Source organism: Lethenteron reissneri, chromosome 42 (genome assembly GCF_015708825.2).
Source record: "Lethenteron reissneri isolate LAM-NWPU_2019-01 chromosome 42, ASM1570882v1, whole genome shotgun sequence".
Taxonomy (NCBI): Eukaryota; Metazoa; Chordata; class Hyperoartia; order Petromyzontiformes; family Petromyzontidae; genus Lethenteron; species Lethenteron reissneri.
Genome location: NC_083820.1, coordinates 9,062,670 through 9,134,758, shown reverse-complemented (window position 1 = coordinate 9,134,758; position 72,089 = coordinate 9,062,670). Strand labels below are relative to the sequence as shown.

General features: G+C 53.7%; 1 protein-coding gene across 1 annotated transcript; it reads right to left on the bottom strand.

The window, feature by feature from the left end:
- Positions 1-32,335: 32,335 nt before the first annotated feature.
- On the bottom strand, positions 32,336-71,831 carry LOC133352839 (human immunodeficiency virus type I enhancer-binding protein 2 homolog). The gene is given in 9 exon segments (XM_061568791.1): positions 32,336-33,841; positions 34,249-35,285; positions 38,515-38,610; positions 42,622-42,797; positions 45,300-45,505; positions 47,481-48,629; positions 48,631-48,936; positions 48,938-53,228; positions 71,735-71,831. Coding segments are annotated over 8 exon segments (7,671 nt in total). The 5' UTR covers positions 52,970-53,228; positions 71,735-71,831; the 3' UTR covers positions 32,336-33,172.
- Between the last annotated feature and the right edge of the window lie 258 nt (positions 71,832-72,089).

The following is a 72,089-nucleotide window of genomic DNA, read 5'->3' as shown; positions in this document are numbered from 1 at the left end:
AGTGTGGTGTGGTGGGGAGGATGGTAGCTGAGTGAGTGTGGTGTGGTGGGGAGGATGGTAGCTGGTTGTGTGTGGTGCCTTGAGAGGCAAGCACGAATAGACATTACGATTGACACAACGTTTTTATTGTGATTGGGGCAGTCTTAGTCTGGTCGATGGCAACCTGTGGAATTTGTCAAGTCTGAGTGTGTGGATTTCATTGAGTCATTCTCTTAGTCTAGTCAACTAAAGCAATCATAACTTTGAGTCAAAGACTTACTTATTAAACAGTGTTTAAGAGGTTGAGCAATTTCCCTCCCCTTCGCCTCCCTCCCCCTCCCCCCACAAATATTATCAGGTAAGCCAGTTTGTGAACTCGGTAAAACATTTTTATTTACATAGAGGGACAATCACCATTTTTTGGTCTCGATGGATGCAATGCAGTCTCTGATAGCGTCACCCGACGATCCGAGTCAGCGTCTAAATTCAGGCTCGTTAATTTCTACTCGCAGCGCGTTACTCTTTGGCGAGCGGCAGTCGAAATCGTCGTTGTCGTCCTCGCTCCTGGCAATTGCCGTCCACTCACGCATCGAGCAGTAGCGCTCAATAAAATATCGATACGAACGAAAAAAAATTAACCCGTAAAAAAAAGTTTTTCACTATAAATCCTTTATATGCGTGGCATCGGTTTTATTTTATTATTCATTTCTGTTTTTCTTGAGTAAGAATTTCATTTTTATCACATTGGTATTTTAAATTAAATATGAATATTTTTTTTTCCTAAAAAGTGGAAAATTTAGGAAATTTTTTTTCACGAAAATAAATTGTCACGCACAACGAGTCTGTGTGCAAAATGTCAGCTCGATTCGATCACGGGAAGTGGGTTAAAAAAACAACCGAAAGATTTGCACGGTCGTAAGCGCGCAAGCAAGTGAACTTAATATAAATGATTTAAAAAGGCGCACGCACGCACGCACACGCGCGCCTCGGCGGCCGACATATACAACACATCAAGCGTCGCTAAAAACAACACAGCGCCCGCAGAATCAACGGGCGGGTTCCTCCGTGCCCCCCCCTCCCGGCTACGGCGGGCAAGCTGCGTGGACGACGAACCTCCTCCCTCCCCCCACAACAACAACCAGCATCGGACTGCGCGGGCCGGCCGCCGTTAGGGGTCGTCGGTGCCGAGGCTGCGCTGAGCGAGTTTCTGCAGCGGCGATAGCGACGTCTATCGCGCCGATTGCCAAGAACTTCATTGTCCTGTTCATTGCCATTAGGCAATACCCGGCGCGCTACTGTGGATTGCTAGGGATGTTGTTGTTGGGGGGGATAAGGGAGGGTGGGCAGCTGCAGAGAAAATCGATCAGATGGGGTGGGGGGGATGACTCGGCACCTGGGCTGTTATTCTTGTTTTGTACGGTGGCTGGGGGGGGGTGTTGGGAATCGATCGACGATGTTTCTAAGTTCACGCGGAGGGTGGAGAAGTGAGCCAGTGGACGGCTTCGGGAGCGGCCACACGGGGAACATCCGAGACGCTGCCGGCGATGTACCGAAGCGGGGTCGTGCGGTACTGTTGCAGACCACCGATAAACTCACGTGAAGGGTCAAGGACTCACACAGAGACCCATGGACTCGCCAGATATAAACTCACGTGAAGGGTCATGGACTCGCACTGCGACCCATGGACGCGCACAGAGACCCATGGACTGGCACAGAGACCCATGGACGCGCATAGAGACCCATGGACTGGCACAGAAACCCATGGACTCGCATAGAGACCCATGGACTGGCACAGAGATCCATGGACTGGCACAGAGACCCATGGACTCACACAGAGACCCATGGACTCACACAGAGACCCATGGACTCGCACAGAGACCCATGGACTCACACAGAGACCAATGGACTAGCACAGAAACCCATGGACGCGCACAGAGACCCATGGACTCGCATAGAGACCCATGGACTAGCACAGAGACCCATGGACGCGCACAGAGACCCATGGACTCGCATAGAGACCAATGGACTAGCACAGAGACCCATGGACGCGCACAGAGACCCATGGACTCGCATAGAGACCCATGGACTGGCACAGAGATCCATGGACTGGCACAGAGACCCATGGACTCACACAGAGACCCATGGACTCACACAGAGACCCATGGACTCGCACAGAGACCCATGGACTCACACAGAGACCAATGGACTAGCACAGAAACCCATGGACGCGCACAGAGACCCATGGACTCGCATAGAGACCCATGGACTAGCACAGAGACCCATGGACGCGCACAGAGACCCATGGACTCGCATAGAGACCCATGGACTGGCACAGAGATCCATGGACTGGCACAGAGACCCATGGACTCGCACAGAGACCCATAAACTCGCACAGAGACCCATGGACTCACACAGAGACCCATGGACTCGCACAGAGACCCATGGACTCACACAGAGACCCATGGACTGGCACAGAGACCCATGGACTGGCACAGAGACCCATGGACTCGCACAGAGACCCATGGACTCGCACAGAGACCCATGGACTCACACAGAGACCAATGGGCTCACACAGAGACCCATGGACTGGCACAGAGACCCATGGGCTCACACAGAGACCCATGGACTCGCACAGAGACCCATGGACTCGCACAGAGACCCATGGACTCGCACAGAGACCCATGGACTCACACAGAGACCCATGGACTCACACAGAGACCCATGGGCTCACACAGAGACCCATGGACTCGCACAGAGACCCATGGGCTCACACAGAGACCCATGGACTCACACAGAGACCCATAGACTCACACAGAGACCCATGGACTGGCACAGAGACCCATGGACTCGCACAGAGACTCATGGACTCACACAGAGACCCATGGGCTCACACAGAGACCCATGGACTGGCACAGAAACCCTTGGAATCACACAGAAACCTAAAAAAACTCCCGCAAAAGGACGCACAGACTTAAATAACGCTTCTCATTTCGCGTGGCCGGGAGTTGACGGGCGACAACTAAACATTCACAGTGAGGTCAATGAGGTTGGCGAATCACACAGATGGCTTCAAGAGTGGCCAGACGAATATCGGAGGTCACTGGATAATCCCAGGTGTTATAGGTTCGCTAACTGCCGGAGCAAAATGCAGCTCAGATGGTTCAGACCAAGGCCCACTAACAACTACAGAGGTAATAACCCCCCCCCCCCTCAATTATGGATGATGTTGGTCGCAAAAACCTACGTGTTAAACTAACGACTGTACAAATGGTCAGTGTTCAGCTGACTTTGTTCAATGTTAAATCTACAAACGGCCAGTAATCAAATAAGAATGGTAACCATAGCTCTGTATACAGCTCTGTAAACGTTGCAGCTGTTGCTTTGTACCCTGGAACACGAGGCCACGTTTCAAGTTTACGTTGTTTAACCAGGTGAGAACTCAACGAGAGCAGGATTAGTCTCATTTGTAAGAGTGACCCGGGGTATTAGTCTGCCAGTAGGGGGCGATGATTGCTGCTGTATGATCCCAAGTGAATAAATAATTTCGCGATGATGATGCTGCTGCTGCTGCTGCGTTGGCAATAGCACACAAGCACAAAATGAACAACAACAAAACTAAACAACACTGTGAGCCTAAAAAAAACGATGACAGGAAATGATGTGGGCAGTGGGCCTTCTCCTTTCATGTGCTATCAAGAAGGGCCATTTCCCGAAAGGTCACCTGTTACATAATCCAAAATTTGAGGATCATTTTTCGAATCTGGCAAATTTCAACGCGCTCGACGCAGCGGCGCATGGAGGCTGCCCCCCCCCCCCCAAGACCTCCCCCCTCCCCACCACCGCCGTCGATCTACGGGGATGTGTGTGGGGGGGGGGGGTGCTCCGAATGTCTCCTAAAAGTCGTCGCTATTGTGTGGACAACGAGGAGAGGGGGGGGGGGGCAACACCCGATTATGTTTTTTTTATGTTTCTTGTTTATGTTTTTGTTTGTTGCGGTTGCACCCGAGTCAAGAGCCGCATGGCTCACAAGGTTATACCTGATAAATAAATTAACTGAACTGATTATCCCCAATTTAATACTCATCGTCGTAGTCGTCGTCGTCCCATCAGCCACGCTGCTCCGTGCCCTGCAATCGCTCAAGTTTTATTGAAGCGGAGTTTTCTCTCTTGCGCAAATCGGTACAGTTCCCATCACCCGCCGCCGCACTCAGGAATTTCCCAATCGCTAAATAAAAAAAAACACCAAAAGGCTCCCGTTCCACGCCACCCCGTTCAATAATCTGCTAAATATTTACTCTCTCTGCCCACTTACAATGCGGCTTATCGAATCATTGGAATAAAAATAGGCTTTTGTGGTAGCAATTATCGCTGAAAACTCTGCAACAGGAGACTTTTCCTGCAGCTGAATGTACTATATTTAGATTCGCTCCGGCTGCTAGGGACCGCTGCCAACCCATCGCCCGCCGCTGTTATTCGATAAGCCTTGCGTCTCAATGCAATCTCGGTATAAAAGTCCACCAAGTGTGTTTACCGGTCAAGGCTTTGCACGAAGCCATACGTTCCGCAGACACTGCATGACAGGGGCAATAATGAGCGGGACGATCGTGAAGATAGAGCCACTTGAATCCTGTCTCCCGCATGTAGCCGCTCCACCTGCAGCCTCCATCCCACCCGAGCTCTCGTGTGGCTAACCTTGCCAAGTCAGCGTTGGCTAAGCAGTTCTACGGCCGGCATGAGAGGAATAAAAGTTTCCCCGAAAGAAACCGGTTATAAAACTATAAACTTTGTTTTATTATTTTGACCGGACAAGGCCCACCGAGCTATGTAACTCTTTCGGAGAAGCGACTAGGCCACAAATCACAGCTCACCTAAGTGAGTTATGCATCATGTGGAAACATATAGCGGCGAAATACTCTGAATGCATGGTTCTAAATGTGCAGGAAAAAAAACTGAGGACCCGGTGAAAAATCCACAGATCCACGGGAAGAATATGTAAACTGCGAATAAACAGGCGTCCGGATCGGGTTTGAACCCACGTCTTCTGCATACCAGGTGAGGGAGTTAACATTAGCCACCTCAGCACCCCATCATCATCATCAGTGTGGGCCAATCCACTGCTAGATGAAGGACTCACCTCGTGCATCGCAGAGGTGAGGACCTCACAGGGACATCATGAGACAGACCGCCGAAGCCGTGTGGGCAGCGCACGGGCAAGTCAGTGGCAACGAAGGCCCCCGACACACGCAGGTTACCCTCAGCCACGTAGGCCCAAGGAGGCCTCCACCAGCTGGAGAATTACTCCAGCCACACAACATACATGCCCGCTGTCGCCAGGCACGCAGCCGATGGGCAGAGAGGACCTCCTCTGCTTGGGGCCTGGTGGCGAGGACGCATCGGGAGGGAATTGTGGGTAAAATCTGAAATGCTTTGCGGTTCCCGCTAAGTGATTTGTGCTTGGCTCAGGTCACAAAAAACCGTGACATTCTCCAAATGACTGGGGAGGTACGCCAGGCCCCAGTGGTAAACAGAAAGGTCAGGGAAATGAAATTTATTAGCATCCGTTGTCCCCTGCAGCAAAACAGGAAAGTGGTAGTGACAATGAGAGCTACAGAGCACGCAGCGGGAAAAGCCTTTGGCTAAGTCTGGAAGAAAAAAAACACACCAAGATTCCCTCCCCCTCCCAGCCAAGCATTGTAGATGGCATAGCACATGACGGACACGGTGTGGTTAGCACAATGCCTGGCCCTCCTTGATCTCCCCAACGATGGTATTTACACAACACACGAGGTATTCAATTTAAGGCAGAACTTGTGTAGAGGAGACACACATTCTGCCACTCACCGATAAGCATGGCGGGGAAATGAACCGATATCATCTGGAATAACGGGCAACTCGAGGCAGTTGCATACAAATCTTAATTCGTGTTTTTCCCAAAAAAATGTGCAGCTTTAAAATGCAACCCAAGGAGGGATGTCTATCCCTGTACGGGGTCCGATTCGAGTGTTGACGGAAAACGTTCTTCCCCATCCAGTTTTTGGCAAGAACGTTTCCACGTCCCCATCGTCACCAGCAATGCGGCAAAACGACCGCCAATTTACAACAACAAAAAATGCATCATACGGGTTTTTTTTTATCGCAACCTTCCTATTGCCAGCCGCCTCGCTTTGCTGCCGAGCCACCTGGGTGCAGGTTCCAAATCGGACGCCCAACCGTGGCTGCACCTCTTGCACAACGGGGCCCCACTGGGACATGCGATTTCACCGGCGCGCTCAATCCGACCGGCGTCCAGCCGGCCCCGTGCCCAGCGATGGGACCTCCATCCCTCGCCCACCTTCCCCACTGCACCAACCCCACATTTCTACGCGTGGGACGCTCTCCCAAGGATTAATAGGAGGCGTCATCGTCAAGGGTTGGAGGGCAGGCAATCCATCACGACGCAGGTGCGGCCGAAAGGGGAGAAAAAAAATCCAGCGCTCGCAACAACTCAGCGCGGCGGCACGCACGGCTGTGAAAAAAGCCGGCGGATTTATTTATCGAATCACCGCCGCCGCACCGGTGGGGACAACGGACTCTTTTTCGGCGAGCCGAGCTGAAATGTTCAGGTGCTGAACCAAAAAAAAAATCGAATCGCAAACGTTAAAAACTATTAAATAGCTTTAAAATAAAGAACAACGCGGAGAGGCGGGAGGGGTGGGCAAGTAAGCCAATCCTGACGACGACGTGCCTTTACACTCGACTGCCAATTCTAAACCAAATAAGGGTTATTGTTAGCAGCAGGGAAATAACAGGTGATTAGAGATAAGGACAAAGACACACAAACACACTCACTCACTCGCACACAAATACAAATAGCACCACCACCGCCGCCGCCACCAACCGCCGAACAGCGCGGGCGGACAGACGGCCCACGCAGACCGGCGACCGGTCGGGTTCAGTGGAATTTGCCAGGTTCCAATCTGTCGCTGCTGCCACGGCGGTGCCTGATAAAAGCCGAGGCTGAATTAGCGGAAGGGGGTGGGGGCCCTCTGGAATGAGGGAGCGTGGCCCCAAGCACAAAACCCAGCGGCACATTGGGCCCCCCCCCTCCGACCCCCGCCCCCACCACCGCCCCCATCACCAACTTCTCCCGTCTCACACCCAAACCACGTCTGGTGGTTCCGTGGCCGTCACGTTGACCCGTTGGCAATGAGCGTCGCTGGACGCTTGCGAGGTGTCGTGGTGAGCAGCGCACCAGCCTCGCAATCACGTCCGGTCGCGGGTTCGATCGGTTCTCCCGGTTTCGGCAGTTGTAACAACGCTCACCGTCGCCTCTGTTAACCCAGCGGTCAACATGGGTACAACTCAGTCGATCGGCAGGTCGTGTGTGGTGGGGTAAAGCGTGGGTATTCCCCACTTCTTTTTAGGCCCCTTCAAGTTAGTGGAGGCTCTTCTGCCAACAGCGGCCTGAGCAGGAGATTCCAGGGCTGCGCCTTGACCTCTGTTAGCAAGCGTCAGTAGGGTTGGGGGGGGGGGGCAGAGGTGGCACACTGCACTGCGAATCAAATTAACCACGTTTTGATTTCCGGCCACGGCTAACATCAGCGGCGAGCGATATCCAAACCAGCCACCGACCTTCATAAAATGAGCACCGACCTAGCCTTGTCAAGAAGTGTTGTTGAACAACCCAGCACGACCGACACGGTCTTTGGCGAGCTCTCAGTCCAGCAGTGGATCACAGGGGGGGGGCGGGGGGGGGCTGTAAATTAGTTGCAAGCACCGATTATGAGATACTTGCAAAGCGTCATTAAGAGTTGACTTGGGTTGCATAAAAAAGGGAGGAAATTGGACGTAAAGTTGCGACACGCGGGTGGCATTTCTTCGAAACGCTTGTGTCGAGAATAGTTGCGAGCAGAGTCATCACAGTGCCATTGTGAGTTATATTTAGTTCGGCGGCGGGGGGGGGGCACAGCGATAAAATCACACAAAACAACCTTTGAATTATAATAGTAACCACAGCTGCCGCGAGTGAGTTTAATTTACGCAAGCGGATAATCATCCTCGCCCCACATTTACAAGGAGGGGCAATGCGGCCGATGCGATAAGTCAACGGAGCGTTTGAAGGGGGGCATTGGGCCACACACAGCCCCTTTGCCAATCCCCTACTTGGGATCAAAGGCCTCTCCATGACCGTGTCCGGGTCGTGGGTGGGAGGGGTTATTTGACCATACTTCACCACTATGGTCAGTGTGGGTTTGGTGAAGGCAGAGGGAGCATAGCCGTAAGGCACTGCCCTCCCGTTGCTCACAAGGTAGCCCCGGGGCAGCCTATAGCAAACCTGTTGTTGTGCATTGTGGTGGCTTGTCCATCCGCTTCGCTTCCGAGATCTGACGAGATCGGGTGGCGTGTTGCGGGCGATTTAGGCGTCGGCTGCGGTGAGAGCCGTGCGTGTCGTTGGCAAAGGCGGGGGATCGTAGAAGCAGGAGCATATATTTAGAGTACAACAATGGACGTAGAGCATTGGATTTTTCTGCAGTTGCCATAAAAAAATCATATAGAGTGTGTAAATGAAAACCCTAGACAAACGAGGGAGTTGCCGATGTTTAAAAAACATTGACAGTGGATTAGTGTTTGGTTGCTGACACACGTGCTAATTTATTGTACAACTCGTCGTGGTGGCGAGATGTTAACTACCTCACCTGGTATACAGGAGGTCGTGGGTTCAATCCCGACCCTGAACGCCTGTAATATTTGGAGTTTCCATGTCTCTCTCCCTGTGGTCGCGTGGATTTTTCTCTGGGTCCTCCGGTTTTTCCCTCCACGTTCAGAAACATGCGCTTAAAGTATTTGGTTGCGACAAATTTCCACCTGATAAGCCACTTTTTTGAGCTATCGCTTGTGGCCAGGTAGCTTCTGAAAAAGAGCTATATAGCTCAGTGGGCCTTACCTGGTAAAATAAAAATAGTTTAGTTTTGTTTAATTTCTATCATAATTTTCACTGTTCACATCTCGAGTCTACCCACGTAAAAAACAAAATTATTTTTTAACCTGCCCTTAAGAGGACATACATATAATAGGCGACGCTACGGGCATGCATGCTATGACGAAGGGCCATTCCCAAAACGTCGCCTGTTGTATAATGACTTATTTTCTCCTTTTAAATGCATTGCTATTGAGGAATGTGTTGAGATTTTTTTGCGTTCAGTTTTATTGTTGTTGCTAATTGTGCTTGTGCACCACTTCCAACGCGTGGTTATAAGCAACGTTTGTGCACGCATAAATCATGACTGTAAATGGGGAATTGGTTTATTCTGCTAACACCGCAATCGGTGAAACACCGAAGCCCTCCGCTTCATTCATCAGGACATACGTCTGTTCTACCCATCAAACACGTACATACGTCCACACGCGTGCATACACTCAACGCACAGGAGGGCCTAACCCTAAAAGTGTCAAAACAAGTATCGGCATCTGTCCCTTCCGTCAGCTCGTGAGCAACGATGGGGGCCCAACGAATTTCTCTGCCTTTTGTTCTTGGTCTTGAGCCAGCGTCACCACTCCGTCTCAATCCGTTCCCTCCGAGGGCTTTTACCGATGAATTTATTCCCACTTGTTGCTTCCGTTCTCTCCCGCCCCCCTTCCACTTTTGCGCCCTGGTTTCATTTCTCGTAAGCTGTGCGTGCAACTGCGGTCTCTTTTCCCGTCGGCTAATTTTTCGCTCGCTCTGAACCGTTCTCTCCCGTCGGTCGATCGTAATTGTTTTCGGTCTCGCGCATTCTTGAAGACCCCGAAAAATCATTCTCAACCAACCCCCCCCCCCCCCCCCCCGTTCACGAGGATCTTTCTCTCAATCGTGCATCTTACGCCCCGGCCAAGCTAAGCGCCACCTCACAGCTCTGGCGTGCAGGTGAGGGCACGGCGAGGGTTACACATCCCCCACCTGTGCTGGCACGCTTCCAATTACAGGGTGGCATTTCTGCGCGCTTACCCAACCACGCGGATTTTACAGATGCCTTTCCGCTCTGCGCTTGCGTCGGGAAAACAATTAAACGAGTCGAGTTACCAAGAGCCGTACCGGGCACGTGAAGCGGCGCTCGTTGCAATTAAAACTATTTCGCGAAGGGTAAAAACAACGAAAGGCGAGAGAGAAAATAATAAGTCGAGGCACAAACAGGGTATTTTTCACGCTACGCAAACAAACGCCGGGCCTGTTGCCACGCAGCGAGCGCTGGCACCGTCGCGCAAGGCGATTGTCCGCGCAGGAACCGCATATCTGAGACGTGAGTCAAGCACGGGTCACACAAACGATAATTAAGCAGCGAGCGCCGGCTCGTTTATTATTTTGCCCGTTATTCGATGCAGCGGAAAACAGAGGCAGGAAGCGTGGAGCTGGAGGAGGAGGGGGGGAGAAAAAAGGCATTGGCTGCAACGAGGAGTAAAAAAAAAATATCCACAGCACGCAATGCCGACGACCAATTAGATGGTCGCGCTGTAAAAACTATTTTTTTTTAACTCAATCGCGCAAATGTGAGATCAGACCCCCCTCGGTGGAAAAGTACGGGAACGTAAGAATTCTGTTGTTTTTGTTTTACAGTCTGTGTTTATTTTTTGACTTCTCAACAAAAACAAAATTGGTTATAGAAGAAGAAGAACAAAAAACATCGAGTCAAACATCCTGCGACAGACGAACGCCGCCGATGTTTGTCATCAGCTAAAGTGACTCAAACAAAAGTAACTGAGATGCGAGTGGCATTGGCCCCACTCCAGACTGCCTAGACAGCTCCCTCGCCTGCCACTGGAAAACAACTGGCCACGGTGACGATTGCGAAGCGTTATTGAGGACGGTGACGAATGACTTGTGATAGCTAATGTTGACGATGTTCGACGTTTGCGATGAGGCTGACAACGACGACAATGGCAACGATTGTTCACGACTGCAAAGCATACCGAAGGCGACACGGGGAATTTTGTCAGTTGAGTAAGAGTTCTCTAGGAAAAGTCAGGTGGGGTTTGTTTATGCATGCTGGACTTCGTCCGTACGTAGCCAACCGTGCTATCTATCATTTCTACTATCATTTATTTTACCAGGTGAGGCCCACTGAGCTATTTAGCTATTTTTTTTTCAGAAGCGACCTGGCCACAAATGATAGCTCAAATAAGTGGCTTATCACGTGGAAATGTATAGCAGCCAAACACTCTGAACGCATGTTTCTAAATGAGCAAGAGAAAAACGGGAGGCCCCGGGAAAAAATCCACGTGACCACGAGGAGATCGAGAGAGAGAAAGAGACATGCGAACTCCAAATATACGGCAGGCGTCAGGGTCAGGATCGAACCTACGACCTCATGTATACCAGGCGAGGTAGTTGACATCTCCTAGCCACCGTGGCGCATCTTGCAGGGGCTCCACCTCTACCTTCATGGTTTGAGGCACGCGGTTGCTTTTCGCGACGGCAGCCGTGAGCTGCTCGTCGAAAACATTCTCGGTCATCTCGCCACCGTGCTGATCGGAGGTCACCCATTGCTCAACAGCAGCTTGCTGGAGCAGAGCTGGGTGGCGCACGTTTCAAGACAAAGAGTCTCGAGCACATTTCTGACTTTTCAATTTAGTGTATTCTCCTTCTTGGTTCTTTTGGTAAAGTCATGTAGAATGGAAATAATAAAGTAATAAAAATAAAACATAATAAAATAATATGTTTTTCTTTTATTATTTTATTATTTCCATTCTACGTGACTTTACCGAAAGAACCAAGAAGATGAATCCCTGCAGTCACGAAAGCTTTAAATCGAAAATTATAGTGTATTCTCGTTTTGTCATGTATATGGTCGATGCTGTATTGTTTTGAAACATTGTAAATGGTCTGCAATCACTTCCTGAGTAATTATCTCAAAGACGCTTTATCGTGGCGCCTCAGGATGCACTGCATAGGATGTGTGGTAGTGTAGTGTAACTAACAAATGATGATGATTATTGCACATTGCCAGAATGAACACTTGAAAACAAATATAATTAGAACTAAATTCTCGCTCTCCAAAAGACACATAAAAAAACATTATATATGTTTAATTCCATCAGCCAACTGATTTTCCGGACCGAAATTATCCATTCTGCGTCTCATCAGCAGTCACGGCTTGTTCAAGACATACTCGCCGCATCACCAGACGTTATCAGCAAGGGCACTCCGTATAAAACACAACGACCTTGCTCAAAACAAAGAGCAATTTTATACACAAACTCATGATGAGTTGACAGTGAGCATCATGAATAAGCAAATATAGGGAGATCTCCATGGTGTCTCTCTCCATGTAAATAAAAAGATACGCTTCAGTCCATCGGCCTGGCGAGTTTCCAGACGGATATTATCAAGCGGCATTATGTCTGAGCCAGCAACAAGGTCGCATGACAACAGCACACTCGGGCGCGGTTTGGAACTCCGCCCCAAAAAAAAATCTGAGTTTTCAACTCCGATGGAAAAATTGCGGCGGAAAGAAAATTGCGAAAAAAAAAGGTAAGAATTCGTTCCCATGCTAAGCCTTGCATTCATCTGCTAAGACACATTCCGTGCCAGAGCAAGCACCGCGCAAGTCGCGTCTGTCACCACGTCGCAGCCAAACCTTCCCTGCCTATGGGTTCGGCCTCACAGCGGCCAGCGACGGGCTTATTGACCTGCACCCGGCGCTGACGGGGCCCGACTGCTGCGGTGCAAACCTCACGACGGGGCCGGATCGAGAAGGGGGACGGTGACTCCTTCGCAAAACAGATGGCGTGAAGAGCGCCGCTTACATGGACAGTCGAGGTCGGGGGGGGGGGGGTGCGGAGGAGGCAACGCCTTGCTGCACAGAAGCAGAAGAGTTGCGAATTCCTGAGTGCAATGATTGACCTGGATGAGTGATGCATACCGAATGCGCGCTATTCCAAACATTTGCGGCATGGCATCTTGCCCGGGCGTACACCTGAGCCCCTCGGTACGCTCCGTTTGATCGGATGACGCTCGCAGGTTTTTTTGCCGACGCATCGCTCCACGGATTCCAAGGCCATATTGGGTAATTGCTTTTGTCGAAGGGCATGGCAGGTTCGGCGCGGCGACCGCCCTGGCCAAGCCGTGCCACCTTTGCCGTGTCCACTCGGCGAGACACCCGGCGCCCAGGGGACGATGGGCGTGGAACGGCCGATGCGGGAGCCGAGACGGAGGCGCGTCCAGGCGAACATCGTTGTGCACCACGCCACTTAGCAAGAGCCCTTGCTGCGAAGGGGCTTAGAGACCCGAAACGTCGCTTATTATACTTTTTATTTTTTAAAGCCACAGTGATGACGACGAATGTGTTGCATTTATTTTGTTGGGGCTTGTGCAACCACTGCCAAACGCAGCATCCACAAATAACTTATTTTGTCAATAAATAACCCTTAAAGGGTTTGTTTCGCCACCAAAAAAACACAATGTCTCAGGTCGTATGCCCATCGGGCCACGTTTCAGCGGCAAGGTCTGCCACGGTTTCTGGACAACCTGTTCTTGTCCACGATAACCAATCGAGCCGCTACGGAGCCGTGCCGATCCAGTCCGGGTTGCTGCTCATGAGGCACCAAGCCGGCTCTTTCACTGCACATCGGACGCCGTGAATGAGTCAAGTTGTGGCTCGAGTTTATAGAGTGGCGACAAAGAGGGGCATGGATGATGCAACGTGGCGAATATTTGCTCACCCAGCCACTGGCCCGGTTCGGTCCCGAGCCCAGATTCAGATGTCGTCAGGGTTCAGTTCTGCCTCTGCATGGAAATTAGACAGTGGACTAACCACCTTAACTATTTTTAAGAAGTTGCCATTGCGTGAAACGTCAGATATTATATATTATTTATTTTAACACCACAAAGTGTTATTGACAAATACGTCGAGTTATTGTTTTGCTAATTGTGCTTCTGCACCACTACCTAAGCAGCAGCAGCACCATCACCAAATAATTTGTGCCGTGAGTGCCCCCGTGCTCCCATGTGCCAGAAAAAATTGGGGTACCTTGACCAACGTGGCTTTTGTGTGTCATTGTATTTTTTTTTGGGGGGGGGAAAGCAGTTTTTGCGAGTTAATGTTGAAAAAAACATTTGCCATTTGCATTTGTCACATTTATGACGCAGTCGTAATTCAAATGTGAGTTGCGATAAAACACAATAAGCCATGAGCACGTACGCGCCGTGTCATCTCCGACTGTTCTATCGTGAGGTCCACATCAGGAATGTCGCATTGTGTTACCAGACAAACCGTATTATGACATACCAGAGGACGGCAGCCCCACTCAGTTTTAATGTTAGAAAACTTCCTGAAATTCTTGGGCTATCGTGAACGGAGCCGAGAAGGATCCTGTTTTCTTCCAGGGGATTTCCTGTCGTGAACGAAAGGGCCCCCCCCCTCCCTCCGCCCCCTCCCCCGCACAACGACCAGGCAGGACCCCTGCCCCCCGCCCCCCCAGCCTCCACAGCCAGACATCAATACCCAGAACACGCCATTCCCTGCCTGGAAAAGTACGCGGAGAGAGCAGGTCACCAGGACATTGCATAACGGACGCGATCGGGTCAAGCACAACATCGGAGGGGGCGGTTCGGGACCCCCCCTCCCCCCACATCGCCCTCGGCAGACTCGGACACGCTACGCTCGCTAGGAGCGTGGAATATCACGGCGTGTTTTCATTTTGACGAAAAATGAAGCGCGTTTCCAGAAAGTATCGCCGTTACCTTGAAAACATGCCTCCTGCATAGTTTACCCATTATTTTAAAATAAAATAAAAAAAACCTCCCATGCAGCGGTGCAAGTGGCCGTCTGTTAGGGGGTGGGGGGGGGGGAGCGGGGAAAAGCAAATATGCGAGTCCATTTACCATTCGACCATTTGTGGACCGGTGTGCAACCAAAACAAAAACAAGTTCAATAAAGCAAATTCCATCGCCGCGAAGACGGACGCACCACGGCCGGGTGCGGCAAGCGAGGCCGAGAGAGAGGTTTTGATATCGGTCTTCGCAACTGCGCAGATTGGGGGGGTGGTGGTGGTGGCTTCCTTGTTTGAAGAACGGGGGGCCCGAAAGAATTTCACCTCTTCCTCCCTCGGTCTGCCAAATTGGGCCACGCATAGGTCCGCGCAGGTGATGTGATGTCGCGGGTGAGAGGGCACACGTGTATCGCCCCCCCACACACACACACACATAGAGGCGGCTTGGGCAACCGTCACCAAATGCCCCGCATTCCTCCGCAACAGGCAGCCTCATTTCTTGCTTATTTTTACACGCTTTTGTTGATTCTGTAAATCAGCCCGCCCGGTGCTGCGGCCGCGGCGAGGCGCTTTGTGTTGTAATGCGAGCCGAGTCGTTAAAATAAACTCATTACGATTTGGCCCCGTGACCAGAATGTTGACTCTAATGTAATATTGATTCACAGCCCCGCCGCTCACTTCTCACCCGTGGCCCTGAATTCCTAGTGCCACACGTCCTCCCAAAACACCTGGTGACCCCCCCCCCCCAACGTTGAATTGCAAAAGCCCCCACTGTCACCGAATTGCAGGCAGCTACATACGGTGAGAATGAAGTTCAACATACATACATACAAGCTGGTGGTAGCGTGAACACCCTACGTGGTTTTCCCTTTAAACTTGCACAGGCTTTTATTGATACGTTCAAATGAGAAGCCACCAACCCCCTCCCCCTCGCAAAAAAACACGATCGCGCTATTGTGTAGATAAGCAGCTGCTGCCAAGTGATGTTCAAGACTTTACCGTTAACATCACAATAGAGGGGGACTCATTGTTAGCGCGAAAGTCACGTCACTCGAGTGCCAAGGCCGTCTTAAAGGGCATACAGTGGTGTCACTTTGATGACGCAAAGGCGTCAAAAGCTGGCTGCCACTTTAATGCCCATTTTTTTGTTTCCTCATTAACGAAAAGTCAGACTTGCTTGGGACAGCCGCGGACACACTTGCCTAAGTGTGCACATTCCTTTGCACAAGACGATAGCTGCGTGTTAATTTAGTCTTTGGACTACGTTAACCGATCTCCTGTACTCGTGATACAAATTATAGCCACTGTGCACTGCAGTGGCAGCTGGCAGCTGGTCATCGTAGAAAGCTGAACCCGAGTAGATTTGTGAGGCCCAGCAGAGCACACAGGCCAAATGTAGGAGCCACAGATCTCACCTTAGGCAGCTATGCAGCCTTTGGAGGCCTGAGCTGCCACCTTCCCCGGACAAGGGACACATTCGCAAACACTCACGTGACGGAGGTGTACGCGCTCCCACGCGTGTGACAGGTACACACGCACGTGCACTTGAAGACTGCGTCATGCGTTTGTTTGGGGTGAACGGTCAAACAGCTTAACAAGAGAGCATGCTAGGACAACACCGCCAGGACTGCGGGCCCCGGAGGAGTGGGGGCGGTGGGAGTTGGGGGGGGGTGCAACTTCGGTCCCCGCTGCCGAGGCCTTTGCCGTGATGCCACGGTGACATACGTCGGGGTCAGGTCGAAAGTGGATTCCGTGCCAGGGACACAAACTGTTTCGAGAGGCTTCACGCCTACCGTGGAGAAAGCTCCACGCGCGACATCGCCACAAAAATCTCCAACGACATCATCACAAAAATCTCCCACGACATCACCACAAAAATCTCCTGCGACATCACCACAAAAATATCCAACGACATCGCCACAAAAATCTCCAACGACATCGTCACAAAAATCTCCAACGACATCGTCACAAAAATCTCCAACGATATCGTCACAAAAATCTCCCACAACATCACCACAAAAATCTCCTGCGACATCACCACAAAAATCTCCAACGACATCGCCACAAAAATCTCCAACGACATCGTCACAAAAATCTCCAACGACATCGTCACAAAAATCTCCAACGACATCGTCACAAAAATCTCCGAAGACATCACCACAAAAATCTCCTGCGACATCACCACAAAAATCTCCTGCGACATCACCACAAACATCTCCAAGGACATCGCCACAACAATCTCCTGCGACATCGACACAAACGTCTCCAACGACATCACCACAAAAATCTCCTGCGACATCACCACAAAAATCTCTTGCGACATCGCCACAAAAATCTCCGAAGACATAGCCACAAAAATCTCCGAAGACATAGCCACAAAAATCTCCAAAGACATCGCCACAAAAATCTCCAAAGACATCGCCACAAAAATCTCCCACGATATCGACACAAAAATCTCCAGTGACAGCGACACAAAAAAATCCGAAAGCATCGCCACAAAAATCTCCAACGACATCGTCACAAAAATCTCCCGCGACATCACCTCCGCAAACTCATCCCCCGCCGCCCCGCTGTCGCCGCGTGCGTGAAGCACAGAGGCGCCCGTCACGAACCGTCAGAACTCTGCGAAACCGGCGATCACGGAGCAAAATCCTGGCTCCGTCGCCAGACGAGATCGCGGTAGAACGGGGGCAGGGAAATAAATAAATACAAACTACGGGGTGATTTTTTTTTATTGGTTATATACCAGAACTCCACAGCAAGGTGAACATTGGGTGTGTTTTTTTTGCACGAAAAATAAAAAAGATGCAAAATTGTGAACGACGTTTTAAATTGAACGTGTAAACGACACGCGCAGTTTGGGTCTCGCGTGACAGAGACCCAATTGACGCGTTCGAGAAGCAGTCGCGTGATCCTCAAGCAGGGCCCGCGGAAAGATGTCTGATTGTGTGTATCGCTAAACCAAGAACAGTGTATTTTTTGCTTCTTTTGTAATTAAAGAAGTGCTTGAAAGAATAAAAAACACTCACATTCGTCAATAACACTGCGGGCTTAAAAGAATATATATCTCTGGCGGTGTTTTGGGCAGTGGCCCTTCTTTACAGCACATTCGAAAGATCCGTTTGCCCCGGAACATCGCCTGTTATATACTTTACTGGCTAAGGCCATTGTTGTTTGTTGACGGGAGTGTCGTGTTGCTTTGTTCGTGTGCACCACTGAAATAATAAAACAAATTTGAAAGATTCAAATTCAAGGAACTCAATCTCGAGTAAGTGACGCCACGTGTTTGCACATTAATTTTACGTAACATACCAATTCGAAGGTAAGGCTCTGTTTGAAGGCACACTCCATAAGCTAGTATTCAAGATTCTCCTGAAAGTATCGCAATCACTCACGACTTCAAGGTAACGTTGCATTTCACCCGTGGAGAGTACATTTTATGACTGTGGTAGTCTCAACGATGGAGGGTAAATTACTCAAAAGACGCAAAAGCTTATCTGGACCATTCTTCAAAGAAGATACAGAGTACTTGTACAATCTGCTAAGTTTCATGAATCAAGTCTCCACCATCGTCTGCCTCCACCGGACACATCACCACGCGCGATCCTGAACCCGATCGCCGTGCCAAACCCCGCATGGGGATACTCCCCTTAAAAATCTGGCTTGCAGGATGGCCAGGAGATGGATAAGCAGTGCATCGGTAAATATGAATCGTTGGGCCAATGTTGGTCCACCGACTCCATAACCACATGCCAACGTTGGCTCAACATTGCATGTTTACTGGGTGGGGGAAGAGAGAGGTATTCATGCATCCATCCGCGCTGATCTCTTTTAGTGTTGAAAAGGACCAAACATTGAAATTCATGAACTATGGAGTTGCAAAAAAACGACTGGAAATATCAATGACAGACGAATATCTCACAATACAAGAAAAAGAATGGAGAGAGCTGCATGTGTATATGCATTGTCTCGAGTGGTGTCACATTGCACAACTGACCAAAACCGAGACTTTTTATGTCCTGGGATGACAACAAATTTGCCAGGACGAGCAAGCAGCTACCTCCTGTAAAAAAAAATAAGTGCTCCTCGGAAAACGGGGACAGATGGCAACGCGACTAGAAACCTTCCTGAAAAAGAACAGATTCTTGCGACTCAGCGAGGCTTTTTGTTTCTTGGCCAGGTAAATGACATTCTGGCCATGTCGCATTAGCGGGCTTAGGGTGGGATTAGGATGAGAGGAGCACACCGAAGCCCATAATGACAAGGAGAGGGCTCGAGATCTCTGCCCAAAGCCGGCGGGGTCTCTGTGAGGGCACCCGCTGCCTGATGTCTCCGCCACCCCGAGGGCCTTTTTGCGTTTACAAAGATCTCTGCTTTCAAGAGGATTAAAACAATGACATCTGTTAAAACCAGCAGCACTATTTCCCCCGATTCTGTCTGCCGATGAAATCCAGGGTAGTCAAAAACAGGTCTGGAGTTCGTGCGCGCTTAAACAAAAGTGCGCTGGTTAATACGACCCTGTGAAGGTCAATTAGGCTGACAAGGAAACAAAACACATGCGTGGAGATGGCACTGATCGGATGTCAAATGTATTGAATTGCTTTGCTATTATTTATATTTTAGGAGTGAGGTTTGTGTGTTCACCTGTCATTACTTTAGGCGCGTGACACGCAGGAAGGCGTAGCATCGATTTTTTTTTCTGATACGCATGGTTGGCTACGTACGGTGCGAAAAAAGTTCGACATACATGCATCGATCTGTATCCATAGAATCGCCCTGTGTATCATCCTCATCAATCAGCCGTGATCAATCCCCTTCTGGATGAAGGTCTTAACCCCCCCACCACCCTCCTCCTCCACGCCGTTCGCACTTCTCACGATCCTGCGATGCAACAATCCATCCAGCACCTGCACAAGAAACCGATTCTACCGCTCCATCTCCGCTGTGCACGTCCCCTAAGAAGCGTTGCGTTCCTGATTGGCCACGCATGAAAATCGATCGCATTTCTATTCAGATTCACGTTGTGGCGAGGCGTCTCCGATACCGCTATAGTCGACACGGACCGGAGTTCGATTCTTGGCCACGGCTAACATCAGTGGCGAATGAGGACCGATCCGCTCCTGCTGTGCGCGGCCTTTTAAGGCGACCCGCACTTCTACAGCACCAGCGTGGCGAAGTATGGTTCAACCACCCCCATTACAGGCGCACCAAGAGGAGGCCTTCATCCAGCAGTTGATCGATCAAGGGCCGTAATGTCAAACGTTGCACATATCGTGTGTTCACGTGACACCTTCCAGCCACGAGGGGCCGCTATATTACTCCGTACAGGTAAACAAAAGGTTGGGCATATCGACGGAGAACAGCGATAATTGAACATTTTAAAATGTGAGAAGGCCCACATCGTCATCATGCGCGCTGACGGTCGTTCACAGTCACCGTCAGCCATGATCCATCCACTGCTGGATGGAGGGAAATCTCTGTCGGCTCCTTGCGGAGTGAACAACGCGCGTAGACCCACAGCGCATTCGCCTGACGGGGCCCAACACCGTCAACTGACACCCCCCCCCCCCCCCACACAAACACCCAAAGAAGAAGAAACTTCATCGCCACGAGCTTCTTCCTGCGATTCGCATCGACGAGGAAACTGGTGCGTGGCGTGCCACGATCGCCGGCTGTTATCGCAGAACATGTTGTGGACATTATAGCCCCTTTGGGTACATGATTAACTAAACCATCTCGTCGTAAACGTTATATGGGGGCGCACAAGAACTGTACATTGTTCCCCCTATACTCACCCCTGTCGGAGGAATGTGGAATGTCCACCGCGGTCGTAAACGAGCGATGAGCAGCACCACCCCTCGCGTTCTTGAGAGAGAATTTTAAGAGCAATTGGAGAGAGGGGGGGGGAGACGAGTGCTTCACGATCCATTCATCGAATTGACGTTAATTCGGCTAACGACAACATTGACACCGAATCGCGATGGCGTGGCGAGGTCTTCATCCAGCACTGGATATTCCGTACTACAACAACGGCCGCTGCTGATGATGATGATGATACTGCCACGCGTGTTAAACGAGACGGAACTGTACAAACTTAATTCTAGATTTGAAGCTTTCGTAACTGCAAGGATTCATACTCTTAGGCTTTTTTCGGTAAAGTCACGTAGGTAAAAAGAAATAATAATAAAAAGTAATAAAAATTATTGAAATAATAATATAAATAAAATAATAAATCACGACGTTTCGGGCGCAACACAAGCGTCCGTCATCAGGTGGGACAACCACAGCAAGAAACAATTGCTGAAGTGGGCCAACTTATTATAATTTTATTTCTATTATTTTTATTATTTATTTTTATTAGTTATTTGTACAAACTTAACCAGGATACAACCGAGGGCGCTTACAGCCACAGGCGACGTGAGACGACGTCAACGATTCCAGAGCCGAATTGGCATACGAACACAAAGACAAAGATCCCCCGTGTAGCCTGTAACAGAATGTCGGGGCAAGTGCCTTGATCAAGCAACCTGCTTGCGAAGGCCGGCACTGTGGAACACGAGGGCGTTGGGTGGATGGTACCACGCCCGGCCGCCTTTGTCTCCCCAGCGGCGATGTTTACTGCACACCGCACCCAGGTACTCATTTGAGGCCGAGTCGACCTAGGGGGAGGCCCGGGATCGTTTGAAATCATTATCGTCACTCTGGTGTTGTTGGGCGTGAGCGGGAATCGAACTCGAGTCGCCGGGTTCGTAGCGCAGCGTAGCGCCACCGCTCCCTAATCCTATACAACACTGGACATTACCACGTGCAGCCTTGTCGATCCACTGCTGGATGATGGCGCAGCTGTGACAATTCTCACCGGTGTTAACGAGAGAGAGAGAAATAAATACAAGCGGTAGAATTCGCAGATATTTAAACCGGTAGGGGGTTTGTTGTTGTTGTTGTTGTTTACAGAATATCGGATTTCACCGTTTGCAACAATATTCCACACTCCCACCCACCCCGCCGCCCCCCAAACATTGCAAAGCGGTCCGAGTTAGCGTTGAAAGATTTCAAAATACGAGTCTCTTTGCAAGCCTTGTGTGACACGTGGCTTCTTGTCTTGTTGCCCGCGCACTGCGGATATTTGAACCGGTCCCAGGGCTACCCTAGATCGACTCAGCCTCAACTGAGTAGTGCTCCGCGCCCGGTGCGGTGTGTAAATGTCAGCTCGAGGGGAGACAAAGGCGGTCGGGCGTGGTTGTCACTGACTCACTCCCACCACCGCCTCGTGTTCCATGCCGGCCTCCATAAGTTGCTTACTGGATAACCACACGCGCTCCAACAGTCGATCAGGGGTCTTTCACTTGCCAAAGGGATTCTAAGGTCCGATTTGAGACACTTGAGGATGGGAAATGAGACGGACTTTTCCGCTGCTGCTGCTGCTACTGCCGCTTCGTTGGCTCTGATGCAAAAAGCACAGACAACAACAACAACAAACTCAACACGTTCTTCGCGAACACTGCGGCCTTAAAAAGGAAGAACGTATACAGGCGACGTTTGGGTCAATGACCCTTCTTCGTAGCACACAGAGAGGCTAGGGATTCGATAAGAGTTTGAGACAGCACTTCACACAATTGCTCATCGGGAAACATTGCTTTATCATTTCATTCTTATCAGGCCCCCCCCCCCTCCCATCGCCCCCGTGGCGCATCGTGCAGTCGCCCACAACGCATCGCCTACTCTCTGGGGGAAAGGTCGCCTCGCTCCTTCCTTGCCTTAGACTCTACTGCCCCTGTGTGGTCCCGGCGTCCCAAGTAACGCCGTTCCTCTCGAATCCAGAATAGCCGTGGCGTGCGGTCCACTCTCACAGACGACGCTCACGACCTCCGATGTGGCACGCTTGGCCACGTACGGTGCGAAAGAAGTTCAACGCACGCTAGCGTGCAGGAGGAGCGTGAACGTGCGCTGGGCCAAAGGTAGCAACATTTTAGTGTTGCAGGGCCCCACCTTTAACACACGCGGGGAAATAGCCCTGGTTAAGATCCAAACCGTTGCTTAAACGCGTCCACAATATTTGGCATATTGGGCTAGCAAACTCTACAATGCCCCCTTAGCAACCACGATGCATTCCGTTACGAAAGAGCAAAGATCCACCTCCCCTGTAGCATTTGACACGCTTTTGGGGCAAGTGTTGTTTGCAGGTCCTGTTTGCGAGCACGTATTAAAATGCCGACGCAGCATCACGCTCGGCCGATTCACTCCCACCACCAACAGCGGCCGCCATTCGCAACTCTTGTGACGTTGACGACAACATAGCGTTTGTGCCAGGCTAAGTGTACTTTTGAAGCCACGTGGAGTGTCTAAGGATGGCTGGCTGGAGGGGCAGTCACGTCCAAAGAACCTGCAACCTGCTATGAATTGTTTACAGTTAATGATTGTATTTGTTAATACAAGTGTGCAGTGATTAATGTAATATGGATGCCAGCTGTTTTTTGGCAAACATGGAAAATTTATGGCATCTGATCAGACATCAATTATGGTGTTTCAGGAATTTTACCTCGTAGGAAATTTTATACACATTTATACATAAACTATAATTTTTTTTTATCAGGTAAGGCCCACTGAGCTATTATAACTCATTTTCAGAAGCGACCGGGTCACACATGACAGCTCAATGAAGTGTCTTGTCACGTGTAAATGTATATCAGGCCAATACTGTAAACGATTGTTGATTATAAATATGGAGGACCCGGAGAAAAATCCATGTGACCACAGAGAGAGAGACATGCAAACTCCAAATATACAGCAGGCGTCAGGGTCGGGATCGGGATCGAACCCACGACCTCCTGCATACCAGGCGAGGTAGTTAACATCTCACCACATCTGTGATCATGCAAAAATGTAATAATATATAAAGGCACATGAGTGCTGTACACACACGAGGGTCATGACCCCAATCGCGAGACATCATCAGCCACGACCAATCCACTGCTGGTGGATGATGTCCTCCTCATGTCGTTGCCACCTCTCCCCCGGGACTTGCACGCGGGGAGATTTGATTTCCTCCATCTCCTCGGGGGACGTTCTTATGCAACGCGCTCTCACCACAACACGATGTTTACCCAAATCGCAACCGCCCATGGGTTAGGGATGTTATTAAAAGCATCTCTCTCTACATGTCGAGACAGCCCGGTATAAATTGTATAAATACTTAAACACCATTCATTGTTGCCAGACATTGTTGTTAAGGGCTTGTCAGCGAGTCATTCTACCGTTCAATTAGCTAGAATTTAAGGCATTAGGGGCCATCCATTTAGTAGGTATGCAAAAATCTGTCAAAACATGACCCCCCCCCCCCTCCCTGTACGCACGCGTACTTTTTACACACCCCCCCCCCGAATCGTATAGAACGGCCGATATGTAATCCACGCAGAAACGATCAAGGATTAGGAATATTAACGTGTTTAAGCAAACAGATAGCCCACCGCCGGACTATCTGACTCATTGAATGCCAATGTAGACACATTATTATCGAGGCTTCACCCCCCCCCCCCCGTTTCCTATGCGAAAGTACATTGTCAGTAGACCCCCACCCCCCCCATACGCAAGCGTTCGCGTTTGGGTTAACCCCCCTCCCTCCCCCCTCCATGCGTACGTACTAACATGGATGGCCCCTAAAGATAACCGAGGAAATGTCGCATTCCCAAGAGGGAACGTTTCTTTTGTACGTGCAAGTGGCAAGGTGCTTCCCGCACGGCGGCAGCGACTGAAACGCAGCCGCGTTCACCGGTGACATTTCCCGGTGTATTTATCTCAGTCTGGGCCCATTCGATTTGTGAAAAGAGAAAAAAAGCGATTCAGACGGAACGCGCGGCTGCGTTATCGGCCACATTTTTTTTTGCTTCATTGAATCTCCCCGCCGGCTGTTGTTGGAATGCTTGCCAAAGCAGAGACAGAGACACGGAGGGGTGGTGGGTGGGTGGGTAGGGTAGGGGGGGGGGCATGCCGGTGAGTGGAGTTGGTGTGGGTGAGCGACAAGACGTATGCGGTATCTGGCTCAGGCGTACAACAACAACAAACAAAAAAAAACCATGAGCTCATTTCCTTCCCTGGGGAAAATAACAGTCTCCAACACCCCGGTCACCCATCTCGACTTCGCCGCCCCCTTGGATAAGACTCGTGTCTCCCAAAACAGGAAAGCGTAGAGTGAAAACTCGCGTCCGGAGTGGCGTGCGTCCGTCTGGTGGCCAGACCACGGTGGGGGTGGCGGGGAGGGGGGTGCGAAGGTGGTGGTGGAGGGGGGGGGGAGACGTACGGGAAAGGTGGTGAGCGGTGGCACGCACCAGCCGAGAGCCTCCGACGGCGTACGCTCACCGGCCACAAAGACCTTAACAGACTGTAGGGGCAAGTGCTGTTAGCAAGCACCTATGAAGACCGGCAACGGTACACGAGGGGGTGCGCGGCCAACACCACGCCCGGCCGCCTTTGTCTCCCTAGCGGCGATGCTTACACATCGCACCAGGTACTCATTTTGAGGCTGAGTAGACCTAGGGGAGGCCCAGGACCGGTTCAGATAATCGTCACACTGGTGTTGGCCGTGAGCGGGAATCGAACCCGGGTCGCCAGGTTCGTAGCGCAGCGTGCTACCGCTCCCCATCAACAACAACAACAACCGCCATTCGCCACTAAGTGGCGGTGACGTCACCACGACGCTTGTGCCAGGCCATGTGCACCTTGAGGCCACGTGAAGTGTCGAACGCACGCTGGCAGGAGGTCAAGGGGCAGACCCAGGTGCCACGGGTCGACTGACCGAGATGATCAAGATGACTGGCTGATGCACCACCTGTGCCCCCTACTGTACCAACTTGCTGTGCTTTAGCCACCCGGCGCTCCGCTCGTTGTTGTGAGCGTCACTCCTCCGCCCTCCGTTGTTGTTGGAGGGCTCCCCATACACACACAGACACACACATCGGTGAGGCTGGGTGACCCGTTCGTTGCAAAGTGGTCAGCAACAAAACAAACCTGCTTAACACGCAGCAATAGGGGGTTAGATCGCGTAAATATAAATGTGTCGTGAAATCCGCCACCTCCGACACAGCCAATTAGTAAGGTTTGCGACGTAAACAAAACGTGACAGCCCCGCTTACTTCCCAGCCCCGGCATTTTGCCGTGCTCGTTTTGGAGCTTGCAGCACCCCATTCCCCCTGCTCCACCCCCCCTCTCTATCTCTCCTCCCTGGCTCCACCCCCCCTCTTACCTATATAGCCTCTTGATACAAGCACCCCTTTGGCCCACTTCAGCAATTGTTTCTTGCTGTGGTTGTCCCACCTTATGACGGGCGCTTGTGTTGCGCCCGAAACGTCGTGATTTAATTGATTTTATACCCACGTGACTTTACCGAAAGAACCAAAAAATGAGTTACTAGTTCAGCACACCGGTCCGTTGGTGAGTAAGCCCACATTATTAATGAGCACGTTTCGCGGGTGATGACAACCAGCTTCATCAGGTGATTAGCCAGAACACACCACTTGGGGGCGATGTCGATCAGTCACGACGCCCCAGGCAAATGCTGGTGGAGCGGTAACTCACCCCGTGGCATCCATGCCCAGCACACTGGTCGACGCACATCCGGTGGCCCCTGCCCTCGTGACATCCCACCCTCTCTCTCTCGCTCTCACACTCAGCCACTTCGGCATCTCGTCCGCTCACCATTCTAATAACTCACCTCACCCTGTCGCCCACTCGACATCTCACGCTCTCGGCCACTCACCCTCTCGCTCACTAACCCGGTCGATCACAGCAGGCGAATTGCACGTCTCACTCAATCGCTGTCCTCCAACTCACCCTCTCGCTCACTGACCCTGCCGATCACACCAGGCGAATTGCACGTCTCACTCAATCGCTGTCCTCCAACTCACCCTCTCGCTCGCTCTCTCGCTCACTCATCCATTTTCAGTCTCTCCCACTTGCTCTTTCACGCTCACCATATTGAGCAGCCAGGGGGGAGTGGGGGGATCCCAATCACTTGGGGGGAGGGTTACTCCGGTCAGAGTGGCTGGCATGACGGTCGGCTCGTGTGCAGGAAGGAAGGAGTGAGACGAATGGTGGTGGTGGTGGCACCACTGGACCGTGAGCGATGGCGACGGTGGGAGGGAGGCCATCATCCAGCAGTGGATAGACGATGACAGTGATGGGAGAGGAATGTGCGGTGCATTGCAGAGGCTTGCCACCGTCCGTTACTTACGGGTAAAATTTATTTGTACCAAAGAAGTCGTTATCATGGGGTGGGCATACATTCACATGTGACACGTGCGGAGGACGGCTGGTTCTACATCTTCATCTGTTACAATATACAAAGATCCCCCATATAGCCTTAACAGACTGCTGGGGCAAGTGCTGTGAGCGAGCACCTATGAAGGCCGGCACGACACACGAGGGGGTGGGTGGCCAGCACCACGCCCGGCCGCATTTGTCTCCCTATTGGTGATATGTTATACACACCCCACAAGGTACTCTGAATCGACATAGGAGAGGCCCAGGACCGGTTCAGATAATCGTCACTGGTGTTGGCCGTGAGCGGGAATCGAACTCGGGTCGCTGGACTTGGAGCGCAGCGCGCTAACCGCTGCACCACCACTCCTACGTATACTAAACAGTGCACGTACACACACGCGCGCACGCGGTAAGACCTTACAAGCGTAAAGGGAGCTCGCAGTCAATTTTAAATTGCAGTAAAGTACTTACGTAAGCTGGGGGATTTATAGGTATCACTTAAATTATAATCACCAAAACTTCACATATTCCATTATGGCAACGATCAATATTTTCACATGTATGTAAAAAAACAACCAGCACGAAAAATCGTATTTTATGTTGAGGAATTGCACAACACTTTGGCATGTACAAGTCTAAAAATACACAACGACGCGAGATAAAATAAAAAAAAAAAGTTTAACTCATCCATCATGGGTTGCCGGTAAATGCCACTGTGTGCCATTCATTGTGTATATTTGCATGAGTATATATTCAATTCACTCGATATATTGCACACATATATAAATATATACACACGCGCAGTATGTACACATGTGCATATACAGTTGTACATATATCATTAAAACACTCATATGTATTGTATTGTATATTCTTATTTCATCGTTTTACATGTCAGGAAAATATTTGACACCCAATACCAAAAAACGTTGCACCGTGTGATTTGTATTTCTCGCGTTTCTGTCGATTCCAAGCAGCGGGAGTCACACAAGGTCATATCGGGGTCACGTTGGAGAGGACACGCCAGGGTCAAGCCGGGGTCATTTCATTTTGACGTCACTAGTGGGGTAAAGTCACGTGCATTTGCAGCCATGAACAACTCCCCAAAATCCCACTCGTGGATGGATTTGGTGAACACAAGAGAGGACATCGTCGTAGATTTGACAAATCCGTGTGTTCAGTGCAATATATCCCTTGTGCATTTGCTTATTATACAGGCACATATATATATAGATCTATTTAAGTATATAAAACGAAGGTGTCTGCCTAGCTTTCTTTGTAATAACTGTTACTCTTTTTTATTTTCTACCATAACTGCAGGACAAAACGTCGACGAACTGGCAGCGCCCAGCGCCTCCCTCTTGCCCGCAAACACACACACGTGACCCACCGTCTGGAGCCCCCACAGGACGCACAGCATCAGGGGGTGAGGGGTAGGGGGTGACCCACCAACTCTCCATCCCGCACTCCACCTAGGGTTGCCACCTGTCCTGGCTTGACCAGGATCGTCCCTCTTGTCGAGTGTTCGCAAATGTGCTGGGGACGCTGCGAACAAAAATCCTCGCGGGAGATCGCGTGCATGTAAATGTGTCGTCGTTAAAGCCAGCGCCCACCACCCGACGCAGCCAATTGATGAGGTTTTGCCGAGTGAACAGGACGCGCCAGCGAGTTACGACTTCAGCGCGTCGGTTGTGCGTTGGAAGAGTGAACCCACAACATTCACAATTCGACTACGACGTTTGGCTGGTGATTGTGTAGGGGTTATTACGGGAGAAACGGCGGACAACAAACACAGGGCTGTCGGCACTCACATACACGGGGGGTCACACCGACGTCCGCATCAGTTATTGCCCACGCCCCCAGCCCTCGGAGGCGATCCCTATAAAAGGTGGAACCCAAAGAGCTCGAGGCAGTTCGACACGAAGCTGACCAGTGAAGATCCAAGACTCGGAGATTAGGCCCTGGGACTCCCCGGTCTCGCCGTCCTTATAAGGGCCGAGCCGGGTAAGCCAGTGGCGCGGCCCAAGAGCTTCCAGACCGCTGCCCTTATCAGGGCAAGGCTGGTTAGCTGGTGCCGAGATCTGTGCTTGCCAGGGCCAGATCAGTCAGCCTCCCGTAGCCCAGTAGAGGAGGACTGGGGGACAGGACAGAGGGCTTAGTACTAGGGTGGGTTTCCCATAGTACGGGTGAAGGGGCCGATACCCCTTCAACTATTGTATCTGTCCCGGAGTTAATAAACAGTGTGTCTCAACTTCCTCATCGTCTCCTCATCAACTTACTACATCTGGTGTCAGAAGTGGTCCAAGCATGGATAGCTTCATCAGGCGATTTGCCAGAAATAATATTGCTCGCTGAACGCCTACGTGTTAGAACTCCTTCCGGGAGATTAAAAGTCGTTGTTTGTGTCGGTTGCGCGATTAAGACACCCACTCAATAAAGATTAACGCCGGATGTTTCTTCTTTCCCGTGTGATGTCTCCCCTACCTCCCCCCCGCCCGGTCGTTATTGTACCCATGAGGTGGCAACCGTAGGCTGGCTCCAGCAGGGCTTTACATTCAAGCGTAGGGACACCATCGCTTCTCCATGCCGCGTGTCACAAAGCAACAGCGCACGTTGCTCTACGCTACAAATAGCATCACGTCACGACCAGCGTGCAACCCCGGTATCAGTCTCCACTCGAGGGTGGCGACTTTACCACGGCGTCGTGTGCCAAGCCTCTAGTGCATATCACAAAAGACAAACAAAAGACAAAGATCCCTCTCGTATAGCCTGGAGCAGACTGTTGAGGCAAGTGCTATTAGCGAGCAGGCCGGAACGGCATACACGAGGGGATTGGGTGGCTACCGCCACCCCCAGGCCGCCTTTGTCTCCACACCACGTACTCGTTTTAAGGCCGAGTTGACCTCGAGGAGGGGCCCAGGAGCGATTTAAATATTCGCCACCGGCATCGACCGTGCAACGGGAATCGAACCCGAGTGGCCGGGTTCTTTCCGAGCGCCGATGCGCTGACCGCCACGGCACCGCTCCCCGCATATCACACGCGCGCGCGCGCGCGCGCACGCTTGCACGCACGGGCACGATACATCCTCAGCGGACGTCTGCCGCTCGGGTGAGTGCCAAGAGCTCCGTCGCTTTTCTCCCCGCACCTGGCAAGCAGCGATCATTGCAGAGCTGAGATTCTTTCGCACCGTACGTGGCCAAGCGTGCTCATCGGCCATGGCTGGCGGGCAGGTCACAGGCAATGTGGGAGTGCGCAACCGGCCGTGCGATTGCGATCGACGCAAAGTTCCTCCTTCACCACTTGCCGGTGTCGATTTGCCGGCAATGATTTGCCACGAAAGTGCGCCGGTGGATCATTACACTCACCGGGAAAGAAGCGGGGGGGTGGGGAGGGGAGGTGGGGAGGGGGGTAAGGGGGCACACGTACGTGGCGCACAGACACCCTGCACTTCAGATAATAAAAACTCGCATTCGTCAAGAACAATGCCATGAACACGTTGAAAAAGAACACGCGGACGTTTTGGGCACCGGCGCTTATTCATCGCGTGTAAATGAAATGAAGGAGGGCCATTGTCTGAAACGTCGCCTACTATATAATTTTTCCATTTAAGTTCGCAGTGTCATTGAAAAAATGTGTTTAGTTTTTTTTATTACTTGTGCTTGTGCACCACTGCCGCAGCAACATCACCAAACAATGTGTTTCTTCTCCAAGAGGGGGAAACACATATCACTTCAGGGTGTTTATGCAACCGGCCTCGGATGTTCAAAGTCACTAGAACGTCACGTAGCTAAGCGTGACACTTTGAGAAAGAAAAAAAACGCGAAGAAATAATTCTTGCTAGTCACAATAACGCCAACAAAACAACAGGGCACCCTCGAGTCTGAACGCGTTTGCGTAAGCAGCGGCGTCCCATCATCGCACGCCCGTCACGCCATCGAGCGCGCTCACACCCTCCAGTCTCGCGGCAATTTAACGGCTTTAACTGTCCAATGTTCTCTCCCTTAACCCCTCGTAAGGAACACACACAAAGAAACAAACTCGCACGCTCGTGGCTCCGAAACTTCACACTCACCCGTGTCCAAAGACAAAGATTCCCCCGTGTAGCCTTAACCGACTGTTGGGACAAGTGCTGTTAGCGAGCACCTGTGAAGGCCGTCACGGTACACGAGGGGGTGGGTGGCCAGCACCACTCCCAGCCGCCTTTGTCTCCCCAGCGGTGATGTTTTGACACACGACACGAGGTACTCATTTGAGGCCGAGTCAACCTAGGGGTGGAGGCCCAAGACCGGTTCAGATAATCGCCACTGCTGTTTTCCGTGAGCGGGAATCGAACTCGGGTGGCCGGCTTCATAGAGCAGCGCGCTGACTGCTACACGACCGCTCCACCACCCGTTCTCTCACACACACACACCCACCACTGACGGTGACATTTACAGGCGGCAATTACCCATTTCCACCTCCTTTTAGTGGCAGCCAGTAAATCTTACACGATCGCGTTGCACAAACTTGACGGCCGCGCAAGTGCTGTAAACGCACCACGCTGTCCAGAGAAGCTTTGAGCTGCTCGTTAACTCACTTTTCCCCCAGCTGGCGTCACGGGGTAAAGTTCCCTTTCCCCGGGTGGGGGGCTCGAACCACACCTGCCCCTCACACCGAGCGGTCGACGCGCAAGGCCATCACAAGCAAAAGGAATGCAATGCGAAACGAGACCAATAAAAATAATCGTCATTATTCCTCATTTGAAAGAATCCCCCTGGAAGGTTTATGGCAGTGACAGGTGGCGCTCAGGTTGTACGTGTGTTGAACTTTTTTTCGCACCGTACGTAGCTAACCGTGCTAATCGGAGGTTCCTGGAAGCTTTGGCTTGGAGGGCCCCAAGGTTAGAATGCCATGTTGGGGCTGCCCCTTATTCATTCGCAAAAAAAAATTAGGCCCGTTGCTTGAGCTTTTCTTTTGTTTGTGGCCTGTGGCAAAATCCTCCTTTTGCTTCCCTCATCGGGGCGGCCCTGGTGGTGTTTGTTGGGCCCTCAAGCGCGGTCCACCGGCGGTGTTCCGTCTCCTCGTCCCCTCGAGCCACACGTCCCAAAAAATATCTCTGGCACGCGACGGACGCCAGCGCTCGGAACGCGCATTATTGGTGGAGCGGCACGAGAAGAGGATAGATACAGAGACCAATGCATGCAGGGCAAGACATTTGGGATTCTGCGCGGGCACCGCAAGCACGGCAGGACGGAGAGCGACACCGCACGGCACGGTGAGTGGCACACACCAGCTGAATTTGTGGGGTTCGCGTGTTGTTAGAGAGCACTTATGAAGGCCGGCACGTATGCGTGTTGAACTTCTTTCGCACCGTACATAGTCAACCGTGCTGATCGGTTGTGTATCATTGTCAACTTTATTATTATTTAAAAGAAAACAACCTTTGAAGTGGCCGAGTGGCTCGGAGTTTTAGAGCAGTGAGCTGGCGCAGCTGAGATCCTGTGTTCAAATCCAGGCAGCCGTCTGTGATTAAACCAGGATTCAAGTGGAGTGACTGGATGGTGTTAGCCCGTTCACCAATAACCGCCGTCGAAGGTGGCGTCGACTGCCATGCGACGAACATGACTCATATGTAGTGCAGATCGGATAGTGCTGCCCCCTACTCTGTGAAACGAGGGTCCATTTGTAGGTATCTCAGACATAGTTCTGTGGTATCCACTTCCACAGTGGGCCACTCCCTAATATGAAGAGGTTGCACTTCTCTATGAGAGATGCAAATTGATATTTTGTCTCAAGACGTGACCGCGATGGCACAGTTGGGGGAATTACAAAACAGAACAACCCCGAAATGCTTGAATGATGTCACTAACTTTATAAGACTCCTCCTGGTGCATGTTGCATTGTCCATTACGGTTTCAAAGTCTTCGCGTTTCACCAACCGAGCCAAGATAACACGTGCCCCCATTTACCAGTTCTCCGTGGGCAGCATTAACCGTCACTTGCGATGCAAACCGGTGTCGTGAGCTCAACGAGGTGGAATGTTACGTCCAGGGATTCGTTTCGGCCGGATTTGTCCGTTGACGGCAATCTCAAAAATAATTCCGCACCCCCCGGCACACCACATCGATCACGCCTCTCGCTGCTACGGCTCCGGCTGGGGTTACGAGTCACGTGCCTGCTCCATTCTAATATCCGGTGAGAGGTTTCACCGCCCCCCCACCCCCGTTCCCCCGGTCACGTCGTCGCCGCCGTCTCCGATACCCCGGCGCTGACCGGCAGGGGCCTCCGTGCGGAGCCGTGCATTCCGCCTTCCTCCGGCCGGCGCGACCTCGGGGGCGCCGCCTCCACCACGGCGCACGCGACGGACAGAGGCAGCGGCGCCAGCTCGCAGGGGTCGCCTCCCCCCCTCCCCGTCGTCGTCGTCCCTCCGCTCCTCGCTGCTGCCGCCGCCGCCGCGCGAAACTCCGGAGGCTCGGCCCGGAAGCGGACGGCGGCGTCCCCCGAGTCGAACGCGAACGGGTCCGGGCAGACGGGCGTCGTGGCAAGCACGGCGACCGAGGGCGGCGTCCCGCGGCGGGGGCGGCGGGGGGCGCCGGCGAACGACGGCTCAGCCAGGCGCTCGGGGGCGAACGCCACCGCGGCCTCTTCGTCGAGGGAGGAGGAGGAGAAGGAGGAGAAGGAGGAGGCGGAGCCGGCGGCCCGGGCCACCCTGCTCATGTCGATCATGTGGACGCTGCCGACCACGGCCACCGCGTGCGGCAGCGCTTTCGGCAGCTGCAGGTGGCGGGTTGGGAGTTGGCGCGGCTCGCTCGGGAAGGGCCGGGCGGGACCGCCGGGGGTGGCGCCGAAGGGGCGATCGTCCGGGGGCTGCGCGCGGACGACGTTGCCGGACGTCGGCCCGACCTGCGAACGAGACGGTGGATGTTTGTTGGAAGAATGCAGCGAGTGTTTAATGCGTATACGTTGGTTAGACGTACGATTAAAAGCGTTACCGCTGGAGTGAATGTGGTCGTGTTATTCTCGGAGCACTGAGTCGGCAATGCCGAGGTGCAGAATTTTATTCTGGGTATCAGTCGCATCGCGATTAAACTCGTACAGCGAATTGATGGTATCAGCCCAGTCCCCGATGACTCTTCATTGGGGATTGCATTATGACGAGGGGTCTCTGACCCGCCCATACTGGACATCTGTGAAAAAGAGCTTCATAGCTCATCAGATTCCTCCAGGCTAAATTAAGATCCTAAATCCGAAATCAGAGGAATAAAAAAAAACATAAAAAAAACAATCAACAACCGAGAAACAAAACTCACGTCAGCGTAGCACTGGGCGGCCTGCTCCTCGCACGAGGAGCCTCTTCCTTTACTCCCCGGGGGGTCTCCGGACAAACTCCCAGAATGCCGTGCGGAAGCCGTCAGGCCACAGCGGGCGGCGTCTGCGAGCGGAGACTGCTGCGGCCGCGGAGGCGCCACCCGCCCGCCGCCAGCGCCGCGTGCGGCAAGCGCCGGTGGGGATCGCCCCGTGGCAGGTGGTGGTGGAGCTGCCGCCACAACCGCGGGGTCGTCGGTTAGCCGGGCCGCGCCGCCCCTGCGCGGCGAGAGCGAGTGGGTGCGGCCTGCGCCGCCGGGGGACGGGGGCCCGTCCCTCGCCACGTCGCGCCGGTACGGCGACAGCGAGTGCGTCCGGAACGCGCCGTGCCGACCGGGGGAAGGCGAGCCATCGCGCGGCACCGCCCGCGGCCGGCTCGGCGAGAGGGAGCAGCCCCCGGCGAGGCGAGGCCGGTCCCGCATCGCGCGCTCGAGCAGAACGCCGAGGCGATTCGGAGACGGCGCCAGCGGCACTCCCTTGCCTGGCCGCGCGTCGTACGGCGGCGACCTCGTGCCTCCGCCGGCGAGAGAGCGACCCGGGAGTGCCCTCGAGGACTGAGATGGCGAGCTTCCGCCGGGCGTCACCGCGAGAGCGGGCGCCGCATCGTGCCGCGGTGGAGGGGAGAGGCACGTCCGCGGCAAGGGATGCGCGGCGGAGATGGAGGCGGCGCCGTGGGGCGGCGCTCGCAGCCTCAACGTCAGGCGGGCGACTTCGTCGTCGAAGGCGGCGTCGGCGGCGCTTGGCCACCCTCCGGCGGAACGGGCCCCGCGTTCTCCAGTCCCGCGCGGCTGCCACCTGCCCAGAGGAGAAGCGCTCCGGAGGTTCCCGTCGGATGTGAGGGCCGCGAGAGCCGCCAATCCTTCATCGTTATCGTCCTCGTCGTCTTCATCGTCGTCGTCGTCGTCGCGATCTCGATCCGAGTCGTCGGCATCGGAAAACTGGTGATCCGCCCTGGCTCCTGGAGACGGCTGCCACTCCGGATCTGCGCATTTCACGAGACGGGAGACAGACGCAGACAAGAGCCCTCATCGTCGTCATCATCGTCGTCATCATCGTCGTCATCATCTTCGTCGTCATCATCGTCATCATCATCCTTATCATCGTCGTCGTCGTCATCATCGTCACCGTCATCATCGTCGTCATCATCGTCGTCGTCATCGTCGTCATCATCCTTATCATCATCGTCGTCGTCGTCATCATCGTCACCGTCATCATCGTCGTCATCATCGTTGTTCATTAATTACTCCCTCCAGTGCCTCTGAAGGTGCCAGAACACCGAGGCGTCTGACATGATGAACTCATCTCGTCGTTCCGTCTCCGTGGTTGGTTGTCCTTTTGGACGCGTTCTCTGCTTTTTTTTCTTGTTGTTGTTTTTTGTCGTTGGCTGCCTCGCCATCGTTCGAAAGCAACGGACGGCTTCATTGAGGCGGAAGCAGCGAACGTTTCGCGCGTCACACGAGGAAAGGTGAGGGAGGGGGGGGGGGGGTCATCGCGAGGCAGCCGCAGCGGCGGAACGTCGACAGCAGGTGGCGCCACACGGCCGCAAAAAAAACCGAGCAAGCTCCCTTCGTCTCACTTAGCGGGCAACGTAAAACTGCTACAAAAGAAACTGATACAGCCAGGAACGTTTCATTTCACCGGGTGAGGCCCCACTGGGCTATACGGTTCTTGTTTGTTGATCAGAAGCGACATGGCCACAAATGATAAGCTCAACCACGTGGCCAATCACGTGGAAATTTACAGCAGCCAAATGCTTAAAGTGCACTTTGGTTTCTAGATTGAAGGGGGGAAAAAAACCGGAGGACCCGGATAAAAATTCACGCTACCACGGGGAGAGAGAGAGCGTGCAAACTCCACATATACAGGCGTCAGGGTCGGGATCGACCCCAGGAATCTTGTACACCGGGCGAGGTAGTTAACATCTCGCCACTGCTTGCTCCGCGTGGACGGATTCGCGGCCACGTGGATGGATCTCCAAACGCCAGGCAAATAAAAAAAAGCCACGTTTCACAGATGAACCGAGGACCCGGTGTCTATCGGGTCAGTGGGCAAGGATTGCCGGGAAAGATAAAACGATTCGCTACCCACCACCCTAACCCAATGGTCTTCACTCACTTTCAGAGGGGAGGCTGCTTTCGCCGATGAGACATCATCGGTGTGTGAGGGCCGCCGCACATTTGAAACCCATCGGGGGTTTGACAGCAGCGCGATAATGGGGCGCGTCAGGGGTCGCACTAAAGGCCACCAAGAGACCGTAGTGGTCTCGCGGGCCTTGCAATAAAAAAACACTGCCATAACCCCTACCAGAACATTTCCCCTCCACACCACCGCCCTCTTAACCCCCCACCCACTCACCGCCCCCCCCCCCCCCCCGTGATTCAACGAATTGCCTCGGTTGAGGGTCACGATAACATTATTCTTAGGTTTTTTCGGCAAAGTCACGTAGGTAAAAAATAAAAATAAAAATTAATAAAAGTAAAAAAATATAATCACGACGTTTCGGAGGCAACCTACGTGACTTTACCGAAAAACCTAAGAATATGGGTCACGATAACAATCAAGAATCTCTCTACATCTGTAGTTTCCGCCCCCACCCAAATGTGACCCCGATTGTGCTGTGAGCGCCGCGTCACGAAAACGAGAAATCCACTCCGAACTCTCACAGATAGAGGGAGAGAGGGAAAGAGCGTCGCCGACAATTTCGTTCAACAACGGCCCAGCGGATATCGCAAACCTACTTGTCGAATCCCTTCAACGTGGCTTCTGTTTCGCGCAGTAGGGTAGCACACCCCCGACCCCCCCCACCCACTCTGCATGCAAAGAGCGAGAGGCACAGATGGAGTGAGGTACGAGCAAACGGAGACGAAAAAGGACGAGAAAGAGAGAAAAGCAAGTCGCGATAGAAGTTAGACAGGTTGATAATTTAGAGATGTTATTTTTTAGGCTATGAGTTTAGAGCTGAACCTTGATGTATTTAATGAACCCAGGGCCCTCTTGGACTTCTTGTGAACCAAAACCATTAGTTTTGCTTGCTTATCTTGCTTATACGGGAGGCAGTGGGTTCGATCCCGACCCTGACGCTTGTATTTTTGGATTTTGCATGTTATCCCCGTGGTCGCGTGGATTTTTCTCCAGGACATTCAGTTTTTTCCTCCACATTTAAAATCGACATCACGCATTTAGAGTACTTGGCTGCGATACATTTCCAGGTGATAAGCCACTTCCTTGAGCTATCAATTGCGGCCAGGTCACTTCTGAAAAAGAGCCACGTAACTCAGTGGGCCTTACCTGGTAAAATAAAACTATTTTTAGTAATAGTTTGTATCTGCCGAGTTGGACCAGCGCCCCCCCTCCACCGAACCCCATGTTGCTATCCAACCAAGTCACACGTGGCGGCGAGGACTAAGCCAAGAAGCCATGCCCTCGCCCCCCTCCCCCCGGAGGCCGCCGGGCCTTACGTAACAGAGAGAAGAAGCCTGTGGAAGCTACCCGGAACCATCAGCAGAAACGAGGGCCACCCTGGGGAGGATGCGGGGGTCTCAATCTTGGCAGCTGTTGTCGGCAAAACTGTGCCGCTGTCTTTGCCGGCTCGGGGTGGGGGGGGGGAGAAGGGAGACTGGGAGCCGGGACGAAGGTCAGCTGACAAACATCAGATTGACAGATATTAGATATTGTTGACGGACGATCCATGAGTTGATGGCGTCGCCTGGTCGACTGCAAATTGAAACTGGCTATTTTCTTTGTGGCCAATTCCTCGCCGCCCTCGCGGCTCAATCGAGGCCTTCCTGCTTAAATTAAAGACGTTTCTGCTTTTTATTTTCGGTCGAGCCGAACAACAGAGAACCACGCCCCAAGACGACGCTCACCGTGGAGACGGAGTCGTGCCATCGGCCCGTTGGAGGAGCTACAGGCAGGATTGTTACGTGGAGAGACTGCGGTGGGGATTCTGACGGCGTGAGGAGAAGCTTTCATGCAGCAGTGGATAGCTAATCGCTGCTGCTGCTGCGTATGATTAAATGTATGCATCCAAGCTACCATCGATATTTCCTTTGGTCCACGCACTCTTCGGGACTCTGGGACACAAGAGGCGCTAGAGACAGTCAGTTGTGAGAGAATGTGAAGGGGATGACATGAGGGTGCTAAGGACTGTAGGGAATTATGATGGGGTACGAGTGGGGGCTAACTCCCCCCCTACCCCCTCTCCGCCTCACCTTGCTCCCCGGGGTCGTCTCCCATCATCGCGCTGATTCCCATCTCCAGGCACTTCTTGCTGTGAGCTTTGGACTTGACGTGCTTGGTGAGGTTCCCTGGGGGGAAACGGAAGCGGCGTCACCACCCCGTCGGCCTTGCGCGCGGGGGGCGCTGTCCGCGTTGCTCTCCCGACGCGTATTCGGGTGTTGCGCCGACCGCGTGCGGCTTTTGGTGCGAAGTCCGACGTTCCGCACCGGGACGCTCGCTGGCAGCTTCTTCAAGGAACCCAAATCTTGCAATTTAGCAATTCCTGAAGACGCTCCCAGCACGCGGAACGAAACGTCGGACATCGTGCCGCGGCGGTGGGAGGATCACAGCCAGGGCCCCAGGGTTCACGCGCTGAGGCGTGGCAACGAAGGGGCTTGCCAAAAGGGCACGACAGTCACTCCTGGTGACTTCTTAAAAAGTCAGCCCTCAGGGTGACTTACTCGCTTAGCTCAGAGTACAGCAGTATGGACTATTCTCTATCTGCCCCTCCTGCATGGGGCAGAGTGTTGCCCCCCCCCCCCCCCCCCACTCGCTCGCGTGGATTTTCTCCGAGTGCTACGGCTTCCCCCCCAAATGTATAATTGGCTGAAAACATCTCAATATATAGAGAACCGCTAAAGCTTGGGGAATTGTTGCCAGGAGCGGCTCATCGCCTGGCTGCCTTCTCGCTTTTCTGTGACTCCTCCTCTCGAGTCGATCCCTCGCTTCTCGGTGGCGCCCGACAAAGTTTAAATTACTCTCACGATTGTTGTCCCTCTCCTCTCTTTTTTGAGCCGTTTCGCCGCCGATCTGCCAACACAGCACCCAGGCCGGACGCGAGGTACCATACAAGGGGCCCCGTTGATTAACTGCAGTTGTGTAAAGTAAAAAAAAGCCAACCTCTCACTGCCCAGAACTCTAATCAAAGCCACCTAGTGAAGTTAAAAATAAAACAGAAGCAGCCAATGCTTCATTAGCTGTAATCATTAGACGGTAAGCGAGTTCCAACAGAATTACACAAATATGAGCTCGTTAAAATTCCACTGGCGCTGCAGAGGCATTCCCATCTGGGCGAAGCCGTGCAGGTGAGTGGCCATATTGCCGCCTGGGACCCTTCCTGCCACGACGCTCGCTGTCCCCCCATGAGGTTCCTTCGTCACCGCGTCCTGCGGTCAGGATGACCCTGCTCATCGACACGGGCCGGCAAAATCGTTCGTCCATCACTCCGTCAGTCCGTCCGTCGTTCCTTTATCTGTCCGTCCATTTGTCTTTCTGTTTATCTTTCCATCCACAATCTTGCGGTCGATCTATCTGTCTGAGCATTCCTCTCACCGACTGTTCCTTTCTCCATCGATCAATCAGTATGTGTCCCTATCAATCCATCCATAATTCAACAGTACATCAGTTTACCATTCTGTCTATCTCTCTGTCCATCTGTCCATCCGTCATTCCATACACTAGTTCATCTCTCCATCTGTGCGCTCTGTCGATGTGTCTGTCAATCCTTCCATCCCTTTGTCCATCTGTCCAACCATCATCCCACGCATTCATTCATTCACCCATCATCATACCATCCATTTTGTCCATCCATCCTTCGTTCTGGTCACATGTTCATCCATTATTCTGTCCATCCAGCCACCAGTCAGTCCGTCTGTCCGCCTACCCACCACCATTTAATCTGTCCTCGTAACATCTCATCCCTCCATTATCCCATCTGTTCATCCATTTTCCCATCTACCTGTCCATTGCTCCCTCGCTGCCTCCTCCCCTCGCTTCCTTCCTCACTCCCTCTCTCTCCGTCCGTTCGTCCGTCCGAAGCAACAGCTCACGGAGGATGTCTTGAAGCAGCAGCACAAAGGGCTTGCAGCACAACTGGGATAAACTGCGACTGAGCCCTGAAGCTGAAGGGAATTCTGAGCAGAGTGAACCTTGGAAAAATAAAAGCTTAGCATTATCTCGGGAGGTTTTACGGGGATCAGCCTATTCTACGGGCCTGTAATATAATTAGTAGCCTTACTAACGAGCATCAAGACAATGTTGTGCTGGAAAGCTGATGGGGCCAGCTCGAAAAATGTGTCCATGGCGCTCACCAATGCTGCATGGGTCTGGTGACTGTGGTGGTCTCATTGGCCGTGGCAAGATGTAAACTACCTCAACCTGGTAGACATGTTGTCGCGAGTTCCATCCCGACCCTGATGCCTATATATTTGGAGTTCTCCCCGTGATCGCGTGGATGATTTTTCTCCGGATCCTCCGTTTTTTCCCTCTGCATATAGAATCAATGTGCGTTTACAGCATTTGGCTGCTATAAATTTCCACACGACGGTAAGTCACTTCGTTGACCTATCATTTGAGATAGCGAGATCGCTTCTGAAAAGTACCTAAATAGCTTAGTGGACCTTACCTGGTAAAATAAAAAAATTAATTAGTTTTGTGTGGCCGTGACGGTCTGGGTAGTTACGTCGGTCTGCGTCGCTGCGTGGTCTTTACGGCTGCCAGCCACGTTGGTTCAAGCAGTGCCCTGTGCCTCGACCCTCAAGACCACCACGCGACCTTTCACCCGCAGCACGGTGGCGGGGGTCACCCCCACGCTGGCCACCACGGCACCCTAAAAGTATGCACGGAAACCACCGCTTGCACCCGTTGATTGGTTAAACGTGAAGGGGCAAGCTGTATGCGGTGGGAGGGTGTGGGGAGACCAGGGTGGGGATGACGGCGGCTGGATAAGGGGGACGTCACCGTCATCTGAGCACAGGGGCACCCAGCCCTGGCAGGCAAGACGGGGGAAGCGATTTGTTCCAATGCAGAAGCGTGCATTCCGTGCGCGCGTACTCTGCATGAGTGCGTGCGTGTGTGTGTTTACGTGGGGAACGGTGGCGCAACGGTTAGCGCGCTGCGCTACGAACCTAGCGAACCGAGTTCGATTCCCGATCGCTGCCAACACCAGTGGCAATTATTTTAATCGGTCCTGGGCCTCCCCTAGGTCGACTCAGTTTTAAATCCTGGTGCGATGTGCAAACATCGCTATGGGGGAGACAAAGGTGGCCGGGCGTGTTGCTGGCTCACCCAACGCCCGTCGCGTGCAGTTCCGACCTTCATAGCTGCTACTCGCTGACAGCACTTGCTCCAACAGTCTGTCAAAGACTTTACGGGGGATCTTTGCCGTTGCCTTTGTGCAGTGGTTCACGCGCCGCGATCGTCACGCTGCGCTGCCTTCGCCTAGCCGCACTGCCGAGTCGCGGTGCAGTACGGTCCCACGAGCCGCAAGGAGTGGTGACGCACTCATGCAGCAGGGGATTGACACAAGGGGGCTGTCCGCGAATGGCCATTTACAGCAGCAGCAGCAGCATTCCAGCGGGCAAACAGCAGACCAAAAACCTGGACTGGATTATACTTCTCTGAGCAGCGGCGTAGCGTGCTTGGCATGGGCCCTGGTGCAAGGAATGAAATTGAGGCCCCCATGTTCAATTTCCTCCCAGATGCATTTCCCGGGACACCTGAGTCCTCCCCCCCCCCACCTCCAGCCCATCAGTCCTGGTGCAATTGCACCGCCTGAGCACCGCCGGTAGCTGGCCAGGCACGCATTTGCAAGGTTCCGCGCTGGGATGCCGCAATTTATCTACGCCAGATTCCGAAGAGCGTTTAAGCACCTTGAGGCTGCGTTAATTGGCACCGCAGTGCTGATATGTGCGGTACATTTCCGACCCACTGCACACTGTGTGCTCAATAAGCCATTCTCTAGCCGCTGCCTCTTTTCATCATCACGCTCCACAGGTGCTCGCTAACCCCGTGAGACTTTGGGTTTGCGGTAAGTTTTGGCCCGGTGCATTTGTTGTTTTTGCTTTGGTTAGCTTGCACATTCCCTCCACGCAGTGTCCTGTAACCGCCGCCAACTGCCAACGGCCTCGAGCTGTGGCCGTCTTTGCGACAGAGCTACTTAACTCAACGGGGCCTTAGCAGCTGAAATAATAAAGCCCGAGTCCGAGCCGCGCACTCAACAGCGGTGCCACCACCTCCGAGTCTCATCGGCAAAGCAAGGCGACCGTCGTTAGAGATCGCACGATGCCCTCTGGGATCCAACCTGTCCCCCACCCCGATACCTTTCGTCTTGAAGGCGAAGCTGCAGATGTGGCAACGGTAAGGTCGGAGGTCGGAGTGCGAGCGGATGTGCTTGCGCAGCATGCTGGGCTTCTTGCAGCGGATGCCGCACTCCTCGCACACGTACTTGCCTCGCCCGCGGCCCCGCACGTACACGTACTCCTCGTTCGACTTGTACCTGCCGGCGTCGCCACGACAACGGCAACCGCAACCACAGTCATTGTCTCTGAAGGCCCGGCCGCCACCACCGCCACTGTCGCCACCACCACCGCCACCCCCATCGTGACCGCCGCCACCCCACAACCACCACCACCACCGCCGCCACCACCGCCACCACCACCGTGACCGTCGCCACCACCGCCGCAACCACTATGGCCGTGGAGTCGGAGCTTCTGAGCGATGCGATTGCGTTAAAGCGGCGATTCTCAAACCCCAGGTCCTCGCGATGCCACACGGCCCCCCAGGGTGTTACCGGTCGTGATTCAAGCTTTGCAAGTTGACGGTCTGATCCCAATCGCCAATAAATGAACAACAAAATCCATCAGGTATGCATTATGCACGTACGCATATACACATATGTTCCAAAAAAAAGTATTAACTCCGCAAAATAATAATTAACGGCTTTGTTTTGATTGACGCGCGACAGGGTGTATATGACAGGTGCGCCCCAAGTGTGCATAAGGGGGCCTAATGAAGAGGCTTCGAGAGTAGTTCGTGACATCATCTTCCACGGGCCGTTCATTGACGCGGGGTGACTCCACCACTTTTTTGCAAACGAAAACTCGTCCTAGCGCACGGACGGTGCCAGCAGCAAAAAAAAGTAATAAAATGACGGGAGTAAAAAATAAATAAAGGAAACTCGATTAAACGAACGATTAAACGAACGGACAACTCAGCCCGACGCGCCTCCGTTTCGTCGTGTCTCCACTCGGCTCATGCCCGAATTAGCGGCGAAGCGAAACTGCTAATTGACTCGCGAAAGCCAGAGCCAGCGTCGCAGTCGGCACGGAGGAAGGCTCCATCCCACGAGGACTCGTTAGGCTTTCTCACTAGGCCCAAACACCCCCAGCCCCCCCCCCCAACCAACCGCTCGTGATTATGGAAACAAAACATGCGGCCGTTTCACCTGCCACTCGTGGCGATATTTTAATTCCTTCGCAACGATCGTAAATGCTATGGAGCCGGCCATCTCTCGCCGCGACCCACCACACCGCACGCCACACGCAACGCCGTCCAAACACCACACCGTCCCACCACAACATTCCCCCAACACCGTCCCTCCACACGCGGCGTTCCTGTCGTGTCTCACCGCAACGCTTGTGCGATCCACCAACCCTCGCTGCCTCCGCAGTGCTGGATGATTACAGGCGTGCACCACTACCACACCATCAGCAACTCAAGTCAGTCCCAGACACGGGGTGACTGAAATGTCAGCATCTTTAAAATATGTTCATGAGCGAACATTCAAGATTCTCTCTTGTGTAAAATAAAAAGTTGGTATTCCACCTCCTCAAACAGAGAAATACGCTCCGAAGTCTGGTTACATTCCATCCGGGAAAATTTTACCGTGGAAAGGATACAGGCGCGTGACCCAACGACAGCCACGCCACCGAAGGGATTACTTTTAGTAAAACGCCGAAGACAATGCCAGGATTTACAAAGCTGCTCATCCTGCGTCTCCACCGTGACTTGCGCCCCAATCGATAACCGTCGGCCGCTCGCACCTGGACAACCGCCAACCTATTTTTGTTGTTGCGTACGAATTGCCGTCGCCCAAATTCACCATTTGCTGAAGCGCCAGGCCCAAAGCCGTAACATTGGCAAACGGTGAGCAAACTTCAACAGCAGCTGTTGTTTTGTTTGCCTGTTATTTATTTTTAAATGATGCACTCTTTTTTTGTATCATTTTTTTTTATCCACTGAGCTATGTAGCTCTTTTTTTTAGAAGCAACCTGGCTGCCAAAAATGATAGCTCAACGAAGGGGCTCATCACGTGGAAATTGACTTATCATGTGGACGCACGTTGATTCTAAATGTCGAGGGAAAAACCGGATGACCCGGAGAAAAATTCACACGACCACGGGGGGAACATACAAACTCCAAATATACAACAGCCGTCAGGGTCAGGATTGAACCCACGACTTCCTGTATATCAGGCAAGTCGGTTAACATCTCGCCACCGTAGCGCCGCATTTGCAACGGTGACCACCAGAGTGTTGACTGACGTGAGCATGATAGCAAACACGTAATGACACGTATACAAAGACAAGGGTCGCCCGTATAACCTTTGCATGCTGTTGGGGCAAGTGCGGTTTGTGAGTGTGGTGGTTGAACACAGTGCGGACGAGATGAAACAGTCAGTCTGATGGAACGAACGAGTCCCGCACACCCAACGCTTCACTACAGTCACTCGCGCATCGGTGGGTCAGTCACCTCCATATCACTCTTCTATTACTACTACCACGGCTTCCATTTCTCCGAACTTCACTCATTCATTCCTCGGTCCATGTCGAGGTCTCGTTCTACCACACAGATTCTTTTATCTCCAGAGACATGTTAACCCTAATCTGTTACACCTTCAAAAGTGCTGTTTGTTTGCCGGCCACTTGGCATGTTGGACCTTTGGGCTTTCTGCACTGCATCCGTATAGCGCCCGCTACTTCGCGCAGCAAACTCTCACCCGCCATCGAAGATCTTGATGCGGCAGGGCAGTGCAGGCTTGGCGGCGCGCGATGGAGAGTCGTGGTGACCCTTGGCCGACCTCTCCCGCACACTCTCCCGCGCGTTCTCCCTCGCTCGCTCTCGCTCCAGCTCCTTCTCGTGGCTGCCCACGACGGTCGCGGCTGGCTTCCCCAGTGGGGCGCAAACTTTCACCGCCGGTATCGGCTGCGAAAGCAAGACACGGCAAAGACAACTCAATGCGGGGGCACCGATTTAATATCGATCGCGGTTATTTTTGCTCTGATTTCTATCCCGTAAATAGGCCACATTTGCAAAAGTTCAAGATAATTACCTTTGATTAACAACCCACATCTGTAAAGAGGATTATTTTGAAATGTTAACGGTAAGACTGCCTGATTTATAATCATCACTTAGTACGTGTATTATTCGTGCCATTGTTATAACCAAGGCGCTGTGTTCCACAGACACGCCGTCTGCGCTAGCTTCACAGTCGGGGGCAATGGTACCCTGTGTGTGTGTGGGCCTCCAATTGAATAATCTGAAGGTAACTTTTAAAATTTGGATTATGATGTCGGCGCAAACCGGTCTACTCTTGCGAACGACATCAGGGAATATTTGACGTCCTCTGTGAAGCAGACAGCTCGTGATTTAAGGTCAACACACCCCCAGTATTATCCAGGATGGCCTGTCGGATGCGAACAAGCGCGCATGTACCTTACTACTGGAACTGCCCAGATAATTTGCGTATTCTCTGGATAATAAGACGCTATGGAACGGCAGACGTACCCCCAAAACGTATGTGCCCAGTGTCAATAAGGTTACACAAATCTGGTGACACACACACACACATCGACCTTACTATAAAACACACACACAACTGTTGCTTTGAATTATGGGGGATCGGGGGGGGGGGGTAAGGGGGGAGGGTAAGGGGGGGACAGGAAAATGGGTCTCCTGATCCAGATAATACGATACTGTCAGACTTTCCAGAACGCTGCCAGTTTTGTTCATCCTCACTGACGAGGCATCTGAGAGTCGTATCATCGGCACTCATAAACAGCATCTGTCTCTTCCGTTCCTGCCCCCCCCTCCACCCGTACTGAATTCATCAGCAACGAACTGAAAATGTGAAAATGTAACGTGGCAAAGTGCCCCCGCCCCCCTGCCCACTGCTTCCCTGCCCCCGCTCCTCCATGCATATAAAAAGGCACAAACATGAATAATGAAGCACTTAAAAACATCACGCACACACACACACGCATCGGCCGGAGCGCGTTCCGAATTCACAGAACATCAGGCCAAGGCACAGGCAAAGGAGTTGAGTGGTGAGGAGAGAGAGAGAGGGGAGGGGAGTGGGAGCGTGCTGAGGAAAGACAAGGTGGAGAGGAGAGGGAGAGGAAGAGTGCGGAGAAGAGGGAGAGAGCTCAAAGGAGAGAGTAGGGGGAGGAGAGCGAGAGCTGAGGAGAGAGGTCAGAGAGAGAGAGAGACATGGCCTGAAGAACGGTTTGATACAAGTTCAGGAAAGCACCAGTTTTCCCAGAAGATGTCGAAACTCACAGATGGAGGAACGTGGGTGATAGAGCGCGACACAGAGAGAGAAGGAGTTTGTGAAGGGTGTGAAGGAAGCGCCGAGCAAGTGAAGAGGAGGGAGGAATGGAAATAGGCTGGGAAGGAATGAGGCAGAGATTAAGCGAGGGTGGAGGATTGAGTGACGAAGGAGGGAGAGATGGATTGAGAAAGGAAGGGATTGAGTGAGGGAACATGGGGGGAGAAGTGAGGAAAAGATGGAAGGAGGGAGGGAGGGAGAGAGGGAGGGAGCCATCACCACACCGATCTGTACAGGCCCTGGCAGGTCCCCGCGCCACGGCCACGCCGGCAGATCACGCGGCACGGCACAAAGGGCGCTTGCTCGGCTCCCTGGCGGCGCGGCGTTGCTCTGATCATTCTTAAAGTGAGCTATTAAAAGTATTATTCCATAAAGAAAACAATTGTACACGATTCAGGGGCTTGATTTTGGCAAGAATCCCCGTTCCACAAAAGAAAATATAATTTTGCCAACAGCGTAGCCAGTTTCCACTTAGCGCGTGAGAGGCCAAACAAGTAAATGCTTTCCCCGATGGCGCAAACACGTGCACATCGCCGCCACCGCCGCCACCGCCACGCCGCTCACATTCCTCACCTGCGCCGCGTGAGGCCTCCTCCACCAGCCCGAGTGGACGAGGGCACAGGCGCTGTCGGGGCAGGCGGCCGCCGTGCTGTAGGTGGACGGCCCCGTCCGCTGCCTGGACCGCAGGAGTGCCAGCGCCGCGTGCGTGGATACGCCGGGGAGAATGCCGCCGCAGGGGCTCCCGCCGCTCTTAGCCGGCTCCCACGGCCCGTACACCGAGGCCTTGCCGTCCGCGGCAGCGGCGGCGGTGTCGGCGGCGGCGACGGTGCTCGGTCGCGCCCGGGCGTTGAGGATGCACCAGGACGCCGGCGTGAGCGTGCGCAGGCCCGGCAGGATCAGCTGCTGAACCTCGGCCAGGTCGGCCACGAGGACGGCGAGGCCCGGCCGGGGGCCCACGTGGACCAGCAGACTCGGGGTGGCCACCGCCTGCAGCACGGGGACCGTGATAGAGCCGGTGCCCCCGTGGGCGGCCGCCCCGGCTGGCAGCAGCACCCGCACCTGCACCGCCGACTTGGTGGTGGCGAGCCCTTGCGGCGCAGAGGGTGCGGCCGTCGTCTCCGTGAGGCCGTGACCGTCGGGTTCCTGGGAGGGCAGCTCGGAGGTCCGAACATCGTCCGCAGGGGCGCCTTGAACACCTCCAAGACGGGTTCCCGGGGCCGCCGGCAACAACCCGCTCACGGCGGCATCGCAGTGTGCCGGGGAGCCATCGCGTTCCACGGGCTCCGTCGTGCAGAACTGCCGGACGAGCACCGGCTTCCTCAGCCGAGGGGGCTCCGCTTGCTTCCTCGCTTCGCCGTTAGTCCCTTGCCGCGACGATGGGTCGGCGGCGCCGCGGGGCCGATCCTCCCCTTCGTCGGGACCCAATCTGCTGCTGGCACCAGGTGGCAGGCGGCAGCCTGACGGCGCTGCCTGCATGACGTCTCCCAGGCGTGCGGCGCATTGGTCCCTCTGCAAGACCGAAGCAGAAACCCCGAGATGGGAAGCCTCGCCGCGCGGCAGCGGTGGCGGCGGGGGTTTCGCCGCCCGCGCAGAACGCTGCGGTGCTTCGTCAGAGGAACCCATGAGAGCGGCGCCTCCCTCCTCACCGGTCACGTGACAGACTACCACGGCAGGCTGGCACAGGCGGGGGTGGGCCAGCTGGGACGGCGACGTGAAGATAGCGCTGGCCAGGGTGGGGTTCCAAGACGGAGGGCCGGCGAACGGGCACCGCTGACGCCAACGGCGACGGCTGTAACATACGGCCGCACGTCCGCAGGGCCGCCCCCACGTCAGCCCTCGGCAACGCTGCATGTGCCACGTGCTGGGCAGTTGTGTTGGTGGACGGCATGTGCTGGGGGTTGGACGAGCGATGGTTTTTCAAGCCAACGTCAACGGGGGTCGATCGCCACTGTTTGGACACGGCTCCCATCGAGCGAGCGTCTGCCACGGGACTCGGCACTGCCTGCTGCACAGCTTGGGCTTGCCGGGCCAGGAGGGCGAGACGAGCTCTCCGAGTGAAAGCGTTCGAAAGGATTTTGAAACGCGTGCCTGGGAAAGTGCTGCTTTTGCTGGTGACACGGCAGGAGATTGTTCTGAGTGTGGGGACGGTGGCAGAGAGGGAGCGGCGGGAATGGCGGCGGAACGGAGGCATGGTGTGGAGCCCACTGGAGGTTTGGCCTGTGCAGCTCGGAGTCCAGTCTCTGTACGGTCAAAGCGTGCTCCGGCAGATATGGCTGTGACCCTGGACGCTCCGAAGACAAGGCATACACTCCGATGCGCTGTGGGATTTCTCGGCGGAAGACCTGATGCTGGGGCTGCTGCTGAACGTCAGCCGGTGAGGCATCACAACTCTCCATCAGCTTCGAGTACTCTTTGGCACTGTGCAGGTGCAAATAACCGTCCACCGCCATGGCAGATGCCGCCGCGCGAGCCGCATCGGGGTGTCCGTTCAAGCTCGCCAGGTGCTCCAGGTACGCCTTCCGGCGCCCTCCCGCCGCGGCCGCTCGTCCAAGACTGGCGGCGACGGGGACGCAGGGTGCCGACAGGATCCCATCGTCGAATGACCTGCTTCGGCCCGCCTGCGGCCCGGGGCCCGCGCCGCACGGTCCGTGCTCTGACGCGGCGCGGCGCATTCCCCTGCCGGGCGGCTGTAGCGGGGAACGCGGCGGCGCGCCCGGCACGGTCAGAAACAGGGCGGCACCCTCCTCCCCGGACTTCTCCGCCGGCTCCTTCTTGGGCTTTTCATCGTCCCCCCCCTCCGCGTGGTCGAGCGAGGCCGACGAGAGGCTGGAGCAGCGCGAGAGGGTGCCGTCCGCGCTCGGGCTGCGGGAGAGCGGGGCCGACACGGAGGAGTCGTTGCTCGATTCCACGGAGGCGTTGCCCAGCTCGCAGAGGCGCAGCCGCTTCTTCTTGGGGGGCAGCTTCTCGGCCGGAAGCTTCTCCAGGGTCTCGCTCCTCCGCGGCCACTGGAACTCTTCCTCCCGCTTCTTGCCGGGCTCCTCCCCGAGGTAGTCGTTCTGCTGTTGGTCGCCATCCGGTTCCACCGTCACCAAGATTTCCGGAATTTTACTTTGCCGGATGAGTCTCCCGTTGCGCGGTGCTTGCGGGTCGGGCTGCGCACCCCCACGCACCTTTGCACCGCCATCGTCCTTCTCGCTGTCAGCTGTCGCAGGGAAGTTCTGCTGAACCGTGATGCCGTCTCGGGCTCGGTCCGCCGACAGGGACTGGCGGAGCACGACACAGCCGGAGCGTCCCGCGTCGGACTTTTCAAACGAGTGGGGGCGGCCGAGCAACTTGGTGTGCTGGATGACGGAGATTTCGTTGTTGCCGGCATGCCGGCCCACGACGCTTTCCAGACTCTGGCCACGTCGTGGCGCGAACCTGGCGGCCGCATTGGCGGGTGACTCCGACGGCGTGACGGCAATGGCCCCCGCCGGCGACTCACGCTCCGCAAAGGGGGTGCGTTCGTGCCAACGCAACATCGCAGTGGGACCCACGCCAACTCCCGTGACGTCCATCGGCGGCTCCTGCACCGGCTCGCCTCCGCCGGACACTGAAGTCTCGCCTCTCACAAAGTCCGGCTCGTCCTCGTCCCTGATGCTTTTGGGTTTTCTCCGTTTTCCCTGCAGCGAGGTGCGGTCCAAGGCCCCCGGACAGTGAGGCAGCCTCGCCGTCACCACGTCCCTCTCCGTGCGGTTGACGCTCACATTAACGCCGCTGCCCTGGCAACTCGGGGCCACGGCCGTCTTATTTTCCAGCGGGACCACCGTTTCAGAGAGCAAGTTGCCGCTGCTTTGCCATATTACGGAGGTGACCTTCGTCTGTTCATGACACTGCCTCCCTTGAATGTCCCTGCAGGCCGGGAGCTCCACGGCCTGCTGCCTCACCAGCGGTCGAGGGTTTGTGCCGTACGCGAGCACCGGAGAGGATCCGGCGATGGAGCCGCCCTTCCTCGGGAAGCACTCGTCGAACGACAGGCTGGCGCCGGCTGGGTGCCCGGCCGACGAATGACCGCTTCGCGAAGGATTGCACGTCGGCATGGAATTGCTGCGGAAGAAACCGCCCGTCTCGAACACGGGCACATCCAAAAACTCCCCGCTCTGGCATTTGGCGCCGCTGAAGACGACGCTCACGGGAGGGTCGGCGCTCGAGCTCCTGCGGCGGCCGGAGTCGTGGCAGGGGTGCGGTCCCTGAGCGCTGGTGCCGCTGCCGGCACCAGCGCCGCCACCTCGGCGAGAGAGCGCAGGGTCACTCCATGTCCTCGCATCCGCCGGCCCCCCCTCCACGTCCTCCTCGTCGTCCTCCACAGTCTCACCACACCAGCCCGTGCGCGCGTAACGCTCGGCCGCGCGACCCCTGCCCGCCGACCCTTGAAAGGCGAATGATGGCGCGTTGTAGCCACCGCCGCCGCCGCTGGTGCCAGTGGTGACGATCGGCGCGAGCGGGCTGGCCAGCGACAGTTCAGTGCTGCCCGAGCGGGAGAAGTAGCCCGAGTCGGTGCTCCCCTTGCTGCTGAACGGACTCGGTGTGAGGAGGTGCCCCGACGAGTTCGACTCCAGTTCCCGCTTGCGCCACAGCCGGTGCTTCGCCGAGCGGAGATCATTGTCGCTCGCCGCCGCCGCCGCCGCCGTGGGAGCCTGCTGCTGCACGTCCGTGCTCCGCTGGCCACTTTCTGTGATGGCGCGGCCACCCTGGCCCGCCCGGACCACCACCACCTGTGGCAGGGCGGAGGCGGCCAGGCCCGGTGTGACTTCTCCTTCGCCGACGTCGTTTCCCTTCCCCATCATCTCCCTTGGAAAGAATTCCTTACTGCGTGTATCCAAAACGCCCTTGTTTGCAAAACAGCGGCTCGGCGCTTCCTCCTTCACCTCCCCCTCTTCACCGAAGAGGGCCGGCGCAGCCCGCGGCGACCTCCATATTTCCTGTCGTGCTTTGAAAGCTCCCCCTGCTGAGGCGTCGATGTCGCGGGGAGCACGCTCGTCCGCACAGCACTCGACGTCCGTGTCCGTTCTCTCCCCATCCGACGGGCCGCCCGGTGGATCCTCCGAGTCCGCACCGAGCCCAAGTCCCTTGCCTGACTCGCCAGCGGGCCAGAGCGGCGCGGCCCGCACGGCGTGGGCGTGCGACTTGCAGTGCTTGTAGAGGTTGCTCTTGGTCTTGAAGGAGAAGCCGCAGGCCAGGCACGGGTATGGCCGCTCGCCCGTGTGCATGCGGACGTGCTTCTTCAGCACGCTCGGCTTGGCGCACGCCCTGCCGCAGTAGGAGCACGCGTACTTGCCCGGCTTCTTCAACTTGTCCTCCCCGTCCCGGCAGTAGTGCCGCCTCCTCCTGCCAACACCTCCGCGGGCACCGCTCGTGCCGTGTGGCGGCGGCGGCGCTTCGTGCGCCGCGCCGGGCCACCGCTTGCCACGAGCCGCGCTGCTGGGAGGCGACCTCCCAGGGCTCCACGCCACTCGGCGGGCCGCAGGGCCGGGAGTCGCGAGGTCGGGGTCCGGCGGCGCTGGAGACAGCCTCGTGAGCAGGCGCTCTCTGTGTGACCTTCCTCCTCGCGACCTTCTTCTTCCACGGCTGGGGACGGTCAGGGCTCCCAAGCAGTGCTCCCACTCCTCACACTGCTTCTGCCGCTGCTGCTCCTGCTGCTGCTGCACGTGGTTGGCCTTTGAGTGCGGTTCTGCGAGCGGCGCGGGCCTCTCCCCGGTTTCCTCTCTGACGCTGCAAGCGGCCGCCCGGCACCACTCAACGTGCGCAACTCCGGCGACAGCAGCCCGATCTGTCGGTCCGCTCCGATCGTTGTCACGGTCACCATGACGATCGGCCACCACCGGCTTGGCGGGGCCCAGCTCCACGGCCCGCCGCGCGGCCTCCAGGGATGTGGCTGCCGAGGCGCGGGGTCTGTTTGCCGCGTCGACAGCTTTGCCGGGAGAGCGACCGGCCTGCTCGACAGCACTGTCCTTGCCGATCATCGATGCGGGAGGAGGAAGAGGAGGTGGAGTTGGTGGTGCCACTGGCCCGGTGCTCGTCATAGCATCGGAGCCGCGGCCATGGAGGGCGCTCACGTGCTCGGCGCCATCGCCCCAGTGGTTGTGGCTGCTTCTCACCAGGGGCAACGGTCGGCTTCTCCGTCGGAGCCGGTGCGGTTTGTCAACGGTTCAGACGGCAGAAGCGGCGCCTCCCCGCCCGTGGCTGAACGTGGTTTCCAAAGTGTCCATCGTAGCGCATTCCACCGCTCGTCACGCGCCTCGACGACCTTTATTCATCCGGTGCCGTGGCGGCCTCGTGCTCCTGAAAAAGATGAGAGACGTAGAATTTACTTCACAAAGTCTCGAAACTTGCTGCTCATTGTCACAACATTCCACCTTTTTGGCTACATTGGTCGACGCACGGCGCAGACGTGGTGAGATGTGACATCTTGTGCCGTTCGCGTAGGCGGCTTAACTATGCATTTATTTATCGATTGAATGAGATTTTTGCACTTGTGGTACTGATGGTAGCTGGGCAGCTCGGGCAGCTGATCGCAACACATGGACTGAATTGCGCGCAGTGTACAGAATGTTCGTTCTAAAACGACAGGGCCGCTGGCTGAGCAAGTGATAGACTGACGAGTGGTTGACGAACCCCCCCGGATCACGGATTCACGGATTGCCATCTAGTAGCGGCCTTACGCATTCTCGCCGAGTCGGGCTGTGTGACCTGTGAACAAATTTTCGAGCCGGTGAGGAGGATTTGGGGGCGGCCAAAGCCCTGTTATCCACCACCACCCGCCAGCTACGGCAAGCGCACCGCAACAAACCGACAGCCGTTTGAGTAGCCATGCAGAGAGTAATGCGACGGTGGCCGGGACACAAGGGCGGGCAACGTTAATAAACCCGGGATCGGATCCGGGTTTTCCAACACCTGTTTTAAACAGCTTTTTGTTTTGTCGGTGCAGTTCGCGAATCAATTTCTACAGCACGACCACGTACGATTGCACAATTAAAAAAACTAAACGGTGGCATTTTTTTTACCTCTTCAACCGAGCTATTAGAACGCGAGCTTCTGGATAGGTTTGGGCAAGTGAATCCTCGTGAGCCCAAGCCACCCGCAGTCTACGAGACCCAGCGCCACGTTGTGCGGGCGCACCTCTGAGCAGCCTGGGGCCTGGGTCCGATTCCCCCAAGTAGGAAACCACTTGGGAAGCCACCCGCAGGTGTAAACTTTCACACCAACCGGCGGTTGCGTGTGCGCGGCGACAGCGACTTGTACAATGGAGATACGTCCTATGGAAAGTTATTTAGGGAACGTGACAATGGGAGTTTTTTTTCTACTAATTTATTCATTCCACGTGGCTGAGAGTCTCGAACGCTTGGATGGGGAACGCACGCACGCAGAGCGAGCGCACACTGAGAGTACAAGACGTCGCGCGCACGCACACACGGCACGGGGACATCGGCACCGGACCCGCACGGCTGCCTGATGATTTCAGTCTCTCGTGAGCCGTGTGATCGGGGGAGGCAATCTGAGAATGATGCTGAATCTTACCGGAAGAGCGGTGGCACCCTGGGGGAGCCACCGCGGTGTAGTGGTCATTAGCGCCACTGGACTTGTGATTCAGAGGTTTCGCCGCTTCCATTGCGTCTCTGCGGGTGGCCTCCACCACCCGACAGTATCAATGGGTACACCGCGGTTAGTGGATGCGCAGGTTGCGTATGGTGGAGTAAAGTGTGGGTAATGTCACCTCTTATAAGATGGTTCGGCCAGCGTGGAAGAGTAGGCGGAAATGCACTGGAGAGGGGGATTTTTCTCGGACTGCCTCTTAATAAAGCGAGTAATTGCAGGGGCTGCGCTTTTAACCTTTTCCATTTTCCTGGCGTTGGCATCCCCCACGTGACAGCATTACAGCACCACGCCAATTATGCGAGCAACACCTCCGCACATACCTAACGAAGATTGGTTTATCGCGCGTTGGTAACAAGCGGCGTTTTCCCGATCAACACCTCCGCGCGTAGCTGATGAAGCAAAGCGCGCTTCTCGCAAATCAGTTTTCCCGACACAATGCGCAGCGGTGGCCTAAAGGTCAACCCCGTGGTCTAAATTGAACGCGCTTTGAATGAATTAGGAAGAGCAGGCGACACTCCCACCAACACAGTGCTATAAGAAGCAGGCAGTTAAACTAAACGATGTTTTATTTTAGCAGGAAAGGCACCACTAGGCTATATAGAGCTCTTTTCCAGAAGCAACCTGGCCACAAATGATAGCTCAACCAAGTGGCTTACCATCGTGTGGAAATTTGTCGCACGTTTCTAAACACTCTAAACACACGTTTCTAATTGCGGTGGGAAAAACCAGAGGACCCGGAGGAAAACCCACGCGGCCTTGCAGCCCAAGCATACCACACCTGGTATCTTTTTTTTTTACCAGGTAAGGCTCAGTGAGCCATACAGCCCTTTTTCAGAAGCGACCAGGTCACAAAGGATAGCTCAACCAAGTGGCTTATCATGTGGACATTTATAGCAGCCAAATACTGTCAAGGCACGTTTCTAAATGCGGAGGTGAAAACCATGGAGGGAACATGCAAACTCCAAATATATAGCAGCAGGCATCAGGGTCGGTATCGAACCCACGACTTCCTGCATACCAGGCGAGGTAGTTAACATCTCCTAGCCACCGTGGTGCCCGCTGCAGGGGCTCCACCTCTACCTTTAAGTTTAAGGCAACGCTTCAGCAGCTGCTTCTCGCGATGTGAGCTGCTCGTCAAAAACATTCTTCGTCGTCAGTGTAAAATAGTTCGCGCAAAAGCTGTGCCCTCGTCGCCTCGGCCATCGGTGGCGCGTCAGTCGTCGCCTCGCTGTGGCGCAGGCCATAAAGCAAGCGACCCAGGCAATCAGCCCAAGGGGGCCCCCGGCATGCACGAGGAAAAGAAGAGACGTGTCAAATTACCAGCTCAAATTAAAATCTTAATCAACACGAGGCGCTGATTGACCCCAATTAACCCTCTCCCATTCCGATGACGGAGGTGTAAATGAAATCAAGTTGTCAGGTCGTCTTCAGGTCGTGAAAAAAATACATAGTAACGTTTCCTCCGGCGTTTTTCATTTTTTTAAATAATACTCTTTTTGTGCTTAATGAAGTGTCTGTGTCTGGTATTCAATGGCTAACTATTCACATGCGCTCAATCATCAGGAACCATTGCGTAAACAGGGACAGTCTCCAACTCTTATCGTCCACTGTCTGTCTGGCCTCCACACTTATTTGCCATGAAGAAGGCCCATTGCCCGAAACGCAGCCTATTCGATTTATTTATTTTAAGGCCACACATACGGTGTAATTATCGAGTGTTTTTTTACGGTAATTGTGTTTTGCACCTTGCTCGAGTGTGTCTGCGTTAAAAGTGCGGTGACGGCATTCCAGAGGAACACCGATGCCGAATTGATTGGATTAATTAAATTACGACCTTTTTTGAAAGAACGACTCCAATGGCACCTCTAATTGAAATCTGTACCCGATGGGGAAAACGGCATCACAGCAAACAGATTTAACGATGCGCGTGCACACATACACACACACACAGATGTAGTCAACCGTGCTAATTGGGGTGCGGGGGAAGGACAGCAACCTACATCGTAATAGTAGAGTCACCGATGTTCACCCATTGATCGTTTCCAGCCCGCTTGTCGTGCTACACCAGACTACGTGGGGTTACGAAGCATCCTCTGAATGCAACCGAGAGTCTCGAGGTATGGTACACAAGAAATCGGGCGAAACACGCTTCTAGAGATTTGAGGAATCTGGATGGAGAGAGATACAGCAGCGTACACATGGAAAGAGGAAGGTCCTGAGTTTGCGATGGAACAGAGGGGGAGGATGTGAGCAAAGGGGACAGATAGAGGAAGGCAAATACAGACACGGGGAACAGCAGCAGAGAAGGAGCAACGAGCCACGCGCTATACTGGCTCTGCCCTCTCATCTCACTCTACTGCGTGGAGGGGAGTAGAGTGAGACGAGAAGGTAGGAGAGTGCATGGAGGGGAGTAGATTGAGATGAGAGGGGAGAGATTGCAGAGTACGGGAAGGGGAGTGGAGTGAGATGTGAGATGTGAGGGGGGAGGGAGGAGAGTGAGCGGAGGGGAGTAGAGTGAGACGAGAAGGGAGAGGTTGGCGAGTAGGTAAAAGGGGAATGCAGGTAGGTGTAAGGAGACAGGTAGGAGAGAGTGGGTTCTACGGAGCGGGAAGGTGGACCGAGGGCGAGCCCCCTGGAGAATATTCCGGACGGTGAGGGCCAACTCACAGCAGCTGTACGACCGGCTTGCGTGACAGTGGAAGGATCTGACGACTGGGGTAACGCAACCTCGTGGAGGTGTCCACGTGCGCGGGTGTGCACGCGGGAACGCTCGGCCGATCGGAGAAGCGCCGTGCGCGTCCCTCTCGCGTTCGCCGTTCGCGCGTTCGCCGATCGACGCCCCCCGCCCCCCCCGTTGGTGCAGCGTGACTCACCCCGAGGGTCGAGGTCCCGTTATAAATAGCGGCGCGACGCAGGAAGCGGCGTGCGGGCGAACGCGCCGGGCGATACGGCGGGGTTTTGGTGAGCACGCGATGCGCTTTGTTGATAACGAACACACCACACACACACAAAACCGCGCCGTGGCTTCCTATTCACAAAGGGGTCTGACGCGGGCGGCTGCTGATCGCTCCGCAATACCGCCCACTCACTCTCTCTCTCTCTGTGTGTCTCCCGTCGACTCCGTCGTTCCGCTCAGACGAGAACGCGGCCCGAGTTCAGCAGAAATTCCTCTCCCGGCTGGCAAATGCGGTCACATGACACTCGCCGCCCCCGCCGTGTCGAAAGGAATTTTCGTTGAGTGCTGGAGTGCCGGTGCACGGAATCAAATATGGGACCTTCCGTCCGGTAATCACCAATGTCGCACCCCTCTCCTTTCTTGTTCAGGGGTCATTCCGGCATGTGGACCCCCGGTGTAGGTGCACCGCGTACGGACCCGATAGTTATGATGTCGCTGGCTGGACAAGACGTTCACACGACCCACGCTGGGATTGCGTGGTTTGACCGCAGCCGATTTGAAAGCGCGCTTAAAAGGCAATGCTTCGTTGCAGAGATAATTGGTTTCCCTCTAATCGTACCTCCACAGAAGAAGAAGCGCTGATATAAATGTCACATTTCAGACCCACTGTTGCAGTTGTGTACGAAAAAATGTAATCCATTCTCAATCTGCTGCTGGAGAGACAGCGACAACAGAAACCCGCCGTGACGACGTTGCAATTATCATCACAGTGCGCCTCGTCGCTCTGTGTGGGCGATCGAACCTCCCGCGTGGAGGTTTCTTTCTTCAGCAATCGTGAAAATTGTTTGGGCGGTTCAGTGTTGTTTTAACGGCGAGCGGGGGGGGGAGGTCTGCACACCCGCGGATTGCTACCGCTGGAACACACCTCCCTCCCGTGATTGGCACACTTGTGCCACATCGCGCGAGGCCATTTTAATTAACACCATCGGTTAGAGCGCACCGTGGAGCCCCGCGAGCGCAAAAAAAACCCACACACACACGCGCAAGCACGGGCACGCGCACGCCGGGCGCGCGCGTGCCCGTGCAACAACAACAACAACAGCCGCCGCCGCAGTTGGCCACTTCACGGCGGCGATGACGTTACCAACACCGCGCTTGGTGCCCTTTGAGGCCGCGTGAAGTGTTGAAGGCTCACTGGCCGGAGCTGCACGGGACAGACCCAGGTGCATCGACGGACTGATATGACTGGCTGATGCACCACCTGTGCTCCCGAACTGTGTTCCAAGTCGGTGTTGTGGTGTCGCTTCGCTGCACAACGCTGTTGCCGGAAGGCGACTGCCTCCAACTGCCCAGTAGCGTCCTTAAAGAGCCTCATGCACAGAGGCTGATCTTGGTGGGGCTCATGGTAAGGCCCCACCTCTTCGTGACATGCTCCAGGTTCAACAGCAGAGCCTCTAACTCAGAATGAGCAGCAATTACCAGATCGTCAGCATGCTTACATGGTTGAACAATCGGCAGCCATCCCTTGACCACATCCGGGCATAAATCAGCCTCCAATTGTATCCTTAGCAGAGGAAAATTACTCTGGGAAAGCCATGGAAAGCTTCTGGAACTATGAGAATGAAAAGGAAGTTAAATAATGTAGGAGCCGCAGGACATCCCTGCCGTACCCATAGGTGAACAGGGAATGGCTCTGACACCTGGCCGCGTAGCTTTACCCAGGCCTGCCCACCATTCTAAATGTCCTCGATGATTGTGAGCAGAGAGTCGGGACCCCAAAAGCATAAAGAACAACCCAGATGCCTGGCCTATTGATGGTATCATAGACCTTGACGAGGTCAATAAAGCAGAGATGGAGGTTTCGTTGAAATTGCTTACACCTCTGCTGTAGCAGACGCACAGAGAATATAGCGTCTGCATAGAACTGCCCTAGCCTGAAACAACATTGTGGTGCCAACAAGCCTCTCCTCGTGTGAGTATGTGATATTGGGCAGTCTGAAAACAAATGCCACCCATCCCTCAGCAATTTGCTGGTCTCAGACTCAGGATCACTCTTTGTACTTCCTCAACAGATGGCACCTCGGCCAGCCACTCACAGGAAGTAGCTACTTACAATATTTGAGGCACTGCAGCCCCAGCAGGATCATCCCCACCTTGCCCCGTGATGTTATCTGGCCTGAGGGACCCCCCCCTAATATGTCACAGAAACGCTCAGCAAACCTGCAAGCCTCTTCCTGGGGGTCAGAGATCGAATCATAATTCTGACTATCGCCTGATGAAGCTGGTTATAATCACCACTCTCCAACACACGATGTGCTGAATTAGTAACGAATTGGCACGTTTTGTTTACATGACAACCCTTACTAATTGGCTGTGTTGGGTGGTGGCGGGTTTAACGACACATTTATATTTAAGCGATCTAACCCCAAAAAAACCCTTTATTATGGATACATACACTACCACCACACAAGACAAACACCCACCCTATAACCTTAACATCACTTTTGGAGCAAGTACTGTTAGCGAGCACTTATGAAAGTCGGCATGGCACACAAAGGGGATGGGTGGCCAGCACCACCACACACTCGCTACCGCACACCCTGCCACATGCACACACGCACACACGCACACCACCACGAACGCACACCACCAGAGGCAGAGTCACACACAGGGGCACCACCACGTGAACCACAACCATCACCACAAACAACAATCACCACCGTTCGCCGCTAAGTGGCGGTGACGTCACCGCGGTGCTCGTGCCAGGCCAGGTGCACCACGAGGCTATCACGTGATTTGTCGAGGGCTCGCTGGCAGGAGGTCACGGGACAGACCCAGGTGCTCCTGCGTTGGTTGACTGAGATGACTGATGACACACACGCACACTGCCATATACTCGACACTTTCCCAAAATATTCTCAATTTACTTTTCGCACATAACGAGCAAAAATTGCCCAAACCCAACTTGTTGTTGTACTGATATTTTTTTTGTAAATCATAACAAGTATTAACATTAACCTGCTCGGTTTTGCTACCTTCACCCCCTCTACAAACGCCCGTTATGATTGCACATTAACACCAGGCAACTTGCGAGGCATCGTTACCTACCCCCCCGGCCTAATCAATCTTCCTCGCTGCATTCGTGAAACACAACCCACTTCACGGGGCCGGTGTAAACACAGCCTTGTTCCTAGAACCCAGCTTTTTCCTGCCCTTAATTAATTTGCGTCTCGGCAACAAACGTGTGCATTTTTGAGAGCAGAAAACAGGTCGGCTGGCAACGGTGCATTTTTTTTAAAGTTAAACCCGTAATTACAAGTCTGGCTTCGCGCCAAGAAAAAAAGAGATGAAAATCCGTTACTCTTTGGGCCCTCAACGCCCTATCCTCTACCAAACACTTCGTGTGTGTGTGTGTGTATATATGTATTATATTCTTTGGTTCTTTCGGTAAAGTCACGTATTGTAGAAAAATTTAATAAAACAAAAAATTATAATATATCACTATATTATTGATATATTATTTTTTGTTTTATTTTATTTTTCTACGTACGTGACTTTACCGAAAGAACCCAAGAGTATGGATTCCTACAGTCACGAAAGCTTCAAATCAAGATTGTATGTATTATATTCGTTGGGTCTTTTGGTAAAGTCACGTATATAGGTTCAAAGAAAATAACAAAAAATTACGACGTTTCGATCAAAACACAAGCAATCGTCATAAGGAGGACGATTGCTTGTGTTGTGATTTTACCGAAAGACCCAAAGAATATGAATTTCTGCAGTCACGAAAGCTTTAATTCAAGATTTATATGTATTATATCTATTTAAGCAAGTTTACCTAAACTAAACTATATTTTATTGTACCAGGTAAGGCCTACTGAGCTGTGTAGCTCTTTTTCAGAAGCGACCTGGCCACAAATTATAGCTCAACGAAGTGGCTTATCATCACGTGGACATGTATAGCAGCCAAATTCGGTAAACGCACGTTGATTCTAAATGTGTAGGGAAAAACCGGAGGACCCGGAGAAAAATCTACGCGACCATGGGGAGAGAGAGACACACCAACTCCAAATATACAGCAGGCGTCAGGGTCGGGATTGAACCCAAGGCCTCCTGTATACCAGGCGAGGTAGTTAACATCTCACCACGGAGAGAGAGACACGCAAACTCCAAATATACAGCAGCAGGCGTCAAGGTCGGGATTGAACCCAAGGCCTCCTGTATACCAGGCGAGGTAGTTAACATCTCACCACGGAGAGAGAGACACGCAAACTCCAAATATACAGCAGCAGGTGTCAGGGTTGGGATTGAACCTACGACCTCCTGTATACCAGGCGAGGTAGTTAACATCTCGCCACCGTGGCCCCCACTACTCCCACCCGCCCCCCCCCCCATTTCCACTCTGTGTGTGCAGCTTGCCCCAACCCTCCTCCCCCCCCCCCCCCAGATGGAGTGAGGAAAAAATCATTTGGACGATTCCTGGAAGCCGCCCTTCACATTTGGATCTGGCCTCATGAGCTGTAAGCATCTCAGAATCAGAATCTGAATATGTATTTATACTGGAGGAATCCGATGAACTATAAAGCTCTATTTTTAAATCCTTTATATTAAGTTCACTTGCTTGCTTGATTGCGCACTTACGACCGTGCAAATCTTTCGGTCGTTTTTTAACCCACTTCCCGTGATCCAATCGAGCTGACATTTTGCACACAGACTCGTGCGTGACAATGTATTTTCGTGAATTTTTTTTTCCAAAATTTTACACTTTTTAGGAAAAAATTAATTATATTTAATTACCAATTGCTTAATGGTGGCAGGCAATCATCTGACCCATAGGTGGCAGCCATCTCAAGCCAGAGGACGAGAGGACTCTAGCCGCCACGCATATAAAGGATTTATAGTGAAAAACTTTGTTTTTACGGGTTAATTTTTTATCACATATGTCCAGTCGGGGCGGGTCAGATCTTCATCTGCGGCTTGAGGACGGTGGGTGCGGATGGCTAGACGTGCATCTCTGGAGAAGAAATGATGGTAGACGCACTGATAAACCTCGAAGGCACACTGTTGCTGTAGGAGGAAATATACACACTCTCGGGTTCGCAGATGACACAGACGTGATTCCAGGAAGCGGAGAAAGAACTCGCAAGATCGAATATCAAGATTTGCAACGAATGGCGTCATGACCTCATGGTTTTTGGAAACCAACACGGAAGAGATGAAGGCGATGATAGCAGGAAAAACTGGAGTCTGACGTCGATGTAAGGTCAGGTGACGGTGGGATGGGGGCGAACTGTTTAGAACGTCTTCTTGGTTCTTTCGGTAAAGTCACGTAGAATGGAAATAATAAAATAATACAAATAAAACATAATAAAATAATTCTCACAACGTTTCGGCCACAACGCAAGCAGCCGTCCTCAGGTGAAGAACAGGTCTGTCAGAAAGACAGCGTCTGAATGAACACCACCAGGCTTGGCAGCGTATATTTAAGCTGGGTTGGAGGGGGAAGAGCGCCTTAGCATATTTATGGGAAGTGCAGGTATGTGATAGTACTACACGAAACGTCGTGAGAATTATTTTATTATGTTTCATTTTTATTATTTTATTATTTCCATTCTACGTGACTTTACCGAAAGAACCAAGAAGATGAATCCCTGCAGTCACGAAAGCTTTCAATCGAAATTTAACCACCTCTTTAGAAACGTTTCGGGGTGACCGTCACAGACGATGGAAGATCGGACAATGAAGCAAGACCAAAGTTTAGCAGCTGCACTTGGAGGACGAGCAAAACTCGAAAGGCTGTGGGAAGACATGCATTCATCACTGACATCGTACACCCAATAACGGACTGCAACGAGCCATAAATCACACGAGGGATCGGCCGAACGGAGACATTCGCCACACATCTCGCGAATTTAAATTGAAACCTTTCACCTCAACTTTTGCGTCCTGTAGGGGCCGGAGTGAATTTTGACCGCGACCGACCGACCCGGTTAGACGGACAGAATGAGAGAAAGAGATGCGCCGGTCGGATCCATTAGCGCAAGACCGCCCCTCCCCTCCTCCCCCCTGGAGGAGGAGGGGGGCGGTGTTGACAGAGACTCGGGATAACAAAAACAAATCTATCGTCGCAGCGGAGACGGCGCAGGTGTGGGCGGGCGGGCGATGCGAGCGCGCACGAACGCTCCTGCGTAAACTGGGACACGTGCTCTGCAGGGAGTGGGGGGAGTGGGGGAGCAGATACCCCCCCCACGTGGCGCTACACCTGGCCGCACCTGGCCCCCACCTGATGACCACAGCCCGTGCAGGAGCACACGGCAGGAGCTGCGGGTGTCCGCCGCCGAGCGAGCGATGCGTTTCCCCGTGGTTACTGGGCAGATTAAATTGGCTCCCCGCGTCGTCACGGATAAGAAGACTTCGTCCACTGCACTGCAATTATCTTAAATCTGTGCAGCTACTGGCTGCTGCTGTTGCTGTTGCTTGCTGAATCAGTACCGAGCCTGCTGTTCGTGCGCTGACGTGCGTTTATAAGTTCCGTCTTTAGCATGATCAGCATTAACACCGCCTTGTTAACCGTGTGGAGAGAAAAATGCGGACTCGAAAGAGTCATTTTTTTTGCCCCATTATTGTGGCTTGCTCTTAACCGTGCCTAGACGTGTGTGTGTGTGTGTCGGGGGGGGGGGGGGTGTGTCAAGACCCCCACAGTGGCTGCGTCCCTGGAGCCGATCAATAATCCCCAACTCCGCACGGAGTCGCGTCCTGTCGGGATAATCCGACCTTAAGCCACCCGCGGCTCTCCCTTGCGAACAGCGGAGATCTCTCCGCGAGGCCTCCGCCTAATGACAGGGTCGTTGGTTCATGTTCCCCCCCCCGCCACACTCACCCCCCTCCCCCCCTCCTCCTTTCTCAAGCCGTCAAGCGTCACCTTCCTCTTTCAACCTCTTGGAATCCTCCTTCTCGAGCCCTCCTCTCTGACGACAACACGCCCAGTCCAGATCCTTAGCCCATCTCAAAATTATTCCAATTCGACTTCTCCACTGCGGAACTCGAGCCCAGGAACGAATTTGTATTGATTTTGTTTTTTGACCAGGTAAGGCCCGCTGAGCTGTGTAGATGTTTTTTTTTTCAGAAGCGACCTGGCTATCACAAATTATAGCTCGCCGAAGTGGATTATCGTCACGTGGTAATGTATAGCGGCCAAATACTCTTAACGTGTGTTGATTATAAATGTGTGTGTGGGGGGGGGGGGCGGAGAAAAATACATGCGACCACGGGGAAAACAACGCAAACTCAAAATATATCTCCTGTATACAAAGAAAGGTTGTTGACAGCTTGCCACCAAGACATCCCCTCGGATACACAAAAGGTGCAGTCTCCTTGACCTCCATGCTCCGCTCACGACCCTGAGCGTGTCTGTTCAATTTGCAACGCTTGTCTATTTTTCTATTCATTTTTACTTTCAAGCCGTTTTTTTTGTTCGTCGTACAGCCATGTAACAATCGCGCCGCTGCCGCTGTCATTATGCGTCCACAACATCCTCTGCTGCCGATAACCTTGCTCTCTCTTGTGTTTGGACAGGCATGTTGCATGTTTGTGGTCAGACACAACCCTCACTTTGCGCCACAGAGTAAACCACTGCAGCCTGCATTCCTTCAACGGAGGAGGGACCGCAAAAGTGCACCAACTCTCTCTTGAAGCCCTCTCGTGACGTCGAGCAGACCTTGACATTGGCCATCTCGCTTCTAAACAAATTGCTGCCATTGTACGCAAGGATAAATCGCACGATTTTTTTCCGAGTGCTTTTTTTACATTTCATTCGGAAAAATAGATATGTTTTAACCCCCCCCCCTCCCCCAACAAAATTCAATTTCAACTCCCACCCTCCCACCAAAGAATATTTTTCACTGGCCTCATACGTCACTCGCTCTGTGCTAGCTCGGCTGGGCTGGGCTGAAACGCCGCTTGCGCAACACAGGGAGGGCCACTCGGAGCCAGGAGCAGAGTGGGGGGAGCAGATTTGTTTTGGGTTTCGCCACGAACGCCCAGAGGGCTCAAAGAAACGTTTCTCTCTCGAGCGCCAGCTCCGGCTTGAACTCCGGCCACCGAAACGGAGGAGGAGGAGAATGTGCTGATGTTGCGGCAAAACGCGAAACAGGAAGAATAAAACGGTGGGGGAGGGAGGGGGGGGTGTGAAAATAAATAAGTCAATAAATAAGAACCTGGCGAAGGAACGCAATCCGCTGGCGTCGCCGCTTCTGAGCTGTATACCCAAAAAATCGGGACCACATCACGGGCGGACAGGAGAAGAATAATACGAATATCTGGCACCGCAGGTAAACGCATCGTCTCGAGAAGGATGTACCATCACTGCTATGATTTCGCAAACTAACAGATATCCCAGGACAACGGCTACCTCCTCAACGAGTGGAGGGACGATCCTGGGAAAGCCATGATAGATGTCAAACATACGCCGGGCGCAAGTCCTCCAGATCAGCCGAGAATGAGCCCAGGGTTGCAACAGAGAGGACCATGGATGCTGGTCCATCGCTGCCGTTCCTCTGCCTGCCTTTTCACGCGTCCAGCGCGCCAGGCCGCGGCATGGCCGTGCGGCTAAAGCAAACGACGGGACGTCAGTGAACTCCTTGCAGGAACGATTAGCCACGTGCCGGCCTGAAGTTCGCAACGCTGAGACGATAGGATGTTGCCCAAAAAACGTCCCTCATCCCAACCATCACTCCTCCACAAAAACACTGCCCTAAAAATAAAACTTTTCTAATCGGCTAAGGTCCAAGCATTGGGCCCTCTTTCGCAGCACGTAGAGAGGCCAGGGAGGTACAGACTCACAGGTAGAGTCACAGGTAGAAAACTTACTAACTCTCTGGGCCCTCCAAGGGCTGCGAAAGGGCTATTGCCCGAAACGTCACTCAATTTTTCCCCTTTTTAGGGCCACGTGATTGTGCACCACCATAAAGGCATCAGCCGCAGCTTTACCAAATAATTCCCGCGCTAACAGGTGTAGTCGGTTGTTGCGGGGCTACCTTGTGGGGCAGCAGTGAAGAGTTCAGAATACGCGTTAAATGGTTGTACTGTACTGCTTTTCTCCTCCCGAGGTCGCCAAGCCGTCGCTGACCGTCGTGGTGAAGTGGGGTCAAATAACCCCCGTGACCCACGCAGCATGGAGTAGGTCCCATTAATCACCAGTGGATAGGCAAGGATGAATTTCAGCAAGGTCTGCTTGTTTCAGTGGCCGAGAAAAATATTTCAGCACCCAAAATTCCCAAAATTTATTCAGGATACCTCTTGCTCAGTGCCGGGTTATCCTCGTAGCAAAAGTATCACATGCTACGGACCCCGCACTTTCAAGGGCCCCGCGCTAAATGCTTTCAAGCGATCAATTCCGGCTCAGTGATTATGCACTTGCTCTATTACTATAGTACTATACTGCCTTCAACTTTTATGGACGACTGGGTGTTTAAGGTTAGCGATTTGTCGTATTATCTGGCTGTATTGCAAGTAAAAATATACGATGACTTTACTATGCAAGTAAAAATAAAATATGTGTTTTAATATTTGCGTTTTTTAAATTTAGGGCTCCTTCATAACATATGCTACAGGCCTCGCACTAGCTTAATATGGCGCTGCTCTTGCTGCGGCTGTGTAGATGCGAGTCGCGTACATGGAGGTGAAGGCCAACACGATCAGAACTCCATCCGCTCTGTCTTCACGAATAAATAAAACACGTGTTTTGGTCCATCGGTCTCTTGTCTTTCCAGACCAACCAATATTTTGTTTCAAGCCGGAAAAGTCCGGACCGGTTTCACCCTCCTGACTGCTCATCAGCAGTCAGACTTTTTAAAACAAATGTACAGAGATGTTGTTAGCAAGGACACTCCATGTAAAATATACATGGGTCCCTGTTTAACGCAATTTTTTAAAATAAATACTGTACATAAACTCATCGTGTGCATGCGGGGACTTTACTGTAATGGTGACAAGAGGACAAACCGTGAGCTCAACAAAGCAGGGAGCGTTGCCCCGGGGGTACGGTCGGGGCTGAACGTGTTAATTGCTAATTGTTTGGTAATTTATGACCCAATGGCTTTGGGAACGTGTGCAGACCCCACAGCCCCTCCCCCTCTTCCTCCTCTGCCCCCCCACACGCCCCAGACTCCCCAACCGAAGCGTTGCCCCAGCAGTGTTCGTACAACGGGCACGCGTGCTCGTGGCAGATAAGTGACTGAGCGAGCGAGTGGGCAATATCTCCCCACGGCGTAATTCACCACTACAACGAATGGAAACATACACACACATGTACGCGCGCGCGCGCACGTACTTACATAGACGCACGCAAACATATATACACACAAGAAAAGCACAGCACGAACATGCGAGATAATACGCAGACATAAAGACAAAGATCCCCCGTATAGCCTTTAACAGAATGTTGGGGCAAGTGCTGTTCTCGAGCACGTTTTAAGTAAGGTTCATTAACAGGCACACGAAGGGCTGGGTTGGCCAGTACCATGGCCGGCCGCCTTTGTCTCCCCGTGGTGATGTTTTACACACCACACCAGGTAGTCATTTGAGGCTGAGTCGACCTAAGGGAGGCCCCGGACTGGTTCAGATAATCGTCACCGGTGTTGGCCGTGAGCGGGAATCGAACCCGGGTGGCCAGGTTCGTAGCGCTAACCGCTACACTGCCGCTCCCCACAACCACGAACGCACTGACACACGCACACACGCGCACGCGGCATCACACGAACGCAGACTCAAACGCAGCACTTGGCCACGCTTGTTTCTCGAAACGGAAATACAAGCAAACACGGAACTTCTTTTTGCCGATGTAAACATTGCCATTCTCATAGACACCACTGACAGACCAGGGCGTGCACACATCGGCAGCCTTCCCCGACGCGTGCTGGGTGGGTGTGTGGGTACAAGCCGACTGGCTCGCAAACCCTGCGCACTCGAACGGCTCTCGGCACGTTCAGCGGAAAAAAACTCTTCCTCTGCAGCGTCCCCCCCCCCAACCCACCCAGCACCTAACGGGAGCTTTGGCTGGGAGAGATCGCGAGAGGTGGTCACGGGCATGGGGAGTCCTTCATCCAGCAGTGGAACGATCATGGCTGATGATGATGATGATAGACAACGAGACTGATGCGTACACCTAATGGGTCTCATCGGCTGCTGTAAATATATCAGCAACACCAGCAATGCTGTCTTTTCGTAAATAAGCCAATGAACTCATTGGGAGTGCGTTACGTAACGTTGTTGTTATTATTATTATTCAGCTTTCACGGTTCATTTGCTTAACTGGTTGAGAACTCAAGAGACCAGGATGAATCTCGTTTATCAAGAATGAGTGGTCAAACGAGTGGGTCAACGATTGCGTGCGATGATGATGAGTGAGCGAGTTCAGGTTTTCGTATTCTTCGGGTCGTTCGGTAAAGCTTGGCTTTACCGAAAGACCCAAAGAATATGAATTCCTGCAGTCACGAAAGCTTTAAGTCAAGATGAGTTCAGGTTTGTTTTGTTTGAGCTGAAGAGACCAACGTGATCCTCATTTGCTCCAGTGACTTGGGGTCACCAAAATAACAAAATGTAAGAACGAAACAATAAATGAATGAATCCGACAGCAACGAAGCGGGCAGAAGTAATTCATATTACCGGACTACTAGCGGTGTGGCCGATATGAGGTAAAGCACCTTATGATGGCAACATGCAAGAGACTCGGCTACCCGTGATGCAATATCGTGGAGACTCTGGCTGACTTGCCAGACCTCTTGATGCTCCACTGAGCATTGAGGCGTTGATGCTCATCTCCTGTTATACAGCCCTGCAAAGCCAGTAGTGGCAATTCCACATTCCTATGGCAGGTGAGAGTCTAGGCCCAACCACCGTTGATTTTCTCACAAAGTGGCACGAATCCTTGTTTTTTTATTATTATAGTATCGACCTCCGGAGGGACGATGCGCTGGGTCAACCACCCCACCAAGGATTTGAACTCGCCACCTTCTGATCGCGAGCTGCTCCCCCCCCGCTCCCCCCGCTCCCCCCCTCCCCCCCGGCCAACTGACCACATTGAGTTGACGAGGCGAGAACTTTTGAGAGGACTCCGAACCACGACCTTTCTCCCTCTCTCTTCACATCCACCAGCTACAACTGGAACGGTGCTTTCAGTCTATCGACGACGCCACGGGCCATGCGTTTGTTTTTTGTTCCCCCACCCCACCCCACCACCAATACGCCACATGGTAAGAGCGGGTGGGGGGGGGTGCTACGAATTCGGCGTGCAGGATGACGCACGCCGCTCTCTTACTCACCCCAACACACCGTGCATGGCGAGCCGAGCGTTGTCTCTCTCTGTGTGTGAGAACCTCAACACCATCACCCCACCCCACCCATCCCGAGCACACCACCACCACCGACACCACCACCGACAGACACCACTACCCTCCCACTTCCACACGACAACAGAACGCAGGACACGACCCGGGGTTCGCTCCGACTCACGGCTCGCTCCGCCGCGCACTCTGCTCCCGGGCGCCCAGGGCGCTGTGCTGCTGCTCCGATGCCCGCCGCTGACACCGGCTCAGGTGCCCGGCTGGCCCTGGGTGGTGTTAGGTCCGAGTCGCGTCCACCACATGAGATGCCCGCCGCTACTGCTGGTGCTGCTGCTGCCTCCTCCGAGCGTCGCTGAGCGGCGCCGTTCACGCTCTCCCTCCCTCCCTCCCGCCGCGCTCACTGTTACTCTCACCCCTTTAGGTTCTCGTGACTCTCACTTCCTCTCTCTCTCTCTCTTCTTCCCCAAAGTTCCTTTCTAATCGTATCTCGCTCTCTGCCTTTGCGTCTCTACCCGTGGCTCTGTATTCATCTCCCTCTCTCCGCGTGTCTATCTCTTCCACTCTCTCTCTCTCGTGTGTATGAATGTTGAACGTCTTTGGCACCGTACGTAGCCAATCCCCCCCCCACTCCTCCCCCCTTAGATCTCTTCCCCCTATCTCCCCTCCGTCTCAACGCCTCCGGTCCCTCGCCGCATGTCTCTCTCTCTCTCTTCCGCTGTTCCTTGACTCGCCGCACCGCACACCGGCTCAGGGTGCGAGGAGGATGGCGAGGTGGGTCGGGTGCTCGAGCGGGGCTAGCGGGGTCCGCAGAGGAGGGCGTGCGGGTGGGTGGGTGGGTCCGAGCGAGGGGGGGTGGGAGGGCAAGAGCGGAGTAGCCGGGCGAGCGATGCCGTCAACAGAGGGGGAGGGAGGGAGGGAGGGGAGGGACCGCCAGGGGCAGGCGGTGAGGAGGGGGGAAAGCTGGGGGGAGAGAGAGTGGGGGGTGGAGGAGGAGGAGGGCCGGGAGTGGGTGGAAGGATTGGGTGGCGGAGAACCACAATCGGATCACGGCGTCAAATTAACGCTAATCTACTGCGGCGAGCGGTGGTGGTGGTGGTGGGGCGCGGGGCGGCGCGGAGTCTCTAAATAAAGGCCGCTTCCGGCCGTCTCTCTCCGAGCAGCAGGGGCTATGATGCAGTGGTTGCCGTGGCGACGATTTCTAGAAATGAGCATCACCGGCCCGGGAAGGCTAAATAAAGGGGAGCAAGCAATTTCGTGAGAGCGGCACTCACACATACACGTACATACGGGGGGGGGGGGTGCGGCGGATGGGGGGTTCGTGGTGTAATTATGACGCTCGCTCAATCGCTCGCACGAACTCACGAACTCACGCCAACGCGCGGCCGCTTGTCACCACGATGCTCCCTCCTCAAGGACACGGGGACCAAACGGGGTTACAGCAGGACGCGGGGCCCCACTCGCAGGAGTACGGGGGTGGGGGACACCCTGTGGCGCACACAGACGCGGAGGGAGCCGGGGCACAGAGACGTCCGGGGAGAGAAGCCGTGGTTGACATCGGCCCCAGTGTCAGGAATTGAATGGGGCCCCCTTTTCAATTTCCCCACTTTTTAAAAAAAATTCAATTTTCGGCAGCTTGGAATCCTCCGGCCCCATGGGCCCCAATGCCTGCACCGCTCCTCGATAGCCACGCCACTGGGGACACGGAGACGCTCTGAGACAGCAGGACTCGGAGACGCTCAAGAGAGACACGGATAAGGCAGAGGACAGAGACAGAGGGACAGGGGGACACTCGGTGGTGGCAGCAGGACAGAGCCGCGGGCAATACCCCACGATGCTGTCTCGCTTCAGTAAACACCACAGCAGTGTCACATCCCCCCCCCCCCCCTGCCACCACCTCCCCTCGCCCATGGCTATCCTTCGTGCGCGATTCACAGGAGCGAGAGATGGCTCGTTACACGCGGCTGTTCCAGAAAATCCGCATTCAAACTGCAGCCGACTTGGCAGTGGACACGACACGAAGCCTCTCCGCTGACATTCCTCGGCAGACGCAAGGCTCTCCCTCCTCCTCCTCCTCGGCCACGCTTCCTCCACATGATACGCTCTGGGAGCCGTGCGGCAGCAGCAGCAGTAGCAGCAAGCCGCGCGCACCCCGCTGCTGCGTGGGTGTGCAAGGCGCGGAGTCACACAGGGAGGAGTGGGAGAGAGCGATGGACGGGCACGTTACATAACCCCGCCAGGGATGAAGCAACTTACAGCAGCAGCAGCAGCGATAATAATCATTCCTCTGTGTGCTTCCAGGACTGCGACCAC